Source organism: Rhinolophus sinicus, chromosome 16 (genome assembly GCF_057876585.1).
Source record: "Rhinolophus sinicus isolate RSI-liver-muscle chromosome 16, RSI-T2T, whole genome shotgun sequence".
Lineage (NCBI taxonomy): Eukaryota > Metazoa > Chordata > Mammalia > Chiroptera > Rhinolophidae > Rhinolophus > Rhinolophus sinicus.
Window position 1 is genome coordinate 119875596 of NC_142516.1, and position 72089 is coordinate 119947684.

The following is a 72089-nucleotide window of genomic DNA, read 5'->3' on the forward strand; positions in this document are numbered from 1 at the left end:
CATCAACATTGTTGGGCCGATCACACTTAATCATTCTCCATGATAAAGTAGAAGAGATGATACACATGGTCAGCTGCCACTTGAGGGAGAAAGACATGTTATCTTAATAGCATTCATTCCAAATCTACAGTGTATGTCATGGTTGCTTGGCTAAAAATGCTCTATATCTGTGCTTCTAATATCACTCAGGAAGTTGTCAACAAAATATGGTGTTTGAACTATATCACAGAATCACAGCAAAAGACTTTCAAAACTCCTGAAAGTTGGTCTGCCATTTTCTTATCATTGTTTATTTTCACCTTTATAATGTATAGTGATTCTGATGACTAGAGGCTTGTTTAAAACAAAAAAATCACTAGTTTTCTACTCATCATGCCAAATTTTGGCCCTATAGTTTCTGAACAGCCTCTTGCTTCAATTCAGAAATATTGTAGATATGCTAATAGGATTATATAGCCATTGAATTATTTTTCTCATTCATTCTACATACAAATGTTACCTATCCACGTGGTAGATGGACAATTGCTACTCTAGGAGCTAGGGACATAACATGCTAGCAGTTAAATGCAATAAGATGTAAAAAAAAATTAAAGGATGAGATGTGTATTAGGTATTTGACACTAAATGGACAGTGGTGAGTCCATTCCAGTTAATTCTACTGTCTTCTGAAAATGTTAAAGTTTACAAAATTAACAATTTTATTTCTATAATATTTTTAGGAATTATGTTTAATAGTCTTATGTCTATTAAAAACACTGGAAAATCATGAATCATGTTATTTCAGTAAAGTACAGTAACATTTACGGATGCTGATACAACACTAAGTATTCTTTGTGTATTAATATGACAACCTACTAAAGATCTATAGTTTTCAAATCAAACTTTATAAAAACCTTCATAGTACACTTGAGTGATAAAGAAACTCTGAAGACTTCCTATCATTTATCTCCGGTAACATGATTCATTTTTCTAAAGTTGTTTGTGCTAACATCTATTATTATTACTTCCTATATCCTATTAATAGTAGAGTCCTTTGAGTCTATTCATGGGTCCAACAAACACTATTTAAGTCAATGGTAGCATTCAATGGAATTAAGTATTTAAATATCAAAGTCAAAAGTCAATCCTCCTTTCACAAAAGAATCTATATAGTTTTGACCTTTAAAGTACAATGTAATTATTGGGAGGGAATGGAAGCTGACTCTTGACATAAAACTGAAAAAAAAAAATTTATTGGTGGATTTCAAAACACATTTCCTAACTCCTTCATCAGTGACTCATCTAGTCAGTGTAGTAAAGCAGAAAAGATGAGTTCTCAGATAAGACTAAATTATAGACGAGAGAGTCTACATTAAACTTGTTTTATTACTGAAATAAGTCATTTTTAAATTACCTTGTCATATAAATTTGGTTTAGTTTTTCTTAATTTGCAACACGAATTATCATATTTTAATCTTTAAAATATTGAACAGAAACTCAATGCCAAGGCAAAATTACACTTAAACACTTTTTTTTTTACCTTAGTTACAAAACTTCTCTCAAATAAATAACTTTTCTGGCATATTAATATGCAACTAAGAAAACATGTGTAGTTCTTAAAGTAATACACAAGTTAAAGGAATTGCTATCAGCTAAAGAAGCCATGGTTTATGTATGTGTGGGGATAATTATTTAAACAACAACAAAGAAACAAACATTAAAAAAAAACAATATTCACTTACAGAAATATTTGATTAACAATTTATGTAACCAAGCTTTTAAACTCAAAACAAAGCTAACTTTGAAAGCGAATAACATAGCTCACGTTAAAATCATTAAAAACCATTATATTTTAAAATATCATGAACAGCAACTATTTTTTAAAAAAATCAGTAGGCTGATTTTCCCACCTTGTTTAACGGAGCATGTGTTCCTATAGGTTGCTGGTAACAATACCTACATTCAGTGGTTCAAAGAACCACAAAAGAATTAAAATATTGACCCTCATAGTATTCTAGGTGATAACTTCCATTTGCAGATATGAAAAATAGGATACAGAGGCAAAATAGATAAAAACCTAAGCATTTAGTTTAATGCTTTCCATTGCAGCTCTGACCTCCACTTGTTTCTTGTTACAAAGAAATCTAGGCTCTTTAAATGACATAATCTTTTAGAACAGAGAAATTTCCAAAGAATTAAAACAGCTGTGGATCTTTGGTTTCATGATTGCGTCTCTCTAATGTGGTCATAATTGTCTCCCTTAAGGCCTTCTTTACATGCTTTGTGGATTATTTTAACAATACTCTTTCTTGGCCTTGATTCCTTATTATATATTTTAAGAGTTCCTGATTTAATTAGTATGGTGTACTACCTGGGCATTGAAACTTTTTTAAAAAATCTCCTTGGGTAATTCCATGTGAAACAAAGTTTGGAAAAAATACTGTGCTATACTACATTTTCTGTGGAAAAAATGGACAGTGTACTTAAGTCTGAATTCAGATAATTGCCTTAATGCTCCACTACACAAAGCAATATAATATTTGGACCATACATAAACAAATAGGTAGGAAATATGGTTTCCATAAGATATTCATACCATCTCTTTATAGTAAATGATATTTGTAATAGATCATGTCTAAATGACAAAACTCCAACATCGTGAGGTGAGATCATCAATGTTCTTTGAAACTAAAATGTGAACACACTGTCTTCAGAATTAACTAGCATTGAATTTATGCCTTGGCTTAAATTTCCCACACCACCACCTACCAACTCTTTACCCTATACAGTACTCCCTTCTCCTGAATCTGAAAAATGGTTGACTCTTTATGTCTTTGCTAGATAAAAATCAGGTAACTCACAGCCTGGCAAAACAGTTGGTTTCATTAGTGATAACTCTAGTAATTACAACACTCCATTTCCTTCTGAAGGGCAGATGCCACCCCGCATATTTCATTCATGCTCTCAGTTCTGTCCTATGGGGTAAAGCCAACTTGGTCTACATAGTCTCCCACAAATGGCCCTTCATAATTTAACCAGTTAACATGCTTTCTTTCCCATTTTTCTTCTCTTTTCCTAGAATGACAGATTGAAGATGGATGCCATCAACATCAATGCCCATCTAAAATATAATTATACATTTTTTTCTGTAAGTCAGTGATCCAGTTATCTATTTCTACAGAAAAAAAAAAAAAACCCAAACATTAACGAGTTAAAGCAACAGTTGTTTTTTTTTTTTCATTTTATAGTTGTAAACTTTGACCTGCCTTCTCTACAGTTCTTGATTAAGGTCTCCCAAGTGGTTGCAAGTCAGATAGGAGGTAGGACTATAGTTATCTGAAGGCTGAAGTGGATTTATATCTAATATGGTTTCTTGACTCACCTCACTGATGCTGTCCGCTGTCTCTCTTTCCACCTGCCTTCTCAGTCTCTAAGGGAATTACCACTTAGCATGGAATCTTTATCACTTGATGGTCCCAAGGTAGTCACACTCCTGGCATCGCAGCTGACATCTAAGAAGTTGGAAGCAGAAGCTGCGATGGAATTTAAGGGCTAGGCCCAGAGCTGGGACAACGTCGTTTAGGTCATATTTATTTTATTGGCTTTATTTGTTTTGTTAGTCACCATGCATGTCCATATTGAAGGGAGGAGACATAGGCTCCATTTCTCGCTGGGGTGATGGGGTCACATTACAGAACAGGTGGGATGGAAGGTACAGTTTTGATGATCCTTAGAAAATACAGTCTGCCACATTCAGTAAAACTTTGATGACTGCCCTTTATGTCCTAGGCACCAGACTAGTTCCTAATGATTAAAATACAAGTAAGTCATGGTCTTTATAAGTTACTAATTTCAGCAACTGAGTCACATACTTCCTCCGTCCTCTAGGTCTTATTCACAGGAACTTCTGTCAAGCTACTATCTGTGATATTTACATTCTTTTTTAAAAACTATAGTCACAACTTTGCTTCTGTCCCTATAAAGTTTGACCTGGTTTATCTCATCCTCTTATTCTAACCTGAGAATATCATTCTGAATTCTATTATCTATTTCTTTGATTATCATTATCTAAAAGAATACCTCTTATATTTTACATAAATCATGCAATGTTGATTCAACACATGTGTATTCAGTACCTTCACTAGTCCAACCATTGCTAAAAATATATACATTGAATGGAACATGAGCAATGACTTAACCCTTTGTCATACTGTTGGACACCTCCCGAAGACTAATATTGATTCAGCATTGAATAAAGCTGTTCAAATGGGCCAAAACCTCTTAAAATGTATTTATCTGCTAGCCCATATTTCTACAACAATTCACAAGGAAAATATGTGAAACTTTCTCAGATGCCACATGATGCTTGGGCATATTTGATCTATGGGAGCAGTATCTCATCAAAAAAAAATTTTTGGTTTAATGATTAATGCAAACTCAAATGGGTTCCAGCTGATCACTGCTTTCTATTGTAGGTTCTCATATAATATTTGCTTTATAAAACTTTTATATTTTACAATCTCTTCAAGAGTAACAATTTATTTGATTTCATTTGACCTTCAAAAGCACCAAAATCTGTGTACCAAGTTTCCAGAATTGGGATGTCTTCATTAATCAAAAACTCTTAATTAATAAATATTTATCATATATGGATTACTAATTTCAGGATAACTAAAATTTAATTAACAGACTCAATTGAATATAAATCATTGGACTTGATGATCCAGAATTTGATTACTTTGTCTTGAGTAATTGTCTTAATATTGCCTTGTATTAAGTCATAATCAGTTAGCAACACTGATAACCATACAATAGGTATGCCATCTATAAAGAGTTCTAATTGATACCCTGTTTCCCCAAAAATAAGGCCTAGCCAGACAATCAGCACTAATGCGCCTTTTAGAGCAAAAATTAATATAAGACCGGGTCTTATATTATATTTTATTACATAAGACCCGGTCTTATAGTAAAATAAGACCGGGTTTTTATTAATTTTTGCTCCAAAAGACGCACTAGAGCTGATTGTCCGGCTAAGTCTTATTTTGGGGGAAACACAGTATTGTTGAAATAAATATCTAGGTCCAAAATGGAGCTGCTCCACCCAGGGGTGCCACATCAGCAAACCGAAACTTAGATAACTTTCCTATTCCTGTAAACGCTCCACTTTACCAAAAACGCAGTATACCCAGTCCACCAACCATAAACGCCAAGCCAACTGGGCCTTCTCAGTCCAAACAAGGTTGAGTATGTGGCCCCTGCCAGTCAGATATTTTCTATTTTTCTCTTCCTATTCTTTACCCTATTAATTCTTCTAGCCTTCCACCCCATTTTGTAGTTCTCTGAAGGGAGACTATCTACTTCATGAAGTGTGAAAATTAGTTTGTAATACTTAAATTATTTTCTTTAGTCATTTTTAACAATACAAATTAATAGACAAAAGGAGTTCTATGAGACTATTTCTCCCATATTTGAACCCAATATAACGGTTTTAATGCTATAATCTCTCACACAAAAACTTTTCACATAAATCAAATACTTCACTTTAGCTTTGAAAGCATATACTTTTCTAAGGTATGGGACTAACTGACACATAGATTTGGTGTCTGATAACCAACTTATTAGATTTCCCAGCTTTATCCCTGCATGCCCACAACCAGTTCCAGAAAAGCAAACAGATAATAAATTTTTTTCAATTTCATTATAACCAAAAAGAGTTTAGTTTCATTCTTGTACTGAATCAGCTCACTCTGTGGTAAAGCTGAGTGATATTTGGATCTGATACTTTAAGATTATATGGAAGGTCCCTAAGATGCGAGTCCTTGAAGCTCCCTGTTGTTGAGGCTTTCCTTACTATATAATGGACTTCTCATCTGAAAAACCAAAATACTACTAGAGTCTGTTTTGCTGCTTCAGGCCTGAATAAAATTATATCGTACTGTCCATTCCATCTTAGACATTTCTCAAATATTAACTAATTGCAACAGACAATTATATTCAGTAACTTGCTTGATGGCACTGTATTTTTTTCAGAATTAAGTTCACCACAGACTGTTAAGAATATTTATGGTATCTGATACTTGTTACTAACTATAATATTATAAATATTCGTACTATTTTATTGTATTCTTTTTTAACATATGGGGAAACTAAGTCACAGGGATTCATAGCCCAATAAAATACCAGAAATGGGACATTAACTCCAGCAATAAAATTAAAAGCTTTCCAGATTCTACTCATGGGTCCTACCCACTACACCATAAATTCTACTTCTAAAAATCATTAAATTACCCTTTAACTCAAGTGACAGAACAGTTTCTTTTAGACCGAGGGGTCTTTGGTTCAAGTGCCAAATGGAATGATTTGTCATAAAACCACAAAAAGAACTTTGATTAAAGAACCTCTAATGAAGATCTGACATTTAATCTACTTTTTTATTGGATAAGATCTTTAAATATTATCACCTTATGAATTCATTTCATATTCACTTGGAATAGTACTTGATCATAGGAACGTGACTATATGCTGGTACTAAAAGAAGATAATTAAGCAATATGTTCTGCCAAGGACATCACCACCCTGTAGCATCCATCATCCCACTTGGATAGTTAATAACTTCAGTAATGTTGCCATGACATTGTAATAAGAATGTTTCATATCCTGCAGCTTCTTTATCAGTTGGATCTGCTCTGAGGTCAAATGCTAGCAGCTTTGTAATAAAGTTTCATGTTTCCTGTGCCCCTTCTGATGGGTATCCCCCCACATTAGGAAAGAAAATGCCAACAGGGCTTACTTAGATGGTAGACAGGCTCCATACACCAATGACAGTCTCTCATATACCAATCACCTTCTGAACATCCCACCAGCATGCACTGAGAAAAATAATATTGTATGAACTTGTACAAAGTATCAAAGGCAGACATTATGCATTATCTATTAATAGACATAGAGATATGCTGAAATAATATACTAAAAATTGGAGCCATATTTTAAGTGATCATTTTAACATAAATAGGTCCATAAAATCAACTTATGGTTGAATATCTACTAGCATTTAATCTTTTCGCTTTTTCCTTCTGAAGTTCCCGGTTGACTAGAAATTTGTATAAAGCCGAAGAGAGTTATAAAATTGAAAATCGATTCTAGATTGCATTGCACTGTCATCCAAAGCTTCATCTAAACAAAAAACATCAAAAGTAAATAGAGGTCAAAAGAATAATGAGAATTTGGTCTTCTAACCCCAGTCAATAGCAGAAATACACAACACTCGTGCGAACACACACATGCACACACGTGCGCGCACGTGTATTTTATTCACATAAAGATAATAGAAGCCTGTAGCAGAAAAACACTTCCTCCTATGGTCAAAAAAATGTATTTCCACATTAAAAATATTTTTCATTGACTGACCAAACAAAAGTAATAGATATTAATTTGCATTTGCTGCTTTAAATTAGCTTACGCATGGAGGAATCCGAGCCTCCTGTAAACCTCCTTGGAGACAGAAAAGACTCAGAACTGCACCACGAGGTCCTTGGAACCCACAGAGGATATAGACGTTTGCCCTCAAACAGATCCACAGTAAATTATTTCCATGACCCCTGTGGGAATATAAGTAACTTTACCAAGATGTTCAACATTATATTCAGCTCTTAAAGTCTCAAGAAACACAAAACAAAATGTTAGACTTTTAAAAAAAAAAAAAAAATGTGGGAAAAAGGTTTTAACCATACTGTATTTTTCAGTGAGAAAATAAATCAAAGAAAAAGTCATCTGATAAAGGACTATTCTCCAAAATATACACAGAACGCTTAAAACTCAACAATAAGAAAACAAACAACTCAATTTAAAAAAGGACCAATGACCTTAACAGACTCTTCATCAAAGAAGACTTACACAATACACAATAGCAAATAAGCATATAAAAGATGTTTCAAATCGTTGGCATCAGGAAATGCAAATTAAAACAAGATACCACCACACACCTATTAGCATGGCCAAAATCCCAAACACTGACAGCATCAAACCCTGGTGTGGATGTGGAGCAATGGGATCTCTCATACTGCATTACTGGTGGGAATGCAAAATGTTACAGCCACTTTGGGGACAGTTTGGCAGTTCCTTATAAAACTAAACATACTCTTATCATATAATCCAGCAATTGCACTCTTTGGTATTTATCCAAAAAAAACTGAAAACTTATGTCTACACGAAAACCTGCAAAAGAATGTTTTTAGCAGCTTTCTCCATAATTGTCAAAACTTGGAAGCAACCAAGATGTCCATAACAGAACTATGGTACATCCAGACAATGGAATATTATTCAGCACTAAGAAGAAATGAGATACCATGCCATGAAAAGACATGGAGGAAATTTAAATGCATATTACTAAGTGAAAGAAACTAATCTGGAAGGCTACATACTATATGATTCCAACTATGTGACATTGTAGAAAAGGCAAAACTATGAGACAATAAAAAGATCAGTTGCTGTCAGGAGTGGGAGGGGAAAGATAAGAATAGACAGCACAGAAGATTTTTAGGCAGTGAAAGTACCCTGTATGATATTATAATCATAGATATACATAATGCATTTTTCCAAACCCATAGAATGAACAACACCAAGAGTGATCCCTAAGGTAAACTACAGAGTTTGGGAGAGTATGATGTGTCAATGTAAATTCATCCTTAGTGAAAAAAGGCTTTCTGGTGAGTGATATTGGTAATGGGGGAGGCCATGTATGGATGGGAAGCAGGAAGTGCATGGGAAATCACTGTTCTTTTCTTTCAATTTTATTGCGAATCTAAAACTGCTCTAAAAAAAATAAAGTCTTTTAAAAAATAAAAGTAGAATCACAGCATTTTCTCGCTGAGCTTAATTTTATTCATGTCATGAATCAGTTTGTCTTTCTGGGTTAGGATGAAGGTTTGAGTTTTTGTTTATTCTACATAAAGACTGTGTCTCTCTAGGAAGAAATTGGATGGAATTGGGTCTCTACTTAGGTTCCTCACAGCGTGTATCACAGTGGACTGCAACTGCTCACACTTCTCACCCTCCCAATAGACTCCACGTTCCATAAAAACCATTTCTTCTCATTTATGAGTCCCCACTTCCAATCACATGTTTGGCACAATGATTAATGATATGTGTTGAATGAATATTGCTGAACAGAGGTGAAAATTTTCCAGGGTTACACTCTGAAAAAAATTATAAATACAAGAAAACTGCTGGAATTGGTTAAAAAGCAAAATGGCTGAAAGAAACTAGAAACTAGAATGGCTGATAGAAAAAAAGTTGATCCTTCTAAATGCTACGTAGGATTTTCATTTATTTCAGTAGTCATCAACACTTTATGATTTATACATTTTTTTCATTCCCAAAAGCTTTGCAAAGTCACTACTTTTAACAGAGGCAAGTATTTTCCTGTGAAACATATTACATCACGTTAGGATATTTGTCCTTTTCCTGAAAGCAGTATCAGTGTTCTCATTTATTGATCTGATCTCAGCACTTCTAAATTGTAAACAAAATTTTTTCCCCACATTTTATCTGATATTTTGGTCCTCTATGGATGGATTTGTATTGGATACTCTGTTTGTTTGTTTTTATTTTTTTATTTTTTTATTTTTTAGTTTTCATATAAATTCCTTGTTTTGTGTCCCAGAAATTTATTCCCATTTTCAATTTCTTTTCTTACAAAATAGTTTTCAATATAATGTCAACTTAATTGTACACAGGGGAAATGTAAACTTGGGTTCTGAAATTGTTTTTGAACACTTGAGTTTCTTCTTCCTTTATTTTAAGAAATAAACAAAAATCCTCCACTTAAATACTTTGACATAACTGACTCTCTCAGTTAACAGTTTATCATGGAATGGTGTCACCTTTAGAAAATGACAGAAAATAAAATGGATGGTAGAGATATTTATTACCACATCTTTTTACCAGACGCCAAAGGAACAAGGAGGAAAATAAGTTGTGCTTACCTTCCCCTAAAGCAAAAGCTGCTTCTCTCAACAAAAGAAGAAGGTGCTGCTTATGAGTACCAAAACCACCTTGGGGTTCTTTCTTGTTCCCATTTTACTCTTGCTCTGCACTCTAACATTTATAAACTTTCCATATGGCAAAGCAGATGAGGGTCCCTTTGGGTATATCAGGGAAATACCAAATGAAGTATCATAAGTGATAAAGTGTTACAGTTGTCTAATTCTTAATCCTCCCAATGTTTCCCTTGGTCTCTCAACTGTGGCCTCACAGGTGTAGTTGCAAAAAATCATCCTTCCTGTTAAACTGGAATAATTTAGTTTCCTTCCTGAATTTCAACACTCAATTTAAGCAGTGCAAACACATCATCATATCAATGAAAACATTTAACCTGGAAAACAATTAATGTTTTCTCTGTGGGATGATTAAATACAAAATAAACCAACACTAAGGGGAAATCTCATCTAAATTTAAGAAGGAGAGTGGGGAAAACCACCGAGGGTAATTAATTGTCAGTGGACTTGAGAAAATCCATTCAAGTTCTTAATAATTAGAAACCACAATCAAACAAGAAAACCCAGGTAGGCAAATAAATCATCTAAATGAAGGCTCTTAGCTTAAAAAATCTGAAAACAATACCTGACAAACTTCTGGCAAAATCTGAAAATAAGGGGTGAGGGGTGAAATCCCACAGTAAATGTTCACACTGCATTTTACTCAAAACCATGTAGTAAGGAGCTTGGCTTATACAGTAAGCACACCTAGTACATGAGGACAACTCTACAAATTACACAGAGTCAAATGAAATGGAATTGTTATATCATCACAGCGTAACACCCATTGGCTAATCACTCTGATGAGCACTATTTTCTGGCTATTAGAGAATAAAAATGCCTCATGACTTTCCCTAATTTTCTTTTTTTAATATTGTCACTAATGAGCATTGTCTTTCTTTTCAATTAGTTTTCTCATCCAAGCAAAGTGGAAAATTGAGATGGTTCAAATGGAAACAGATACCTTGGCTAAATTATCTGAACACACATCTTAAACTTTTCCTTTGCTATGATCATACAGACTTGGTCTCTATGCACTAAAGGTTTTCAAATCATTTAAATTATTTTAATCTCTGATAATATAAAACATCAGTTCTGCTTTAGAGATTAGGAAATCGGTGCTTTTGTTCTTTAATTTAACACACATTTTTTAAAGGTAGAGACTTTACTAAATGTGCAGGATAAAAATATAAATGTGACTCAGTCCAAACCCAAAAGGAGCTCAGACAAACATATAGATTTTAGTATAAAAACATATGAACAATAGTATATGCTATAACTATAGGAACATTACCATTATATATAACTGTAGCATAAATTACGCATACATGCAAAAAAAAATGAAAGTGGATCACTTTCTTACATCATATGCAAGAATAAACTCAAAATAGATTAAAGACTTAAATGTAAGACCCAAAACCATAAAACTCCTAGAATAAAACATAAGCAGTAAACTGTCTGAAATTGCTCTTAGTAATATTTTTTCTGAAATCTCTCCCTGGGAAGAAAAACAAAAGAAAAACAAACAAATGGGCCTACCTCAAACTAAAAAGTTTTTGCACAGCAAAGGAAACCATCAACAAAATGAAAAGACAATCTAATGAATGCGAGAATATATTCACCAATGATACATCTGATAAGGGGTTAGTATGCAAAATTTATAAAGAACTTATGCAACTCAACACCAAAAAAACAAACAAACAAAAGAAATACAATCCAATTAAAAAATGGACCAAGGTCCTGAATAGACATTTCTCCAAAGAGGACATAAAGACAGCCAATAGACAGAAGAAAAGATGCTCAATGTCACTAATCATTAGAGAAATGCAAATGAAAACTACAGTGGGATATCACCTCACCCCTGTCAGAATGACCATCATCAATAAATCAACAAACAACAAGTGTTAGTGAGAATGTGGAGAAAAGAGAACGCTTGTATACTGTTGGTAGGATTGCAAACTGGTGTAGCCATTATGGTAAACAGTTTGGAGGTTCCTCAAAAAATTAAAAATAGGACTACCTTATGATCCAGCAATTTCACTCCTGCATATTTACCGAAGAAACACAAAACACTACTTCAAAAACATATATGCACCCCTACATTCATTGCAGCACTATTTACAATAGCCAAGATATGGAAACAACCCAAGTGCCATCTATAGATGATCGGATAAAGATGAAGTGGCACATATATACAATGGGATATTACTCAGCCATAAAAAAGAATGAAATAGTACCATTTCTGACAATGTGGGTGGACCTAGAGGGCATTATGCTAAGTGAAATAAGTCAGACACAGAGAGACAAATACCACGTGATCTCACTTATATATGGAATCTAAAGAACAAAATAAATGAACAAACAAAATAGTAAAGACCCACAGATACAAAGAACAAAACTAACTGTTGCCAGATGGGAGGGGGGGTTGGGAGGTGGATGGAAAAGGTGAAGACATTAAGAAATACAAATTGGTAGTTACGAAATAGTCGCCTGTATGTAAAGTACAGCATAGAGAATACAGTCAATACTGTTGCAACAACTATGTGTAGTATCAGGTAACTACTAGACTAATCAGGGAGAATCATTGCATAAATTAAATAAATGCATAATCACTACACTGTATACCTGAAAGTAATATAAAATAATATTGAATGTCAACTGTAACTGAAAAAAAAATTAAATAATAATAATTTGTGCAGGTAAGCCTCCTACAGAGAAACCTCCAATAGCTCCCTAATTCCAAACATCAAAACTTATTTAACACTTCAAAATTCAACTCATTATCTCCAAAACTTTGTCACTATTCACCTAAACTAACTCTTTATTCCAAATTAACCTCTTCTTCTCTCTAGAATATGCTGTATTCATTACCCCACACGACCCTCTGGGGAGAATTTTTTGTTGAGGAAAAAAATAAGTATTCAGGAACAACCTGGCTGAACTACTTATTAAGGAATGTTCTCCGGACTCTTTTCACTATTCGGAACTTCTCATTCCTCAGTGTTTAGTTTAAGTCCCATGTACTTGGTTAAGCCTGTCCAGCCTCCACAGGCCTCAGGGTACTCTCTCCCCAATAACTGTGGCATTTGTCTGCACCATACCTTTGGAACATAACATGTGTCATGGCCTATCACCTGTGTGTGTGTGTGTGTGTGTGTGTGTGTGTGTGTGTTTGTGTCTGTATACCACAATATATGCAAGAATATGGAGATTACTAAATACATATTTATATTGTATACTATGTAAATATTTATATTTATACATATAATTATTGTATATTGATTGTTTAAATTATTAATATTTCATTACATATGGATAGTTTATAATTAATATAATATATGTACAAGAATATACATATATTCACATATGACAGGTAATGTTTTCTCCCCTATGGGTCATAAACTTCATGTTCTAATGCTGTTTTGTATACCAAGCACAAGTTTTCAAAGAAGACAATAACAACAGAATAAGTAACAAAGAGAATGAGAAAAGCAAACTTGGACTATTGGCAGCTGTGTGAGGGTATTTAAACAAGTTCCCACTACCACCTGTTTGGCCTGTCATTCCACTGATCCAGGATCCCCCTGAGGCTGTCAGATGGTCCTGGGATATTCCCACACCCTTTTCTAAAGGGCAAGACATTAGGAAAGAAAGCAGACTCTGGGAGTAGCACGCAGGCGGCCTCTCCACCGCTAGTCAGGGAATGGGAACTACGAGAAGAGCATTTTAAGAGTACGAATTGAAGTAGACTGTAACTATCACTGTGTTAATATTATTAATACATAAGATTTTTAAAGGACACTTGAGACAAAAGAAAAATTAATAAAGGGATTGAACTAAAACTCTCAGAAAAACAAACAAAAATTAATGTCACAACCCACTAAACAAACTTAGAGTGCATTTTTGAAATGCCTATCAAATTATTGAGTGATTGTAGTTTATTTTTTAATGATAGTGGTCAATATTGACCGTGGTGCAGTACAATGCTCATTTTCACGCACTGCTGGTAGCAGTGTATCTTGGTAAAACCATTCCGTGAAAAACCTTTATAATGAATTTCAAGACTGAAAATCTGTATAACTTGGACTCATCATTCTTCCTTTCAGAAATCTAGTCTAAATAAACTCAGGCCAAGACACATAAAAAGTGTCTCAACATTTTTTAATGGCAAAATTTAAAAACAACTTAAACATTGAAAAATAGAAGAATGAGTATATCAATTATGGCCCATCCAGTAATGAAATACTATGGGGCAATTTAAAGTGTTGGTTGTGATGAATAAATATTTAATGACATGGAAATTTCACACCATACCATGTCAAGGTTAAAAAAAATGCAAGTATGTATATTATGATTCCAGTTCTGTTTTAAAATATGAAAACTAAAACATTCTAGAGGAAGTAGACCAAAATGTTAAAGATAGTTATAGCTTTTCCTTTGTGTTTTATATTATCCAACCCCTTTACAATTGAACATATATTAATTTCATAATCCAAAATAAGGATGAAGATCTTCTTTAAAAATTACAGTTCTGAGAGAATATTGGATCTCTGAAAAAAAATAGTTTATAACGGAAGCTGCAAAAGAGCTAGCAATTAAAGAATTTTAAAATAATGTTATGCAAATTACTTATAAGTAGTGTCAAGGGCAGCTCCTCCTGGGAATGGAAACATTCTCTCTCTGATTCAGGAAATTTGGTGAAAGGAAGCCCCCTTCTGACTGGAAGAGTAACCATGGAGGTTCACAAAGCCCACAGAAATTTGACCTCTTGGTTCTTTCTTATCCTGCCCTTTTCAAAACAGAAATATAGAGCTTATTTCTGTTATTTTGTTGCTAACAAAAGCCAGAAAGACCGACAGAGTGACCCAGGGAGAGTTTCCACTAAAAGTTTTTAGAAGAAATATGAAAGGATTTTAATGTAAATTTTAATAATTTGGTTTAATTATAAGGAATCGTCCAGTAGAGTTTGTGTACAAGATTCATGTTGTATGTAGTAAGACTCAAATATGGTAAGAATTTACGTAAGAGAAAAAGAACCAGAAAACCCCTGTGTTTCTTTATTTAAATTTTGTTCTTTATACTTTTTTGATATATGATGTAATTGCTGCCACCAACTACCGTGTGACCTAGGCAAGCCAGTTCAGTTCCCTGTGTTTTGCAGTAGAGAATGGATAAGAATGTGACCTCCAGACACCATCTGTCTGAGTTTGCATTCTGGTTCTGCTACCTTCTACATCTTGAAATGGAAAATAAATGACCCTTTCCAGGCCTAAGTTTCTATCTATAAAATGGGCATAACTACCTCATTAAGTTATAAGAAGTAAATGCATTTACACACACACACACACACACTCACACACAGAATATTTAGTGCTGCATAAGTGTTAACTATATTATTTTCACCTTTAAAATGAGCAGCTTAGATAAGATCTGCAAGTTCCCTTTCAGTTCTGAAATTTATAAATTTGAAGGAGTTTAATTACCAATTGAGGTTATCATGTACATATACTTTGATAAGAAATTATATTTTCAGTTTTAATTTTAAATATGGAAAGGATATCTGTGTTTCTATTGGTAAAGAGATTAAAACTTAGACCTTAAAAGGATATGTTTTATTATATAAACCAAACAAGAACAAAAGTACCACTGCTTACCGTGGCAACTAAGCCAAGCTACACACAAAAGGAAATTAAAAGAAACAATCAGCCTCAATGATTGGCCGCAGAAACCTAAAGTTCTGAATATATCACCATTCTGAAAGTGGTCTATTGGACATTTAAGATATCACCTATACCTTTGGCCACCATCACTTTTGTGACATATTAAAATATCTTCAACATGGTTAATTTGTTAATCCAATATTTAAGTAGATTAAGTTTTATTGATGAAATAGAAGCACACTCCAGTTAACTTCTTCCAAACATTATTTTTTCTTCCCCCAAGCTATAACTGTTGCTATAAGTCGTGCTGATTAGAATCATGTTCTTTTGCGGAATAGAACTGCCAAAACCTTACTTGATGCTTAAATAAGAAGATATTGGGTATTTTAAAAGAACTGTAAGCAATCAAATATTTGCTTTACAAAAAAAAGTTCTTACCAAAACATTCCTTGAGTCCTAAATTCAAAGCCAGTTATGTGTCTTTGGTGTCTTGACTCCCTTGTTCTAACTAACCTTCCCTGAGTCCCCACCTACGACAACCTCCTCCCCACTCCCCCCCCAACACACACACACACACACACACACACACACACACACACTCTTGATGACTTGGCAATAAAAGGAGGCAGAAAATAAAAATGAAGGTTTGAAATATGTCATCTCAACACTAAGAATATGTGTTACTCCAGAGAAAGCCAGGTGGTGGAGGCAGACCCAGATCTGCTACCTTTCAAACTTGAGGCTTCATCTGAGAGAAGGTACTTCCCACAGCCAAAGAGAACACGAGGAAACAATCAAAGTCTCCATGAGCACAGTGAGCTTCTTGCTGCATTAATCTGTCTCAGAGCCCTTTATTCTCTGGGCTCAGAAACATTTAGTAAAGAACAGACTGAAAGAAAACGATACCAGGGTTTGATGGTCCATTTTGTCATTTGGCTCTTCTTTTTGCAATCAGTTCAAAATGGGGTGGGAGACCCTTCCTGCTTCTTTTGCAAAATATCAGTATGAAAAAGCAGGAAAAGAGAGTTCTCTCCAGGCTCTCGGAAGGGCCTGCAATGACGTGTGGTAAATTGCTCAATGGAAAAAGTACACTTTGTGGTTTGGAATCTCTGAGAACAAAGTCACAGAAAGGTTTTTCTCAAGGGAAATCACAGGGAGAGTATGAATAGATTATAGAGCACAAAAGATATCACAGCTTCAAATATATTTTTGAGCATCACAAAAAGTGACACAATCAAGTTGTTGAAAGTCAGTCTAGTCCTGATTCAAAAAGATGTAATATATAAGCTGTAATGTGAAATTGACATCAATGGTTAAATAACTGCTCCCTAATGGAGCACAGCACTCTAATAATTAAACTATAAAAGTTCCCCTAATAGCAAGTGGTCTGTATTTTGAGTACAAAACTGTCTTTGCCTCTGAGGAATGGCTATTTTACAAACTCCCATAACAGAAATTTCGAAGACCACATGCTCACATAGCCACTAATACAGCTTATATCCATTCAGATCAATTAGAAAAGGGGTTTCTAGCCAAAGTGAAACTGGATAAAGAGTGAAAGGACTGGAGCTTAAAAAAAAAAAAAAAAGAAAAGAAAAAAAAAAGAAAAGAGTTCTCTTCTCAAACTCTTTGACCAAGAAAAATTCCTCTCTATTGTGTAAAGACAATGACATAACAGGAAGATCAAAAAGACCCCCTGACAACCATCCTTAAAGTCATCTGCTAGGTAGCCAGACCCTGCAAGCAGACTGTGATCTGAAAGAAATTATAGTAGGCTAGCATTTCATCTAGAAATGAAGAAAAAGATTGTACAACATGAGACAATGATAGTAATTAGGGCTCCAGAAGAAATTCTTTGTCAAAAATATAATAAAGCATAAAAATAGAAGAGACTATATGGGCTCAAGAAAGAAGTTCTAAGGAACAAATGAGGAACAAGATGAGGAGCGAACATGTGTTTAAATAATACACAGAGAAGAAAATTGACCAACAGAGAAGTAGGAGGGAAATAAGGCAAGTAACACAGCGCTGAGATGATAATAACACTGAAATGAGAGAAGGTGAAGGCTGTCCAAAGACTATGGCTACTAATAAAGACGGGAACATTATATAATTAAGCACAAGGAGACAATTTAGAAAACTACTTTGCCCTTTCAGTCCATAGTTATTTTGGTTGCTAAAAATGTCCCATTGAAATACCCAGGAAGCCAAGAAGCTGCTCATTCTGAATTCTACTTATGAGAAGAGGTAAATGAAAAGAATTCATCTAGAAGTTATTTAAGGGAACACGGTATAGCAGATGCTACCAAATATCTACATCTAAAGTACAAGAGAATAAATAATAATGGTGGACCTGAAATATCAGGAAAAGTTTAGATTGTCCTGTTTACTAAGGTGGAAAAGTGTGTAATATAGATTTTTTTTTTTAATGTCAATCAAAAATAGTGGAGAAAAAGCATGAGTACTGAGAGTTAAGATGCAATCAAAAAAATGGGTTCAGCCCACACATACTACAGGCACCCGAACTCTATGACCGAGAACTTTTGTATTCTCGTAAAGTGCTTTTCATTTATAGAAGTCAAGGTGCTTTTTATATTAAATACAACATGTGTATCTGCATCTGAATATAATTACCTTACATATAGCATACCTTATGTTATATTCCTATAAAACAGGAAAAAGGCATTAACACAAAGACTTCAAGTGATTTAACCAAGAGCTCCCAATTGACAATTGGTAGGGAGTTGGGGGTCATGGTTACTAGGAAGGAAAGTGACATGTATTCTGACACAAAAGATTTTAAATGGTAAGAAATATTAAGCAAAAGTCATCCAGAAGCTATAATTATTATCCTAAATTGGAAAAGGATGAAAAATATCCATAAAAGAGGAGTCACTCCCATAATGAAATGCTATTTCCCATGCAGGGCTGTAAAGTTTTTTAAATCCATCATTGGCAGGATATGTGTTTTTCCATTCTTTACTTGGTGTTCTCTTGAAGACATTTCCACTTCCCTATTCTGCATGGCTTCCAGGGGACCAGCAGGGTAGAATGACACACACACAAAAAAAAAGTAGCCACTTCCCCTCTTTCCCCCCACCCCCTGTGCCATTCCTCTTTTCCCTTCACTTCTCCCTTCTCTTTCCTTCCCTTCTCTATCTCATCCTTTCTCCTCTCTTTCTCCCTCGTCATCATCTACCACCAATTACAGCCCTGGCATAGCCTTACCAATTAGAATCAAGCCCACTAAATTATGCACTATGCTCTGTGTAACAATAAATAATGTAACAATATGTTTATATTCATACAAATCTTATACCAACATAAATGTTATCAGGAATGGCTTCCCAAATCTGTATATCACATCATAAATTACATCTGCATTTTCTTTGTTATAAGTTGTTTCCAATGTTCTTTCCATCATTTCAGTAAGTATTTGTGTTAGTATTAGAACTCATGTTAGTATTTCCATTAGAATTCTCTTATAGTGACCAAAACCAGGATGTCAGAGTCAGCTATATCTGTGTCTGTATCCAGATCTGCTGGGGTTTTGGGGTTTTTGTTTGTTTGTTTGTTGCTGTTGTTGTTGTTTTGCTGTGTGGACTTGAGCAAGTTATTTACTTTCTTATTTATTCATCAGTTCTCTCATTATCTGATTTTAGCTCATACAGTTGTAATAAAAATTAAATAAGATAATCAAAGGACAACATGTGCCTGTCACCTAGTATATATGAATTTCATAATGGCTAGTTTCTTGCCCATTTTTTTTTTTTTTTTGGATGGACTCTCCTAAATGCAATAAAAGAGCCACCCTGATATTCCTATGGGGCTTTTAGCACTGGGCCCCTCAATGAAAGACAGACTGCTTTCAGCAGTTAGGGTGCTTTTTAAGGTAAGATGAAAGCATGACTTGAAAGAAATTTGTGCAAAACTCCCTATAGTGGAAAAACAAGACCAGAGAAACAGCTGCTAATTAGCAAACAAGCAGCGCAATGATGTATTTTCTGTGTCAAAAACAAAGTAGCAAAGTCAGGACGATTTTTGCTGTGGAGATAGTCAGCCTTCAGGAAGGGCCATATTTCCCAGTAATTTAATCTGAAAGATATAAATCATGACGGAAAAGCTTTCTGCATCAGTAATGGAGAGAAATACCTATATTCTAGCAAGTTTTCTGTGATAAAAGACAGATTTCCATACATATGCGATCATGAAAAACAATTATCAATCAAAGATAACCCTCTTGATACCTGTTTGAAGTGAAATTGGAAGTCAACAAAGGTCAAAAAAAAAGAGAGAGAAGTGAATTTTCTCTGCAATTTTAAGGTGCCTGTCACTAGAAATTCTGTTTTACAAAGTTTCAGCTGCATATGATTTTGAAACATTAATGATTTAATGCCTGCCAGACAAAGGAAGACAAAAGATGTCAAAAATCAAAAGGCAGATATAACTGTATCATCAGTGTAAAAATGGAGGCTGACATAATAATGATGGAAAATCAGTCCAAAGAAAAAGTATGCAACCTAAAATCATGGCCAAATGCAGAATCACATGGTGCTTTGGAAGACTACAACTGTCAGTTGATGAAAACAGGGGGATATATACACCATTGGATAGCCAGAGAATTAAGAGTTCACAGATCACAAAGTCAGGGACCCCAGAATGGCTCTTTGCTATGGAAATAAAGTGCAATATTCATCCAAGTTCACTCTGTAAATCAGGATGATCTGTCATTTCTCTGTGTTGCCGTCTGTAGGGCTGTAGTTTAATCATGTTACCCACCCAATGACCATCTGGGGCTATTTGAGCATAAAGTAAATTTTATCCCTGACTCAACATTCCTACAACATCATTCCACATCAGTGAAGTCTTGAGAAACCACGTAGTTGCTACATGCATTCAGTGACTAGTCACTGAGAATCTGTTATGCCTAGAAAATTGAGTTAAGCTTTATTGAGAAATGAAAAGCTTAAATTGCAAGCAACTGCTAGATTATAAGGGCCTTATTAAATAGTTACTTTCTTGAGACTCCAGATCAGAATTTATTAAATCTCTGTAAACACTAGAATCTATCTCCTGGTAGAAGTTCAATTAAAATTAAATGGGGATGAGTAAAAGTAGGCAGGGAAGAAAGACTAAGAAGGAAAGGAATGGCAAGTAGAGAAAAGGGAAGACATAAATAAGTGGCATTCCTAGCTTCACCTCTAAAATCTAGATGTGGATACCAAGGTATACATATGTCAATCAAAGCAGGCGTGCTGAATTAGTCAGGGCAATGTGACAAGCTGCTATAACAAAGAACTCCCAAATATCAGCGACATAACACAATAAAAATTCATGTCTTCTTTTATGAAAAGTCGTGATCTCTCAGTGTCTCTCTTCCAAGTAATGACGCAGAGGTCTAAACTGCTTCCATGTTATCACTATGCCATTTGGAATACATGACTCCTTAGGTCACTACAGAAGGAAAAGAGAGCGGTCTTTTATGGTCAACCCTGGAAGTGTCATATATCAACTCCACCTACATAACATTGGCCAGAACACAGTCACATGCTCCCAACATAACCATCCTAGAGGCTGAGAAACGAAGTCTTTGTGTGTTTCCAAAGCAGCATATGGTACAAAGCAGCATATGACCCAAATGAGCAGGCAGGGAAAGCTGCATGAAAAATAAGGGATTGAGCAGGAGGAAGAAAGGCAATTCAGGTAGAGGGAACCATATACTCAAAAGCTTACATAGGACAAATGATTAGACTGGTCTGGCTGAAGCAGAGCTTAGAGTAACTGAAAAGCATGAGGAGAAAACCACATAAGTAAATCAGAAAGATTGGGGAGGATATTTGACACCAACTAAGGAGTTTTAACTTTTCCCTTTAGGATATAAACATCTTTAGTCATACTTTCTGGCTATAAACAGAGAAGACTATGAAGGGTATGCAAAGTCACCAGCAGGCCACCTTTCATAAGAACCGGCATTAAAAACAAGACAACAGGCCCAAAATGGAGTTACTTGTGCTAAGCCCCACGTCACCAAACCAAGACTTAACTTAATTACAGTGTCAGCTCTCCCTGAAATGGAAGCTTAAACCAGTCAATCAGAAATCACCTGATCAGCGCTAGTTAGGGCCATTTGTATGCTAGACCCTTGCCAGCCCCTAAAGGAAAGCACTTTTGCAGTAACAGTTTTTTGGCCTAGTGTAACTTTCTCGTCCCTTCTCCCTTCTGCTTAGAAAAGTCTTTGATTTTGTACAGCCCCTCGGAGTTCCTTTTTATCTGCTAAGATTGGGTGCTGCACAATTCCAATTGATTTTTGCTAAAATAAACTCTTAAATTTTTGAATGCGCCTCAGTTTAGCTTTTCACACAGGGTACGAGTTCTGGTTTCAATACTTAATTATCCGTGCAAGTTTGGACAAGTCCATTAAATCCCTGTGTCTGAGTTTATTCATTTGGAAAATGAGGAAAATATTGCTTATTGCCTAGGAAAGCAGTGTGGATCAATTTTTTAAATATATGAGAGAACACTGCAGCAACACTAAATCGTGTCCAGTTAGGGTGGGGCAATAATCAATCAAAAATGAGGTCTAGAGTAGTGCTATTCAAATGGAAACCACAAATGTTGGGGGAGGGCATTTAATGGGGAAAACAAGGAGTTCAATTTTGAGCAAATCAATCTGAACCAAAGGCAAGAAACCATGTCATGTAGAGAGGAAGAGACAGTTCAAGAAGTGACTGTCACTTAAATTCGGTTTAAGATCAAGTCACACGAAAAAAGTTAAAATATAAGTGAAGTAAACATTGCAATCCCTTTTAACATTTTGAACTACTCTAATCTAGATTTCAATTACAGATAAATTTTTAGTAGATGGATTTATTTATCCTCTTCTCTTCTAAATATGCACAAGAGTTAAAAATCTAAGTGAATATCAGCATTTAAAAAAAAAGAAGAAGAAGAAACAGCAATGGTCCAGATCTACTTGAGAAGCAGAAAACCAAACTGGTCTTCAGGCCTTTCCTCCAGCAAAACATTTCTGTTTACATAATTAGCCCAAAAGTGCATAACTCAGCCTATGCTCCAATTCTCGGCACTTTGTACAACCCCAGGGGACTCTTTCAGAGTCTTCCTTTTCCATCACCTCCAGATGCCACCCACCTTCCTTGGATGTTTTCCAGTTTGGTTGGGTTCACGCCTGCAGTTTCTCCACTTTCTCTGGATGTCTGCTTTATTCCCTTTATTCCTAACATGCTCCAGAGCTGGGGTAGAGCGAAGTTGTGGGCATGGAGTGAGTCTCATTATGCACAGTGGGGTCTCCAGGACAGAGCAATGTCCCCAGGGCAGGACAGACAAACCTCTGTAATGGAGTCATTGGTTCCTGGAAATTCCAGTTAAGGACAGAGCTACTTGGTCTGATCGCAACTTCAGGGTTGAAAACAAAACTAAAGGAAAAAGAAAGGAAAAAACTAGGCAAGGAAAATGAAACAAAACAAAAAAAAGGAAATTTCACACAATTTTATAAACACATGTTAAGCATCCAAATTCCAAAACACTCACCAAAACAAAATATTTTAACAGGTATTTGTTGCCTTAGGCTTATTTCTTAATTCAAAACTATAATAAAATCAAGTTAGTGAAAGCCTACAACACAAAAGTGAAGTAAGTACAATGCAAATTGATCTCTCACACTGTAGCTCATTTATCTCCTAAGACACGTGCAAAACTTCTCCTTTAACTGACTCCAAATATTGTCTCTATGAGTGTTTAATATCAAACTGTGAAATGGCTTTGTTGGTATGAAGATCAACTATTAGCGTCAAAAGAGTGAAAGCAACTTAGCAGATCTGTATAAAGCACTCACCACAGAGCCTGGTATCAAATAGGAACTTCCCTTCTCTATATTATAAGCACAACATGGCAAAGGACAGTTCGCGCTAGAAAAGCATATATTCGAATGAGAGGCTCACTCTGCATTCCCTTCAGCTTCCTCTGTGCCAAGTACTTGGTAGACACATATGCCCTGGCATACACCCAAAAGGGACCCATCCCAGGCTGAATCATGGAACGCTGAGCAGGTCCAGCCAAGAACTAGAACTAGGACAGGGAGCACTGTTCGTGGTCGTCTGGACTAAGCAAAACCAGAGTGGATGCCTCCAAGTCATGTCTGGTTAGGTAAGGCTGCATCCAAGCCAGAGGAATAAATCAAAGACCAGCACCAAATCCCAAGGCGGGGATGTTACTGCAAATGGCCGGTGAATCCAAGGCTGAACACCAGGAGAAACTGGAGCATAACCAAGGCAGGTTAGAAACAAAGTGAAGAGAGAGCCCTGAGCAGTGGCTGAGAATGTTGCTGTTACTGCCTCTGCTTGCCTTCATTTTTCAGAGGGCACAAAAGCGTAGGATCAGGCAAGCATAGTGAGAACATTTGCTGCAGCTCCATGGCCAGCCCGCCCTCACTTCCCTGTCACTTTAACTACTGGAATCCCTCAAAACATCCTGTTGGTTCCATTTCTCTGGTGAACCCTGAGCAATACACTGGCCAAATTATTCATCTCACGAATGTTGTATGAAAAGGTAAACAAAATACCACAAATACATACACACACACACACACACACACACACACACACACAGACGCCAATTATGTGATAAAACTACATAAAGAAATAACTAAATATATTGTAATCCATAATATTTAATATTTTTATTCATATTTATTAATTGCTTACCAGATAGAGCGTTGAAGATACAATCAATAGTGAATAACCCAGACCCAGCCCTGCCTTCTCCTTGCTTATTTTCTAATGATAGAAACAAAACAAAAAGAAAAAAATAAGCACTGAATAGGCCAGTAATAAATAAAAATTGTCCCCAAAATGCTATGTGGAAAACAAAAGGAGGATTGATGGATAATGGTAGGGGGTACCAAAAAAGCCCTGTCAGGGCTAAAGAGTGAAGGAATCTTCACTGAACTTCCAGGAGGGGGGCAAAGTTGAAGCTAAAGAAACAGCACGGACAAAAAACCAGAATAGAAGAGATTTGAGACTTTTCACAGACCTGGAAGACCAGTGAATGTTAGAAGGATGGTTAACCTGTGGGATCTGATGGTATCCTTGGGTTGACAGTATCAGAACTGAGTTGAATCGTAGGGCACCCAGCTGGTGTCTGAGCATTGCTTGCATGAATACGGGGGGAAAAACTAATACATCAGAATTGGTGATCAGAATTGTAAAAAGTTTGTTAAATAAATAAATAAACAAACAAACAAGTCAATGGCTAAAAAGAGTCAGTTTTGTGTGTGTGTGTGTGTGTGTGTGTGTATGTGTGTGTGTATCCTAGTTTATATTCTAGTCACTAATGGGTCTAGGTTGTTCCAAAAATCACTGTAGCTACATATTTGCAAGCAATATTCTTGTAAGCTATAACATTTCTTTGTATGGTTTAGCTCTTCTTTTTCATTGAATAGCTACTTTCCCTCTCCAGAAGGATTACGATAGTATTAGTAGTACTCAACATACAAAGAATAGACGTCCAAACAGCCACAGGTGGCCAAATGGCTGACTCTGAAAACTGATTCATATACAAAAATCTTTGGCTTCAGTTATTTGGGGAATTCCTTCATTTGGGTGTTTTGTTGGGGCAGAGAGAAGGTAGAAATACTGAATTGTTTTAATAATTTCTTCTATAGACACCAAGCTAAAGAAACCTAAAATGAATAAATGATAAAAAATATAAATGAACAAACAAATGAGTTTTCTAAAATAAATGATTCTGAGATCATATTTTAAAATGTCTCAAAATCCCTTTTATGAGCTCCATTTATGGAGAAAAACAGCCCCCTTTATCAACTTCTGTCTCAGAAATATAGAGCATATAACCTGGGGTGAGTGAGGAGACGTTTAAGACTGGCAGCATCGACTATTCACCTAGAAGTTGTTTGCATTTCTGCAATGTAATCATTCCTTATATGTTCTTCAAGTTCCCAGGCATCTTGCTTTGGGTGGGAATGGTTTTATACAAAAATCAAGGAAGAAGTGGAATTTTATATCTGGGTTGATGCCCTGGGAACAGGGTTAATACACATAAGAAAGTGATACAAACCATAAATAAGCATCTACAGGAAGTGGCATGCTTGTTAGGTCTCTAATCTGGATCCTAGGAACAGGGAACTCCCAGTTGCTATCTGGATTACATATAGAGAATTCATTTGGCAACTATCACCAGAACCTCTGCCACCAGCAGCCAGACCAGAGACTAGATGACTATAATACTTCTTTCTAGGGGGACCATTCAAAGTTCCCTGGAAGAGACAAGCTTTGAGGCTCTATGATTCCAGTTCCCATTTAGTGTTCACGCTCAGAACTAATCACTTTGTGGACTGATCAGAAATCCCTTTATGATATTTGCTAAAAATAGTCCCTAACCCAGACAGCATACATCATTTTCCCCAAAGCCAGATAGCCTGGTATTTTCCAAACTGAGACTAGAAAACAATTGTCCTGAGTCCCAGGTCAGTGCATGTTTCACCATCACGTGTTGGCTATAAACAAAGGAACCAAAAAAATAGGTTATGGTTTGAAGTCTAGGAGTACTAACGGAAGCAACGCCACCAGCAAGGTCCAAGAAGAGCTTTGCGGCTAACCAGAACTGGGGTCTTGATTCAGAAAACATTGAGAAACTGCCATAATCCCCTGATGAAGCAAGCAAGATTTGGCAGCAGCTACTTCTTAAGAACCAACTAGAGAGAAGCCACCCTGGAGATGAGTAGGTCAGTGAGAAGGAAGCTAGAAATAAAGCAAGCTGTGAGAGAGGATGAAAAGAAAGGGAAGGACCCTGACAACTCAGTGACAGAAAGAAACCACAAGATTTGGCAAGTGCCCGTTTGCTTAAACCCACCTCAAGAAAGCAAACATTGCTTGTGAAGGTGCATAGTCTCACCCACACTCAAGAAAATGTGGCTAATAGCACACAGTTGAGTACTGAGTGCTGAGTCCAATGTGACCTAGGATTTGACCACTATAACTAGGGGTTCTCCTCAGCCTTTCAGATGTAGTGTATACCCTCCGAGGTTCTACCATTAGAGTTAAATGAGAACTTTCTAGAAACCAACTTACTGTCAAGCTGAGAATACTTGTAACAAAGCAAGTCAAGAAAATCCATCTAATTATCTTGCAATTTTTGAGGCATCAGAGAAAAATATCTAAAGACCTTTTCCTTTCCCTTTCTTCCTTTAAGAGTCATCTTTTAAATTCATGAAACCAAGAGTGATCTACAAAATTATTTTTTAAATCAATATTAGCAAGAACAAAGATTTAATAAGGGCCCAGAGACTAGATGACTCCTGGACTGTTTAGAACTTTGAGAGAGATGTCCCAGGTTTTCAGATCCCACTATAGTTTTTTCTGTGTGAGCCTAAACTCATATATCATTTACAGAAGAAGGGCTATAATGAAGTTGAAAGGGCTATAATGACAGTTGACACTTTTCCAGGTTTGTGTCTTTCTTAGTCAGCTCAGGTTGCTGTAACAAAATAACATAGACTGTGTGGCTTAAACAACAGACTTCTAGTTCTCACAGTTCTGGAAGATGGGAAGTCCAAGATCAAGGTGGTGGCATATTTGGTTCATGGTGAGCAACCTCTTCCTGGCTTGAAGACAGCGGCCATCTCCATGTATGCCCACCTAATCTCTTCCTTGTGTGCTTGTGCAGAGTGAGAAAGCTCTCATATCTCTTCCTCTTTTTTCTTTTATTAATTTCAGGTGTACAAAACAATGTAATAGTTAGACATTTACACCCTTCACAAAGTGATAATCCCCTCCCCCAATCTGCTACCCCTCTGACATTGTATATAACTGTTACAATTCCGTTGACTCTATTTCCTATGCTGTATTCCACATCCTGTGACTATATATATATATATATATATATATATATATATATATATATATATTAAGTTATACTTGACATTCAGTATTATTCAGCTTCAGCTTCAGGTATACAGCACAGTGGTCAGGCATCTACACCGTCCATGAAGTGGTCTCCCTAATAAGACAAGTGCCCATCTGACATTCTACAATATCTTTACAACATTATTGATTATATTCCCCAAACTGTTTTCTATATCCCCATGGCAATATTGTAGTTACTTAGGTATCTATCCAGAGAAATCCAAAGTGCTAATTCGAAAGAATATATGCACCCCTGTGTTTACTGCAGCACTATTCACAATAGCCAAGACATGGAAACAACTGAAATGCCCATCGGTAGACGACTGGATTAAGAAACTGTGGTACATTCATACAATGAATATTACTTGGCTATAAAGAAGAATGAAATCTTCCTCTTCTTATAAGGGCACTAAGCCCATTATGAGGGCACCATCCTCGTGACTTCATGTAAATTCAATGACCTCCCAAAGTCCCCATATCCAAATTCATCACACTGGGGGTTAGGGCTTCACCACATGAATTGTGGGAGGGATGTAAACATTCAGTACATAACAGGACCCAATCTAAAGGCATTCAATAAATGCTAAGTACTTCTGACACACAAAATCTTTATATATTCTTCTTCAGTCATTCTATGTCCTTCTTCTGAATATTTTGACTTAGTAGCCTGATTTTTCGTTCCTCGAATAATTTGGAAATCCTGCTCTAAAAAAGACCAGAAATTTTGTGTCAAGTGTTTCTGAGAGCATTAACAACAGGAATGAAAAAAAAAAATGTTTTTGATTTGTAATCCAGGTTTGTAAACATAGCATACTTCTGGACATTATTTAGATATTAATTTAACATGTGTAAACTAGAAAAAGCCACCAATGGATTCACATGTTTTCACTTTTTTTTCTTATCTTTTTAAAGATTAAACCATGGAGTTTTATTCTATTCCCTCTTGGGAAAGCAATCTGCCAATGCTTGTCTAAAATATACTAAAACTATGAAGAATTGTTAAAAACAGAGGAAAATGGTACTTTGAACTTAATAGAAAGTGTACATCACCTTTCACAAGAAATCTCAGAAATGATATAATATTAAAAATTCCAGTCATTTCATTTTTTTGGAAAGCAGAACAGCATGTAGTTAGTTATTGAGCATACTTTGTAGGGGGCATACAAAGTCTCCTTTTGCTTACAATATGGATTTTTACAGTGTTCAAAAGGTTTTCTTCCAACAGCATCATCACAGTTTGTCCAAACTCCTTATAGGAAGCGACGGGGTCTCTACTTCAGCCTCTCATGAACAGATCCAGCAGGCCAAGGTCATGTTGCTTGTTCCCTAAGAATTAGCACCCTGTGGATCCTATTCTATCTATTCTTTCCCCAGCCTCCTGTTCTTCCAGTATGGCAGATGCATCCCAGAAGGAAAACAGATTCCGGGGCTGTGGGGGACTCATGAGCTGCATAAGTCAAGCTGTAGGAGTTGGGACGAGAAAGCATTGCACGGCCCAATCCACCCCTCCTGATGTCTTTAATGTCAAGATGCATGTACACTGTGCAGCGTGCAAAACCATCCAGGCTGAAAGAGGGAGTACTGCCAAACATTTTAGACCACTCTCTTCTGTGAACACACAGCTGGTTTGCTCATTGTCCTGCTTTTTCTGTTACTGGCAACACGCTGTCCATGGAATGTGTGCCCTGAGGGTTCTGAGATTTCTACTGAGATGGGGGTTCTGGAATAAACTTGTGAAGTTTTTTACCCAATTCCCCCCAAACTCAAAATCAGCTGTGCAGATTTTTCAGTCTGGCTCAAAGCTTAGAAAATGTCATAGTCATGTATCATGAATTTTTGTTTAAAAAAAAAAAATCAGTATTTGGTAGTGTTATCTCAAAATTAGAAAAAAAGCTTGGAATTCTGGTCATTAGCCACCAGGAGTCTGAATATTTCTTCTTTTGGATTAAAATAAAATAAGTTTCGGCATGACGGTTATATAAAGATGCTAGTATGAGACCTGGGTCTTCAGATTGACCGAGTATTGGATAGCCATGGGATCGTAGGACAAGGTCATTACTAGGTCTCAGTGCTTTTCCTCTTCAAAGGATGAGAAATAATCTCATGCCCCCATCCCATTTTACAGACCACCAAAAGCTAATAAATATAGTGCTTTCAATTTACAAGAAAAAGTCAAGGCAGCAGAGTAAAGGAGCCACTTCCCCCAGTACAACCAAAGCCTATCCTGTCAGGTGTGGCAAACTAAGGTCTTAGATTGAGGCAAATGTGAAGCAAGATCAGGTAGTGCACCTGAATACAGTCTTAACCAGTGTGTTAGCCCTTGGGGTGGTCCACAAGTGTTCCATTTTTCTTTCTAGTCGGATAATAAGGTAGTATTCCCCGTGTTTCAAGATTTGTAGCTGGGATATTTTTTATCAGGTATGGTTAGGTGACGGATACAAAGACAGAGTTGATTACCTACAGTTCCCAAGAAAATGGGGCATGACACAATATACAGGGCTCCATGGTCAGTCAGGAGGCAGAAAGAGTGAAGGAAGCATGGGGAAGAGCCTTTATGTCTATAGAAGTGGGAACTCATTAGGTGGGCATGTTCCCTATTGGGTAGGAAGCGAAACACAGATGTTGAAGTTACTGATCAGAGGGCTTGTATTTTGATTTTTGTGCCCCCTCAAAAGCCAGACCATGGGGGAGACGTAAACAACCTTAGCTATTAGGTTAGCCCTGTGATTAATGGATGTCAAATCATTGATTACAAAATCTACAAAACTTGATTAGAACACTCACCCCTGTGAAGCCCGGTTGTCTGTGCAACAAGTTAGATATGAGTCATGAGTAGAAGTGACATATGTTACATCCAGGCAAAGAGCCAGAGAAGGAATCACCACAATCCCTTCCCCTGCCTCAGTGCTCATGACAGCTTGTGTTGAGATGGTACCTCCATCAGCCTGCATTCCTAAGTGACTATGTGCAACAGAATTCCTGCTGACGGGTGTCAAATATGTAATATGAGTGAGAGATAGCTTTCAGTTTAAGGCATCAAGATATTAGGGTTGTTTATTCCCTAGCAAAACACAGCCTATCCTGACTAAGATGACTTTGACCAGGGGTTGGATGTTCAAATGCTGTGAAAGTAAAACTTCCAGTCTCTCCTCCCCATTCCACACTCTCTGCCCTTCTCAACTTGCTGCAGAATATTGCCAAAATACTCAGGATCAGCCTGCTCCACACACACAAGCAGAGAGTTTTATATGAGTTTCTTACCCCTCCCCTTTTTATGGTCCCTACTGGTTGTAACACAGGCAGGAATATGGAAGCTGATGAATGGGAGAGACTGACAATGTAGGGCCTGCTACCTAAAGCACTCTGCCAAGGAGGACTAGTCCAGACTCCATGAGGATAACGATGACGTTTCTAACTTGGCTCCCCGGGGTCTTCACCTATTTCTGAAGTATGTATTCAAATTTCTATTCACTCTTCTTGAAACCCACTCCTTTTCCAAAGCAGATAATTTCACGTCAGATTGTATCCTCCTCTGCTGGTGTACATGTCCCCACTTGGAGAAATTCAGGATAGCCATGTGAGTGGAGACTCAGATTAATCCTTGGCCAATGGCCCTTACTCTTCTGAATTTGCATCTAAGGCATCTAAGGGAAGGGAAAGTGGTAACCTGTTATTCCACCTATATGTGCATTAGACTTTCATAAAATTAGCCCTTTCATATATATTGTACCTGAACATCCCTAAGCCACCTTTTAGATGTCAGCTTCAGTATCTCAAACATTATCACCCCCATTGGTGAAACCGCCTGCCATCCCTACCCACCAAGATAAAAATCCTGGCCACCATGGCAGGAGGCTCTACTTACTAAGAGAAATTTTTAAGTACAATCTTACATTTTAAATCATATTAATTAAATAGTTTAACTTCTCTCTCCAAAGAAAATTACCCTCCCTGTCCCCAATTGTTATAGAAGTACTCCAGACTTCCCTTGTCTCCCAGCAGGAGGATATTCTGGGGGGCAAGGTGAACACGCATTCAGTCGGTGTGTTTTGCTAAAATCATCTGTGCATGTCAAGGTCTCACTTACATGGGCTTTTTATGATGTATCAGTTATTTATTGCCAAAATCGTGCTGTGTAACAAATAGTCACAGGACTTCAGTGGCATATTATGATCTTTCCTTGCTGATGTGGGTGAGTGCTTAGCTAAGTGGCTCTCCTCTTCTTGACTGGCTTGGTGGTCTGCAGGCTGTGGCTGATCTAGGATAGCCTCAGCTGGGACAACTGGAATAACTTAGCTCTATTCCACACGTCTCATCACTAAACACACTAGCCTCAGGATCTTCTCATAGTGAAGCAGAGGATCAAAATGCAAATTCATCCAATATGCCAAGGGTCTTTCAAGGCTCTGCTTGCATCACATTTGTTAACATCTCATTGGTCAAGGGAAATTACATGTTCTGATGGTTAATTTGACATGTCAATTTGACTGGCCCACTGGGTATCCAAATATTTGGTCAAAATTATTCTGGGTGTGTTTGTGAAGGTGTTTTGGATGAGATTAATAATTAAATTGTAAGATGAGTGAAGCAGATGACGCTCCCTAATGTGGATGGGCCTCATTCAGTCAGTTGAAGGCCTGAATAAAACAAAAGGCTGGTCCTCTCATGAGTGAGGGGAACGCCCCCTACATGACTGCCTTCAAGCTGGACATTGATTTTTGTTTGTTTGTTTAGTTAGTTGGTTTTTTGTTTGTTTTCCTCTACTTTTCAGAATTGAACTGAAACTTCAGCTCTTCCTTGATCTCAGACCTGCTGTTATTCAGACTGGAACTACACCATTGGTTCTCCTGGGTCTCCAGCTTGCCGACTACAGATCTTAGGACCTGTCAGCCTCTACAATCGCATGAGCCAATTCTTTACAATAAATCATTCTCTCTCTCTCTCTCTCTCTCTCTCTCTATATATATATATATATATATATATATATATATGTGTGTGTGTGTGTGTGTGTGTGTACATACATATGTATATGTGTATATATATATACACACGCACATACACACACATGCATCTGTTTCTCTGGAGAATCTTAACTAATACACATGGCTAAACCTAAAGTCAAACTGAGAGGGCTCCATAAAATTACATGGCAAATATTGTAGCTAAGGAAGAATAAAGAATTAAAGTCATTTTTGCAATCTTCCACCAGGACAAAAAGATAGAATCCTTTTTTTTTTCCTATACCTGTTTCCGACAACCCAGAGCTTCCTAAAGATTGGTAAATGCCTTGGCTGCTGTAACAAAGGGGCCAGAGGTGTTGGTGGCCCTCTGTGCTGGACACATGTGAGTGTCTCACCACCTCATGGGATATCTGAATCTAAGAGAGGCAGCACATACGAGGTTGGACAATTAAGTTCATGAACTCATCCTAGAAAAAGTGCTACATACCTCATTGCTGAATATCACTATGGTCACCTTTGAAGTACGTCCCTTGGAAAGCTGTGCACTGACACCAGTGCCTAGTCCACCCTTCAAAGCAATTTTGGAACTCTTTTTCTGGAATGGCCATCAGATCTGTTGTCCTATTACCCTTGATGTCCTGAATGCCATCAAAATGTCTTCCTTTCCATATTTCCTTTATCTTCGGGTAAAGAAAGAAGTCATTGGGGGTGAGATCAGGGGAGTAGGGAGGATGGGCAATACAGTTACTTGATTACTGGCTAAAAACTCCCTCACAGACAGTGCTGTGTGAGCTGGTGCAATGTGGTGACGCAAGAGCCATGAACTGTTGGTGAAAAATTCAGGTCATGTAACTTTTTTACACAGCCTTTTCAGCACTTCCAAATAGTAAATTTGGTTATCTGTCCAGGTGATACAAATTCATAATAAATAATCCTTCTGATATCAAAAAAGGTTAGCAACATCATTGCAACAAGTTTATGAGCTTAATTGTCAGATCTGTATTGAACCATTATTAGGAATGTTAAAATATGTTTTTAGTTCTCTGGAAATGTAACTCATAACTATTTTTCAACTTTCAAATACATTTCTAGGAATCCACTGTGCATGGTCATAAGGAACTGCCTATAACTTACCCCTTTTTACCTGATAATATCTGGATCACACTAATAGATCTAGACCTTTAAAGTTCTTTGCATAAAAAGATAACGGGGTAAGGTAAATAAAGCAGATATTGACAATCCCATTTTACATATGAGGAGACATAAAGACAGCAAACAATTTCCCTAAAGTCTGAAAGCTCATTAATGAAAGAACTAAGAAAGGATTGCAGGGAAACTGACGCTTTGGGCAGGATAACTTCCAAAGAATCATGCAGCCCTCATTGAATCATTTAGAGATGGACAACCAGAACACCGTAGAATAGCAGAGGGTTCCCGAAGTGGGTCTCCTGCACAGTGAGGGCCAGAGCAATCCTTCTAGAACATTTTCTCAGGCATTGGGTCAACAACTGTTCATTAAGGACTTCTTTCCTTCTCTGTGCCAGGCACTGTGCTATAATAGTTATATAATGTAAGCTGTAGTGGGAAGTGGAGTGAGGTACAGACTTTAGTCTAATATTCACATGAACAGGTGGAAACATGCAACCTTGATGCACACAGTACGGGAGGGGCCCCTGGGAGGGCCTGGACTAGCAGAAGGCCCTGCGTCAGGCAGAGGGAAAGGAGGGTTTTCCTGGGGAGGCGTGCTTCAGATATGGTCAAAAGCAAGAACTGGAGTCATTAAGATAAAGAGAGGAAGAATCAGTACTCCAGACAGAGAACCTAGCATGTGGCAAGTGTCCACCCAGAAAAGGATTTCACTGCTTTCTGGACAGCTCATTCTAACAGTGGAAGAGCAGATAGGCTTTTTTACTTTGGCCACAGAACTTGTATCCCTCCCTAAAATGTCCCCATGCTATGCTCACAAACTTGAAGTCTTTTCCATGCCATTCTTATCCTTCTGAAATGGTACAAGATGCCAAGAAACATGGAGTAGAGTAAGGCAAAGATATTGGTGTTCAGTTGACTCCTGAACACTGCAGGGGTTAGGGATGCCGATCCCCTCAAGTTGAAAATCCCCATATAACTTTGAATCCCCAAAAACTTAACTACTAATAGCCTATTGACTAGAAGCCTTACAGGTAACATATATAGTCTATTAACATATATTTTTTGTGTTATATGTATGATATACTGTATTCTTATAATACAGTAAGCTAGATAAAAAAAAATGATATTTAAAAAATCATAAGAAAGAGAATACATGTACAGATTTATTGAAAAAAATCCATGTAAAAGTGGACCCATGCAGTTCAAACCCATGTTGTTCAAAGGTCACCTATAGTCTGAATCTCAGCTGTGCCACAAATTGTGACAATGAGTGCATGGCCAAGCTTATATTTTACCTCCCCTTACAGGCAAAGTAGCTCACCTCCAGGGCCAGAAATAATTCTGTGCTCAAGGTGGCAGAGAAAGAGGACTATGGGACAGACTGACAATCCATGCAATCAAGTGTTTAATTATTATAGACTTTTCCCGGTAATTGATTCTAGTTTTTCATGTAAGCTGAGTTTCTGTTTAGAATTTTAACTTGTGGGGATGGGGGGGTGGAAGTCCTTGAAAGTCCTATGATTCATTGGTGAAATAGAAAAATGCCAATGAAATAGGAAAAACACGGAAAGACATTACATATCCATTGTCTATCCTGCACTCCGAAGTAATTTTTAAACGATAATTACACCTTTGAAGAGTATCTAATTAGTATGAAAAAGAACTTTAGATGAATGTAGAGCTCTTCATCTGACTTCAATTGATACCCAGTGATAATATTCAAGACTAATTTCCGAAGCTTTTATAGCTTGAGTGAACATTGTTCTGTTTCTGAACTTTAAAAGGATTTTCCAATCTTTTGCTTCTGAGAAGCTAAGCAGAGGACATGTCATGGGTTATAGAGGTAAAAGAAAGGAGATAAAAATGTGCAAGTGCCCCATGGAAAGTGCTGTGAAGTCCAGAATAGGTCAAACTTGTGGCCTGTGGTGAAATGGGGATTTAAGCCATAAACCTCCAAAAAGAAAGTTTCTGGTTGATTTTTATCTGGATCATTCAGTAGCGTTTGGTGGTTCCTTTGAGGGGCCAAATGATACCTTTTAAGAATCATGTTCTTCATCCTCATCATCAATAACAAAATAAACTTAGTACTTGCTGTGTGTTAGCATTATGTTAAGTGCTATTACAGTTAAATAATTAGCACTGTAAAATAGTTTTAGCAAAAGACATTTATGATCACTCTCAAGTAAATGATCAAATAGTCTAACTAGCTTATTAAGCAGGATTGTTCATTACAAATCTATTAGATTTGCATAAATACACTCTACTGTTTCCACTCTCACAGATACAATGGCGACACCCTTTGAACTAAGACCCATAAATTGTCTTAATGGTTTACATCAAAATTTTAATGGTCCAGAACTTGGCCACTTACATTTACTACCTCAACAGATGTTGAGTGCTGCTAATGAGAAGATTATCAGATGCTGGGTTTGTAATGCCCTTCCCTTAAATTCTATAATTGAGACACATGTCATTGTTTAACATTTTTGATCCCTTTCTTTAAAAACAATTTTATATTAACCAAGCCAACTATTTTTATTCTCCAAGGACTTCAGATGCATTTCTGACCACTTCTCCTACTACTCTTCTTCACTTTAAGGAAGCCTCAGTGACCTTGATGTTCCTCAAAAATGCCAACTGCATGAGGGTCTTTGCACTTGTGTGGCCTCTGCCTGGAACACTGTAAGTCTGGGTCCTCAGAGCAGCAAGAGACATATTGGGAGAAATGCCTGTGACAGAAAATGGGGTAGGGCTGGAGGATACTAAGACAGCTGCCAAAACACAATGCAGGTCTGATCCCTTTAAAGAAGAGAATGAAGAGGGTAGGGTAGGAAAAGTCTTACAATGTAATACAGTGCTAAGAAACTTGCAGCAAGGTCTGTAGTAGAATCCTCCAGTCCAGGTTGCCAAACACACGGGTCCTTCATCTCCCCAAAATGATCCGCCTTTGTACCCCTATCATACCCAGTCATTAGAAAACTGTGATGGATTTCAGAGCAGCACATGGGTACTGGTCATTTACATCCCTAGAAGTCTGTCAGAGATATGAGAAGCACAGTCTCAGGGTCCTCACAAACTTTCTTTCTTTAGACGTTCTCGTGCACTTCCTTTAGTTTCTGCTCAGATTTCCCCTTAATGGGGTCTTCACTGACCACTCCATCTAAATAGCAACCCCCTCGCATTCACTCACCTGTTACCACTTCTAATTCACCTTTCTCTGCTCTATTTATTTTCCATATCAGAATATATATTTACTTGTTGATGTCATACCTTGTCTTCCTTCATTGGACTGTAAGCTCCATGAAAGGAAGAACTTTGTTTTGTTACCGGATATATCCTGACACCTAAAAAGGTACCTGACATCTAGTTAACACAAGGTAAATCTTTGTTAAATGAATGAAAAATTGAACAAGCAAGCGTATATTGAGCATCTACTATGTACTCAGCACTGCTTATATACAGATATGAATATAAGATTCTAGCCAAAACTTCTTTATTTCATAAAGAGATATATTACTCACAAACATGGCATCTGCCCATAATTTTGTAAGATTATTAGACAGCCAGTGTGGTAGACAGACTTTAAGAAGCCGTTGATATGTTCCCCATCTATCTCCTGGTATCCATGCCCTTGTTGTAAGTCTCTCCCTTGATTGTAGGTTGCTATCTCGTATATGTCGTATTATGTCTATCTCATATATGTCAAAAGTAGGGAGATGTCATTTCAATGATTCGGCTACATAAGATTGTGGCTCCCATCTTGTCAGTCTACTTCCTCTCTTGCTGGCTTTGATGAAGCAAGATACCATACTGGAGAGGCCCACATGGCAAAGAAATGAAAGTAGACATCAGCCAATAGTCACCTAGAAAGTGAGACACTTATTCTGACATTCCAGAAGTAACTGAGTCATACCAATGACCACATGAGAATGGAAGTAGATCTTGCCCCAAAGGAGTCTTCAGATAAGACCTCAGCCCTGGTCACCATCTTGACTGAAGCTTAAGGAGAGACTCCGAAGAAGAGGACCCAGGCAAGCTGTGCCCAGATTCCTGACCACAGAAACTGTGAGATGATAAATGTGTGTTGTTTTAAGCAACTGAATTGTGGTAATTCATATACAACAATAGATGAGTAATACAGGCAGCTTTCCATGAACTTCAACACAGATCTCTCATGAGAGACGCTTCTTTGGGTCAAGAAAGGTAGTCTCTTTGTGGATCATTTCTTCATCTATAAATGAAGAAGGTGTACTGAAACTTCCAGTGCTCTCATTCAATTGCAAAAATCTGTGATTCTATTACTTACACACCTCTGACTGACCTCATTCACAATCATATCAAATGTAGAATATTCTTAAGAGAAATAACTTACTAAAATATGAAATAGTTATAGGTAGCTGTTCCCATTTTTCACCACAGGATTGAACAACAAAATAATTATTTTCTTTTTAAGAACATTTTTGTTATGAAAATAATTTGGAAAGTTTAGTAAATGATAAAGAAAATTAAAATCACCTGGAATTCTATCACCTTGAAATTATTTCCGATAATATTTTGATGGCTTGTTTCTAGTCTTTGGATGTATATATACTTAAATATACATGGACTCACTTTACAAAATTGAGAACATACTGCATACCCAGTTTCGTTTTTATTTTAAGTGTACAGTACATGATAAAAATATTTTCATGTCATCAAATATGCATATTCTTCCAAAACATGATTTTGATGGCTATATAATATTTGCTTGTATAATGTTCCTTTCACTGTTATAATTAGTACTGTAATCAATATATTATTAGTATAGTATTATGTTATGTATGTTACATAACATAAATAATTAACATAATTAATTAAATGCTGTGACTCTTTAGCCACCTCTGATTATCTAGATTCCTGGAAAGACAGTTGCAAAACCAAAACCTAACACTTGCTTAAAATGTTTGTTGCATTCTGCCACACTGCTTCCAGAAAGGCTACAGCAGGTGGGAGTCTTACCGTTGATGTTTGAAAATGCCTGAATCAATGCACTCTCAACAACACTGGTGTTTTTGATCTCTATCAATTTAATAGGTAAAAATATTTGTATTTCTTGTAAATATATTTGCATTTCTTTCATTATTCATGTTTTTAAAATTAGTTATCATTTTTTGTTAACCATGTAGTGTTTCTTTTTTAGTGAACTATCTAGTCTTCTACTTTGCCAATTTTTCTATAGAAAAGTCAGTTTTTTATTAATCACTTTATATCATATACATGTGATATATATGATATATAAATGATTTTATATTGTATATATGATGTATATTATTTGATATATATGGTATATATACTGTATATATGTATATATTGACATACACATATATATATGTGTATATATACACTACACACACACATATATATATATATATATATATATAGTGTAGTGGTTAAATGTTGCCCCCACAAAATACAACAATAATATGTCCACCCAGAACCTGTGACTCTAACCTTATCTGGGGGAAAAAATGGTCTTTGAAGATATAACTAAATTAAGGATCTCTAGACAAGGTCATCCTGAATAATCCAGATGGGCCCTAAATCCAGTGGTAACTATCCTTATAAGAGAAAGGCGGAGGAGATTTGAGATACACAGAGAAGAAGGACATGTGAAGACTGAGGCAGAGATTAGAGTCATGCAGGAACAAACCAAGGAATGTCTAGAGACACCAGGCAAGGTGTCTCCCCTAGAGACTTCATAAAGAGTCAGGCCCATTAACACACTAATTTCAGACTTCTAGCTTCCAGAATTGTGGAGAATAAATTTCAGTTGTTTCAAGCCATCAAGCTTATGGTAATTTGTTACTGCAGCCCTAGGAAACTACCTGTGTGTTTACATACAAATACATACATATGTGTTTATTTGTATGGGGGTATATATGTCAGACTAGTAGCACACATTAGTGTAATCCTGTGTAATTGAACTTTATGGCTTCACATTCTTGCTGTCTGACCTAAAGATAAAAAATGTTCTCCTGGGAAAGATTTTTCTAGCTCTTGGTTTTATATATATTACTCCATTTAATTTTTAAATATAACCTAAAAATTAAACTTCATATTGTGTCTTTCCTATGTGTCATTTGGTCATTTTTAACATAATAAAACAAGATCTCACTTCTCTATATTTTTTCTTATATTTTCTCACAAATCATGTTTATCAGCTCAAAGAAAATAGGTGGCCTATTTTCTAAAATAAAAAATGTGTTTCAATCCTGAAGATTTTATTCTTCCATAAAGAACTTCCATATACAAAGACAAGTAATATGTGCTCAGATAGCAGCCTTTTCTACACTATGTCATCCCTGGGACCTACATATTGTTATTTACTCCCTGCTCTGGATCCCATATTTTCATACATTTCTATTGCACTAGATTAAGCAACCCTTGGAAGCAAGTCTAATGCTTCCTTGAATCCAGTGTGTGGCACTAGTCCTGGGACATATTTGGTGCTCAACAAATGCTTATTAAATCAATCCTGAAAACCATTAAATAAGTCAAGTGCTTGTCCATTAGAATATCCCCTAAAGGCTAACTCCAGGCTGTACTTTATAATTAAAAAGAACACAGATGTAAATACATAGAATTGTAAGTAATTTCCAAAAGATGTGTAGGTAAATCGCTCATTCAAAGACCATGTAGACTTCTTTTTGGCAATTGTGAATGAAATTCTGTTCCTCCCAGTCCACAACAGGAGTATAAACCCTAAGAAGCTCTATTTTCCATCCTTGCTTAGCACAAGCCCTTATCTAATCCAGACCTTGGTTTAGGTTTCTTACAGTAGAAATTTAGAGCAGCATCAGAAAACTGAACCCCTCACCCGTTCAATCTAAATACTGAACACTGAATCCAACTATGTCAATAGTATGACGGTTGTTTGATTATGAGATAAAAAAACAGTGTGAGAGAAATAGAAATAAACTCTGCATCTGAGCCTTAGGAGGAAGCTCTTACAATCAATTTAAAATAAATCTACAGCTAGCAGGGACCGTGATCTCCACAGTGTTGCTGCTTTCCACTAATCTTCCAGAGAGGTTACTCTGGGCTGGTATGTTCAAACTACTTAAAGCCATTCATCTCAAAGAAGCTGTGACAGTTACTTTGTTGATTTCTTCCAACTTCTCAAGGGGAAATTTCATCAAGATCATCAGAACTTAAAAGAAAAGGAGAAAAAGCACACACATACACAATCAACCTACACTTCAATAACCAAATGAAACTACCAAAAATTAATCAAAACTTGGCTTTCAACCCTCCCAGAACTGTAAAACTCACACAATATCTCAGAGATAGATGATACCATGGATTCTGATGTACACACCACACCACTTGACAAAATGGTGACATTTTCCTGCCATAAGTGGGATAATTATGCTATGCATCATATGTATTCATTTAATACTATTGTGGCTTCACACTCAGCCAGGCATTTTTCATAAACGGCCATCTTCACAGGCCACTGTTCTGCTGATTCGGCTTCCTCCTATAGTGGGTCAGGCTGCTGCTGCTGTTTTTCTCATGAGCCAAGCTAATGATCTAGTGCTTTCTTGCATGTTAAAACATAATAGATAACTAATATATTTTAACACATTCATTATGGCCAGTTTTCCACTAACAAAAAAATTGCACATTTGGGTCTTCTGCTTTGACAAATGTAGTGCTACAGCTTGAAAGTTGATTAAAATCAATATTTCTGTGGAAAATTACATACAAAATGTATTAGTATCCAGGATACTCTGATAAGAACATTTCTTCTCAACTATGTTCTCACCTCAACACCCAAAAAAATTATGATAAAACTAGATGTGAGTACTCATAAGGAATTGCAGTGGTTTTTTTTTCCAACTAACAATCAAATTAAAATTACTCATCAGTTAAACCACAGCCTGTAATTTAGGACAAGTTCAATTTCACTTGAGTTCAGAGAATAAAGCTAACTAATGAAGAATTGCAAGCAATTTAAAACATTCAAAAGTCATATTTTATGTCCAAAATTTCAGAAATCCTCCAGAAATTGTATGGCATAGCTTTCTCAATTAAAAAAAATGCATTTTTTCAAAGCCAGTGGTCTGAAAGAAAATTACCTATACCGTGCTTCCCCAAAAGTAAGACTTAGCCGGACTATCAGCTCTAACGCATCTTTTGGAACAAAAATTAATATAAGTCCCAGTCTTATTTTACTATAAGACCGGGTCTTTATAATATAATATAACATAATATAACATAACACAACATAACATAACATAATATAATACCAGGTCTTATATTAATATTTGCTCCAAAAGACGCATTAGAGCTGATTGTCCGGCTAGGTCTTATTTTTGGGGAAACACGATATTAACAGACAAATACAGCTACATAATGGCTTTCACTAAACCATATAGCACATTTTCTCACGGCATCATTTCTTATCTCATCTTCTGATTCTCCCCCACACGCTTTTTTTTGCTTTTTTTTTTTTTTTTTTTGACTGCACTGAACTTTTTAGTTTTCTCCTAAAAAGTTAAGCCTTTTCCAAACAGTTTTGCCTGGCAAACACCCTCATTCATCTCTCAAGAACTAGGTAAAGTGTTACATAACCATTGTTCCAGTTATTATGGCTGCATTACAAATAATCCCAAAACTCGAACGCTTAAAACAACCACAGAGTCTGTTGGTCAGCTACTTGAACAGGGCAGAGCAGGAATGCCTGGTCTCTGCTCCATCATTCTGGTGTTTCAGACACAAGGACTCGAAGGCTGGAGGTAACGCAATGGCTGAAAAGTGAAATCCACTAGAAATGTCATTGTACACATGCCTAGTGGTTCATGCTGGCTGTTGGCTAGACTCTCACCTGGGGCTTTTGACTTGAGAAGCGTCATGTGGCCTCTCCGTATGGTGTGGGCTTCCTCATAGCATGGGGGTCTTGGGCATTCAGATTTTTTACATGGAGATTTGGGGCTCCAAACGTGAGTGCTTAGCAACTGAAGCAGAAACTGTATTGCCTTTTCTGGTCTAGCCTCCAAGTCAACTCAGCATCACTTTCTCTGCATTCTATTGATGATAAGGAAGTCACAGGCTAGAGAAGAGATAGAAAGATAGCGGAGAAAGGTTTTTATTGTTGCTGTGAGGTGTTTGTTTGTTTTATGTTCCTAAAAGGAAACAGCAGAGAAGAGAGAGACAACGTGGATTCACATCACAGGATATATTAAGATTTAAGATTAAAGATAGCTAACAAGCCAGCTTAATTTGTTTGACTTGCCCCACTGTTTAACTCCTCTCTTTCCTTAAAACTCTGGCAAGGTTTGCTGCCCAGGCAAAGGCCTAGGTGAGTACCTTTGTGTGGAATTCATGGAAAGGTGTGAGTTCCACATCTGAGTGAATGCAAGAGCAGAGAACAGATCAGTCCTAAAAGAACACAGTAAAGAGCCAGCAGAGCAAGAATTCAATGGAGGAGGAAATCAGAGTTGAAGAAGACCATGTGAACACAGACCCATGAAAATTCATAGATATTTGGAGAAGGACTTTGGACTTTGCACTGGCAAAGGATAGATATGTACCCAAAACTTACCCAGACCTTCAGGGAAGACTAACCCCAACCGTCATCAGAGTTAGGTACGTTTTAGGTAAGTCTGATAGTTCCCTGCCCAGTAAGTATTATTACTCCTATTTTACAGAAAGAGAACAGAATCAGAGAGGCTCAGAAAGAGGCAGAACTAGAACTCAAGCTCAGATCTGCCTGACCCCAGTCCTGGCTCTTCCCATCCTACCTCTGCTCACATTCCACAACACCCCCTGGCAGAATTAGTTGCTACATCCTCTGTCCCCACACCATTGCTGTTTGATTGTTTGGTGGCGGTGTTTGTTGGTTTGTTCATTTTTGTTTTTTACATCTCTATAGCAGTTTATCTCCTCACATGATTGTCTCAAGCTCCGTGAAGGTAGGAACATCTTATTGGTGTATTCTCATCACTCAGCAGCATCTGGAACATAGTAGGCACTTAATAAAAGCTTGTTTATTCATTCGATCATTCATGCATTAGCATTTATTGAACACTTGCTATGTGTCAGACACTGTAGCCAGCACTGAGGATGGGTGGTAAAAGAAAAAAGAAAAACAGACAGAAGACCCTGCTCACAATCTAGTTGGCAAAAAACATTATGTGAATAATCACAGAAACTAAAATACATAACATAGTACACTAACATGTATACTACAGTGGAAAGGAACAGAATACTTTACGAGTACAGGACAGTTTGGAGAGCAGGGAAGGTTTCTGGAAAAGTAAGGATTTGTGAGTGAGAGGTCCAGAATGAGCAGATGGGTAGAAATTCCTGGCAGAGGGGATAGTACATGCATCCCTTTAGGGATGAGGCAACAGGTTATGACTAGATCAAAAGAGGACTCACGTGACTAGAGGGCAAAGACAGAGAGGGAAACATAAGCGCATGAAGAGGCAGGCACTGCATCAGAGAAAAGATGAACAGGAAGCAGTCCACAGAGATTTGTGCCAAGAGAAAATTCATGAGTGCTTGTTCCAATCCAAAAATATTTGGAGGAGGAGTGCATTTTCTTCACAAACTGTTTTTAAAAGAGTGCTCCACTTACTATATAAGAAAATGTCCGTTAGACCTAATGTGTCCTCAGCACTGAGTTGTCCAGACCAGGGGCTGTCAGAAGCAGCTGCTCTGACCACCGGGGAGCTAGGGGCTCCTCCCGAGTGGCAGAACATGAAAGAAGGAGGCTGATAAGGCAAATCAGGGTTTCCTGCAAAGGAGGCTGAGAGGAAATGTCTTGCTTATAATGCTGCTGGTGAGACTGTACACCCAAATGTCTAACCAATAAATACATATAAGTAATTAGTAAAGTATTGGTAGATTTTTCTTAAAAATCATAGACAACCCCCAGTCAGATCATTTCATTGATATTATTTTTCCTGACATGCCATATATCCTTGGCTTACAGTCCTTGCTAAGAAACATTTTCCCACAATTTTTATTTTATAACTAAATAATAAAAATTGAGTATTCCAGTAAAGTTGTTAAGATGACAGTCATTGGCAAATAAACATCTGTTTGAACATAGTAACATAAAAAATATATTTTGCAGAATTGGCTCAGAGCACTAATTCACCATCCACAACAGCTGGTTCTCCCACAGCACAAAAGTCTGCCATGCTCATTTGCAAAGCAACTTCCTTTGTCACTCAGTTCAGACCTTTATCACTAGGAGGCATCACTAGTCTGCACTTCATTATCCCTCTTGTGTTTATTCATAAACTGCCTCCTAAGTTATTTTGTCTCCAACTCCCCTGCACCTAATTTCTCCATCTATTCTTAACCTCTTGCACTCAACTCCCCCGAGGTGAATTACTTTTCCTGACTAAACTCAGGCATTTCCCAAAACCACAATTTGAGCTCACCCCTAAAGTGCCCCAGTATCAGCTGATTGCATGACCTAATCTCAGCCAATCCCTGACAGTTAAGGGCAATCCTCTCAGATGCATCCCGCAAAAGAGAAGTCAGCCCTTCCCTCAAGGTGCATGCTGCCGCAAGCATGGGAAGAAATCCACACTTAAAATGCAAAGACACGAATATTTAGTGACTAAAGTTTATTGTTTTGTTTTTTTTCGACTAAGAATGTTTGTAATTCCATCTGAAAAAACAACCAATAAACTGAGTTGTCATACATTACCTGACACTATAGTTCAATGTTGCCCTATTAACAAAGACTAGAATTTAATTTCCAAGGAAGTCTCAACACAGATGCTCAAATGGAATGGTTACTTTCTTAGGAATGAAGATACAGTAATGCATATCCCTGATGATAGGTAAGTCATAAAAAGACAAAAAAAATTAAGAGAAAGTATTAGGTTTAAAGAAAGTTGAAAGACTAAATAGAATGAAGACAGGTTAATAAAGAGCTTCCTGCATGGTTATCAATAAATGTACTTTTTCACAGAAATTAGTGGGTTTTGTTTTGATTAGCTTTTTATTAGTAGTTGTAACTCTCTCTATTTCTTAGATCAGTAAGTCCCACATTGGACATTAGCAGTCACAGGAGTACGGTAACTCAGGTAGCTCTGGAGGATAAGCAATTAAAATAGATCAGGGAATGGCTTCTTTTCATGCTGTTTCCCTGAAAATGAGACCTAGCCAGACAATCAGCTCTAATGCGTCTTTAGGAGCAAAAATTAATATAAGACCCAGTATTATATTATATTATATTATATTATATTATATTATATTATATTATATTGACCACATCTTATAGTAAAATAAGACCAGGTCTCATATTAATTTTTGCTCCAAAAGACACATTAGAGCTGATTGTCCGGCTAAACACGTAGCTGTGAGCTGCGAGTTATCCAGAAACTAGGCTGCTCCCAGGCCAGGCACTGCTGTAAAACAGGAAAAGTTGATGATAGGCTAAGGAGACGGGTCTTTCCATTCCCTATTTCTGGCTCTTCTCCTTTCCCATTCTGTTCTCATGGACTCTCAAGTTGAAATGAATTAAATGTGTTCACACTAAGGAATTGATAACTGTTAACAGCTTAATGTGTTCTCTCTCCCATTAGTATTTGCACTTTGACAGAGAATAATACCTTAACTGAAAGGAATGAATTGTTTAGGGCAGGCTAATGGAAGAGATGAGGGCCTGAGGAGGTCCCTTGCTGGGCTAGCTTATTAGCACAGAAAGGACCTAGACCACCAGTTCTTCAGCTGCAGGCCAGGGACCCCTGAGAGATCCTGAAAGCCTATCAGTGGTTACATGAGGTCAAAACTACTTTCATAATAATACTAAGAAGACATTTGCCATTTTTATTCTCATTCTTTCACAAGTAAGTGGACTTTTCCAAAGGCTTGATGACTAGGACAATCATAATAGATCGAGTGCAATAACAGGAGACTCCAGACACCTATTAAGTCACACATTAAGGAGATTTGAAAACATGTAAAACAATCCTTTTCTCATTTTTTTTTCAGTTTTAAAATAAAAATATTTTCAGTAAAAAAATTTAAAACTAAATAAAGGGATAAAAATTAAATAAACATTTTAAAGTGAATTAATTTTAAATAAATTTAAAAATTTTAATTAAAAAATGTTAAAAACAAAAATTTTTAACAAAATGTGTTCATGTTCATATACTGGTTATTATTGTTATTTGAAATTAATTAAGATTTTTCTGAATTTCTCCATTTTAAATTACACTAACATAAATATATATTTACATACTTTTTCATAAATATATAAATTTATACATTTATTATTTATGTATTTTTCAATTTATGTCTTATATAAACAAAAGCTCTTTAGGGTCCTCAATAATATTTAAAGAGTATAAAGAAGTTCTGAAACCAAGAAGTTTGGGAACCACTGAAATGGACATCCTTGCTCTGACTCTGAAAGTCCTGTGCAGTTTATCTTTATAATTCTTCTGGGAGTCATACAACATTCATTGAAACTGCATTCTGTTTTCAAAAAGGCCAGTAAGAAAGAGAGGGAGAGAAAGGAAAAAAAGAAGGAGGAAGGAAGACAGGAAAGAAAAGAACAGAGGAAGGAAGTAGAGGAAACCTAATAAACTGTGTACATGCGCTGTAAGGATCACTGAGTTGTTTATTCATTACTTACCATGTTCATAGTCAATACTCAGCTGTACTTACTATTAAAATTCCAAACATATGAGACATTCATCATATAAAGTTGACCTGTGTTTGTTTACTGAACATGTTGTAAATAGATTTGCCCTTAAGATATGTTTTGTTTGGCCTACTCATTGTTTCCAAAAAAAAGAATTGCCAACAGTTAAATTTAGAAAATTTTATGGAAAAATCTAGATTTCTACTCTTGAAATTTGAAAATAACTGGTCCTATAAGTTACCAAAACCCTGTAATGCCACAATTAACTGGAGTTGAGGAGCCTTGCCCCATTCAGTAGGGCAGACTCACCACTTGCACAGGTCTCGTTGTTCCCTGGGTCTTCACATCTATTGCACTTGCTCCATTCATCTCTGTTACCTACCTCACCGGGCTGACCTATGAGACATTGACTTCTGCCTTCAAGATAATCTTTAAATCTCTTCAGACCCCTGACAAGAATGTTCTATGTGTCAACAAAAAATAAATTGAGGGGTAAAAAAATATCAGCCAACCTCACCACACAGTGGCAGCCCTCATCATTTTGATGTATTTTGTCCAGCATTTTTTTCTTATCACAACTAGAGTTGTGCTCATATATGGAATACAATTACAGCCCCGTTATTTGCCCTTACTATTTTAGAATAAGTATTTGACATGGCTTTAGAGACCCTTTGAAACATAATAGTAAACGCTGTATAATATTTCATTACATGAATGTGCCATACTTCACTAGTATTTCTTTTGCTAAATATTTATCATTCCCTGTTACAAATAATGGTGATGAACATCTTACATATGTCCTGAGTTAGAAACTAAAACTATTTATTTTAACTAAAATTTGAATCCCTAAAATGTATTTTAAGAAGGACACTTGAAATATATTAAATATATTACACTGCACACAAACATCAAAAATATGGATTTTGGCCCAGATGTTTGGTCAACAGCATTCTTTGTGGGATAGTGTTCTCATTTTTAAACTCCATGGTATTTTTAGATTTTTGTACGTCTATTAGGGCATTTTGGATTATTATGTAAAGGCAAATTTCCTAACACACTGCTAGTTTTGATGTTGTTGTTGTTTTGCTTTTGTTTTGTGTTTTTATGTATACATGAGCAGCTTTGTAGAATTTCTGGATAAAATTCTTAATTTAAAAATTCAATGTTGGATACTAAATAGACATTCAGATTGGTTGGTCATAAAATGTGCGTAGGAGCTTTCACCAGTTGTAAAGAAGAGCAAAAAAAGTAGAATAAAATCACTGAGTGAATGTGACTCAGCCCCTTGACAAGCCTAACCTGACAGAAAAAATGGAGCATCAATTAAAACAAATATTATCCCAGGAAAGCAAAGAAAACCATATATGATATTGCTCAGCAAAATGAACACAGGACGAATGTAATGTATATGACAGTATCCACATTACATTTTCTCCAGGTGAGACATGACTTAGCCAGAGAACACAGATTCTACGATGCAGACTTAGGAGAAAGCCTCAGTATAAGGAAACCCGCTTTAAAGTCATCCAGGTGTTTAATATAATCCTCGTGACCAGCCCATACTGCACACAATGAAACACAGCAGAAAGTGACCCCAAAGAAGTCAGCGGGGACAGGCATGTGACACAGTTGTGTTATCATTTCCCTTGCAGAAACAAAGATGCATGGTTTTTATTAATGGGGAAAATCTCTTTATGTAAGTAACCTGGTAAAAGGTAATAGGGTGATTTCATGCTCTGCTGAAAATAAGTGGATGGTTTTCTACACTAAAGCCCTTGGTGCTCTTTCAAGCACTGCATGGAGCATATAATCTATTTCTTTACCACAAATAGCATCTCAGTTATGTGAAAGAGTTGTCCCAGCTTCCTGCAGAAATGCTGTTTATGTCCAGTGTGCATTTCATGTACTCCTGGGCCTACTGGCTCATGCAGTCATGTCCAGTATGGAGCTGGCTATTGCAGTTACAATGACAGCAGGCTTTGTTCTTTCATATCCCTCAGTTATATCCTGATACACTAATTAACACAAGACCCTTAGGACAGCACAATGTCAGGTTGAACTGATACGTTTTATAGTGGGAAATCTCCTTGGAAAGATGTTAAGACAAGTTACCAAGAACCACAAAATTCAGATTTTTTTTTTTAAAGATTTGTCACCAAGTCCTAGAGGTAATATATCTCATCCCATTTTGATTCACAAGTGCTATTTATTCACTCAATTAACAATCCCATACTGAACTTCAGGAATATGCCAAATACTTCTAGGCTCTAAGCATAAAGCAGTAAATAAACAAGAATGCCTGACCTCATTTAGAAAAATAAAGCAGTGCACAGACAGAAGGTGCAGTGATCAGGAAAGGCCTCGCTTAGAAGAAGCCATTAGAGCAACACATAAAGAACTGAGGGATATCAAAGATATCTGGAGAAATAAGTTTCAAGCAGAGGCCCAGAGGAAGGACCATAACCTAACAATTTTGAAGAGCAGCAGGGGTATAGAGCAGGGTGAACAAAGGAAGGATCTAGGAGGTAAAGTAGGAAGAAGGGAGGGTGGGGCAGTGAGATGGTGTGAGACTTAACTGCTGTTGTAGGGTCTTTGGTTTTTACTGAGTGAGGTGGGAATCCATTGGAGGTTTTGTGCAAAAGACTGATTTTACCAGACCTGCCTTTTAACAGGACCCGTGTATGGAAAATAGGCTGCCAAGAAGTACAAATGGAAGATCAGTAAGGAGACTAGTGCAATAATCCAAGTGCAAGGTAATGGTGACTTGCATCAGGTGTAGCAGGGTAGGTAATGAGAAGTGGTCAGAATATGGGTCCGTTTGGAGGATGGTGCCACAGAATTTACTGATAGATGTAAAGTATTGAGAGCAAAAAGAGTGCAAGGATTGGCTTTAACATAGTTGGATATATAAGCTTGGAGTTCAAGGACAGTGTCTAGACGAAAATTTTGAATCTCGGAATCATTAGTGTATATATGATGCTTAAAGCTATGACACTGAGTGAGAGCCCCACGCGGGTAAGTGAGCTCTAAGGGGTTGCAGTGAGTAGAGGTCGGACGGAGACAAGAAACCAGCAAAGCAGAGACACTCGGTGTGGCCACTGAGGAAGGAGTGTAGTGTCATAAAACCAAGAAAGAAAGTGTTCTAAGGGAGAGAAAAGGATCGGTTGTGCAAGTGCTGGTAATGGTCAAGTCAGAAGACTAAGAACTGACCATTGGATTTAACAACACAGAAGTTACTAGTATCCTTGAAATGAGCCGTTTCTTCAAAGTGATGGGGGCAAAAGTTTGACTGAAGTAGGTCTGAGAGGGAAAGTGAAGAGAAACATTGGAGATAGTAAATGTGAAAACTCTTTCAAAGAATTTCACTCTGAAGAAGCAGACATGCGACAGTAGTTGGAGGGGAATATAAGATCAGGAAAGGTTTTGCTTAGAAGGGAGAAACTCCACTGCGTATGTTGGTGTGGAACACCGTAGTAGAGCAGTAAAAATCAATGGTGCAGGAGGCAGAGGGGAGCTTTGCTGGAATCGGAGACAAATATTGGGATTTCGTGCTCAAAGGTAACACACAGAGTAACAGGACAGAAAGCAGAATATGAGGACATAGATATGGACAGGTGGGTTGATGAGGAAGTAGCAGTTTACAGAAGCTGTCATCTCATTACTTCTGTTTCTGTTTTTGCTTTTCAGTGAAATATGGCCCAAGGTCATCCACTGAGAGTGACGATGGGAGAGGAAATCTTGGAGGCTTAAGAAGGAGAATATGAAGTAGCCTTTGACAAGCATGAATGAGCTATGGATAGTAGTAGGGTGTCAGGCACACTAAGAGCCCACCAGAGGTTAGTGACAAGGCCATTTTCATTGATATGTGCCCTGTACAGTTACACAGGGCCTTGTACTCAGAAGGTCCCCATGATTGTCTAAATGCATTGCTATCTCCATCTTGGAATTCTTAATAATTTTCTCTTTAAAATTGTGTTTTCCATGTGAAGTCTGCTGAGACAATGGAGTGCTTGTATGGGCAAAGGTGAGTCAGGTAGCTGCTCCCCCAGGTGGCTGTGTTCCAGCCGTAGCCTGCATATGCGTGGGATTGAACTTGGGGACAGAGTAGGGCAGCCCATTCCCACAGCAGCTGGCCTGTCACATGCCTCAGGGCAGTCCTGGGCACAACAGTCCTAGGCAGACAGCCCAGATAGGCCATTGCAACCGCAATGTCAGCAACAAAAGTGGCAGGGGCTCCAGGAGAAAGTCTGCATGGGGCCGCTCTGGAACCACAAGGGGAAGCCACTTGCCCCTGTGTCCCCAGAGCTTTCGTTGCAGTGACTACACAAGCATTAACTCTCTGGCCTCTGTACTGAGACAGGAGCTGTTGGCTCTCAGGCAGCAAATGTTGACAGTAAATTGCTATAAAATAAAAATGTGCACATGAATATTGCAACAAAACTTATGAAGGAGTGATTAGAATTCTTTAAAAAGTTTAGAATCTCTGGTTTCAAAAGCTGCTGCAACATTGCAAAGCAAATAGCCACAGGCTTAGAAATAGAAATTAAATTAGAAATCATTACATTCAGCAGAAAAGAATACTATTTTTATGATGTTTCAGATGAACTGATTATTAATGAAGACATTTTTTCTTATAATTAGAGATATAGCAAATGAATGCATAAACAAGCATTTTGAATTATATAAACATTGTGATGCCACTTTCACTTACTTATACAATCGCCACAAGTTACAGGAAATATCAGAGGAAGTATTAAAATGCCGTTGTATAAATTACCATCCAAATTAAATTTAGGCTTACTTGAAAATGATTTTATGAAGAGTTAAATCTTTTTTGAAAAATTACTCCGCAAGAATCATCAGCTCTAAAAATTTATATTTCAAAATATTTTGTCAGAAATGTAATAAACTCATTACACAAGGATATGAGTACTGGCAAGCAGGGATCACTGGGACCATGTCAAAAGACACCTACCACAAACATGATTGGGGGACAGTGATAAAGTATAGGTAGCTTTAGCAATCTTTTCTAGAAACTGTTCTCTGCTTCTTCATTTCTATCTGTACCTAGGTGCACCTAAGTATGGCTTATTGTTTACTTCTAATGGTAGGTAAGTGTTTTGATGGTTCAAGATGAGTGCAAGCCATATAATAAACTCAAAAATTGTTTCTGTGAATTCCCTTTTTGTTATATTACATCATTTCTCACCAGGCCATCTTTCATCTATTCATTACTGATAATTGTGTCAGCAAAAACAGGTTAAAAAAGAGAGGTATGCCAATCTTGTCACAACCTGTATTATAAGAACTCTTAAAAGGTCAGCAACAGTTGCATCATTGAAAAGACTATCCTCAAAATTAAAATTTCTCAAAAATTTTTTGTCATCTTGCATTTTCCTGAAGTTGCTTTTAATTATATTGATTGAAAATGAAGTTAATAAAACAATAAATTTTGATGACCTAATGTAAGTGAATTTGCAGAAAGTGAGCCAGAAAAATCTAATGACCAATCAAGATATCACAATAATATTATTTATTGTATTACGTTAAATTATGACACCAAAAATTAATTTTTTGCATTTTGTAGATTTACATTATTACTCATGTATTACCCTGTATTATGGTTTATAAGTCATAAAATATTTTTAAACTGAAAAAGCTTTATATTTTAATGCATCAAATGAAACTTTTTTCCTACTTTTTAAAACAAGGGGCCCTGCAATTTCATTTTGCACTGGACCCTGCAAATTAGGTAGCCGGTCCTGGTTAGTGATCATGAATTCAAAGGGAGAGCAATCAGATTGACTGTGGGATTTTTCCAGCCACAAGCAGCACTGTGGAGAGCTTAACAAGGACTGAATTACAAGGACGGAAGTTGTGCCAGGTCGGCATCATGAGCTGAGAGAAGGACAGGTCTATTAAGGATATGTGAAATCAATGATTTACAGATCAATTGGTGGTGAATAGATTCCAATCGGCACCAACTAAGTACAAAGTGAGGGCATCAGTATGTATTGTGTCATATAATACCTTAGGGAATGACCATTATCCAAGGCTCTTTGCATGTATCCAGCAGTGCATGAGCTAGCTCACTAGTTTGGTTTGTTTGTTTGTTTGTTTTGTTTGTTTTTATAGAAATACCTAAAATTTTTACCAACTAATGCCGGTTACGTGCAGACTTCCTGTCAGTCAATGGCTGACTGCTCTCAGAGAGTCCAACCCTGAGTAGCTCCCAAAGTTTCCTGTGGGAAAGTTACACTGGATGATCATATATATTGAAATTCTTCTTTAGCTTACAAAATGCTTTACCATGTACATGTTTACCTCTCCAAAAATTCACATATTCATTCAACATGTTTGCTTTCTTTATTACTCTGCTAACATCAGAGTTAATTTCCTAATTAAGTAATAGTTATCCCAATTACTGTTTGTGATGGTTAATTTTATGTGTCAACTTGATTGAGTCACAAAGTGCCCAGATATCTGGTTAAATATAATTCTATGTCTGTGAGGGTGTTTTGGGATGAGTTTACCATTTGAAACAAAGCACTTCCTGATGTGGTGAACCTCATCCAATCAGCTGAAGGCCTGAACAGAACAAAAAGACTGACTCCCCTGCAAGTGAGTGGGAACCCCTACTGCCTGACTGCACGAGCTGGAAAGTCAGTCTTTTCCTGACTTAGGACTTGAACTGAAACATGGACTCTTCTGGGGTCTTGAGCCTGCCAGCTTTTGGACTGGAACTTACATAATCGGCTCTCCTGATTCTCAAACCCGCAGACCCACTGGCTTCTTGAACCTCCAACTAGCTTGCTGCAGATCTTGGGCTTTGTCAACTTCCATAATAATGTGAGCCAATTCCTTATAATACACACACACACACACACACACACACACACACACACACAAATACAGTTTGTTCTGCTTTTCTGGAGAACTCCAAATAATATATTGTTATTCCTTAATAACTTCATAGTTATTACTTTCACAATTGCAGTAATCATAATGTATTAGAATCCCTCAGTCATTGCACAGTCACAGGCTTCCCCCCAAATTCTAGCCAACTTAATTGGATATAATTCATAATCCAATCCAGGTAAAAGAACTTAGGTGCCTTGGCTATACCAGCACAGCAGAGACAATTGAAACATCTGCTATGCTAATTGTTGCTCTCTAGTCATTTTCATACTTTCATATGCAACAAATATATAAAGAAATCATGATTCTGTGAGACGTTTTCACAACTATTAACTTTTTAAATTATTAAATTATTCCTGTGCAAAGTATTAATGTGCCCCTTTTAAACATGAGCCACAAAGAAGTTAAATAGCTTGATCAAGTTCGTAAAGCTACAATAGAAGAAAGAACATGTGCTTTGTAATTAAATCCTTGCTTTTCCATTCACCTTTTGCAAGTTACCTAAACTCTCTGAGGTTGAAATTTGTCATCAATAAAATGGGGATAATACTGCCCACCATAAATGGTCACTGTGAAGATTTTATGCAATCATGTATGTTCAGATGCCCATTACATGCCTGATGTTTATTAGATACTCAATAAATGTCAGTCCTTTCTCTTCCAGTTCTTACTGCTTATCTTGAGAAACACAGTGAATTGCATGTATGTCTCTGAAACAAGAAGTAACATAGTTTTTCAAACTTTAATTTATTCAAAGCTAATAATTTAATACCAGGACTCTTGTTATTATCATCTTATGAGAATGGTGTTTGTTTTTCAAACCTAAACTTGATTTTTTTGGGGAAAAGGATATGTTTTTAGTTTTTCATAGACTCCACCATTCCCTATTATCCTACATCAGTGTATGATTCACACATTCTTATCACCTTCCTTGTACCTAAAAGTTTGAAATTGAAGCCTCTGCAGTGAATGTATCCTATGATTCTGCCACCTCAATGACTTCAAAATATTTTGGTTCGGGCACAATTATTTAACTTTATTTTAAAAGTTTAGAGAATGATACAAAGAAGTGTTTGAAGAGTCACACAAAGAATCCACATGTTCTGATCAAATCAAAGTTTTTTTCCTTACTTCACCAGCAAATGTTGTCACATTAGCTACATCCAAAGACTAGAGCTCAGCAGTAATTCATAACTGTCAATATACCTAGCAACTCTTATTAAAAGGAGGGGAGTGGAAAGGGATTACATTTGCAATAAGGTAACCTAATTTTCAAAGTATTGTTAAATCAGTATCTCTAAAGTTTTATGTGGAAGTTTTTTATATATATATATTTTTTTTTTTCTTCTCTCTGGAGTGCCTTCAAAATAACTATTGTAATTTGAGACATAGACCATATAAAATGGACCAAATGATAAGATAATGGGCAAAAGCATTTCCAAAATGAGACCAGCTGTCAACCTTGTCTTTGGAAAGGAGGTTCTGGCAAGCTTCCATTGGCCCTCAGCCTAGTTTTGTTTCAAACTGATTAGCAAACATTTTAGTCAATCAATCCTGGTCCAAATTAAGTTGTTGGTAGGATGAAAGGAGCAGTATGATTTGCATTACAAAGCTCTCAGGAATCTGATAGATGACATGTGACTTCCCTACTTCTCCTCTATATTGAGTGAAGATAAGGCTTTTCTTCTTTCTAAATCAAGAGGGAGGGAAAAGTAAGCCAAGGGCATTTTACATACTAACAAATGGACTAAAATTCAGATGTTACTACATTTGTAGACAGATGTAAGTGAGAAGTTTTTACATGAACTGTATTTATACCTTTGCAGGTATCTTGGCCCATATGCAAAAATGCTTGAGAATCTCTACTTGGTACTAGAAATAGATAGCTAGTCTATTCTGAGACAGGAGCATTGTCTTTGTTATAGGCTAATCATATTACTTTAGACTTCTTATATTTTATAAGGCTTCAAGATTTATGATGTGAACTGAAACATATTTCAATCTGAGGAACAACAATGCTTAAATAAAATCCTCTCCTCCAGTTATCTGGAGATTTTATAAAAATTGAATTTTATTCCCAGTTACTGCCTGAAAGTATATTATTACCAGAGTAATAAACTAAATCATGGCCTTAAAGCACAGAGCAAACTTTATACTCAGGATAGTTCTAAGAAATTACCTCGTTCAAAGTTGTGGTTTTGGAGCTCAGGATATTGTGGCTCAGAGATATTAAGGGATCCTCCACAAATTAGTACCAGAACTTGAATTAAAATGTATGTTTTCTGATTCCTAGCCAAATGCTTTTCCACTGGCAGAGTGATAATTTTGTGTCCTCAGGAATCCTAAGGTACTGTCCCAGAGTGATTTAAAAGAATCTGGATCCTTACGAATCATTTAATAATATAGATATAGGTTGGTTTTTAATGTATCTAGAATTGACTGTGTGACTCAGTGTATAAAATATTAAACCAGAAGACAGATGTGATGTGAAGTTGGCAAAAAGCCATCTCATGCTATATATAACTATGCTAGGAGACAATATAATTTCCACTTTACCTACTTTATGGCAGTATGTGTAGTTTGTAAGTATTCAAACCCTAAAGTACTGGCTGTATTCCAAGGCTTGTTGGTTCAGGGTACTTATAAGCTTGGGAGCTCTTTAAGCTACAGAACCTTCAAATTGTAGGAGTGGAGGAGAGAGGGGAAAAAAAAGAATCAAGTTCATCATTATTATAAATCAAACAGAAATATTTCCATCTTCAGCATTCTGTAGAATATGAAAAATTTTTCCTCTACCCTCTTATATTCTGTGTCTGAGGTCTGTGAATTAAACTGACACAAGAAAAACTAACAGAAGAAAAAGGTATACAAATTTAATTGATGTTATTAATTTTACGTGCTTGGGGACTACACAGAAAAGAAGTGAAAACCTAAAGAAATGGTTAGACACAAAAGCTATATACTCTTTGAACAAAGGATGATAAACTATGGAGAAGTGACTAGACAAAGGAAAGGTGGGTTTATGTTTCTAAGAGCAGTAAATTGTGGGAAGGAAAAAATATAAGGAAACTAATGGAAGATACAGGTTATTTTAATAAGGTTTGTTTGTGCAGACTCTTAGTATCAACTTTCCATCTTCTTCATGGTCATAAAACTCCCCTGGAGAAGAGATTCATGGCAGTCATCATTTCTCAGAATTTTCTACATTTAGTCAGATAAAAGAAGCTTTGACAAGGCTTCTTTCTGTATCTGTTGATTCTCAATCGCCTTCTGCTCAAAATAATCCATATGCCAAACTGGCATATTTTGGGGGGCATATTATAATCCTCTTCAGCTCAATAGGAAATGATAAAAGCCATCCAGACCCATTTTATAAAGAGAAAGAATCTAGTAGACAGAAGAACAAGAGATCTCATGCAATTCTAAAAATTTAATTGCTGGAAGATGGCTTAAAGACCATCATGTACAACTCACTGTTTTTACAGGTAGGAAAGTATGGTTGCTATAGCTCCTCTCCGAGGTCTTTAACTAATGGATAACATAGAAGGATCTTAAGCAGGTCTCCTGACTTCCAGTCCAACTCAATGCTTCAAAAAAGTCCATTAATCAATCAGGGATTTGCTGGCACATGTGCCCTACAATGTCCCATAGGAGTCTTGGCCTTCACCCTTGACATAGCCGAAGCTAACACAAACAGAATAGCTGTAGCACTTTCTTAAAAGCACCTGCATCTCTGATACTAACTGGTATATGAAAGTTTGTTCTATCAGATATAATCTAATATACACACAATACATTCCAGACCAAAAATACTCTAAATAAAAAATAGATCTCAGTATTCCTTTTGCATCACCCCTACAAAAGCAAGTTATAACTGAAAATTTATTCAACGTAAAAAAAAAAAAAAGTGTGCCTATTCCTTAATAAACATCCATGGATTATGTTCAATAACAACTTGAATATATAGACTCCAAATCCCAATACAAGTATCTTTTGATACTGCTGTTCCTTTCATTTGAGGAATTCCAAAGTGCTATCCAGATAAATTGAAGCTTATAAAACTGAAAGGAAAAAGAATCCATAGGGTGAAGATTGTCTTAGAGTGGTCCTCAAATACTGAAACCTCTTTCAGAGATTCTTTAAAAATACATTGCTGGATTAATCCTTTACTCTTTCAATATAAAACCTTAAGTTTTAAGACTATGCTAAACATGAGAAAAAGGGGACTGGACTTTGACACTTGTACATACTTCACAGGACGATTCCATTTCTGTAATTCTGGTATAGCTCCAACTGACTTCACCAAAGTAGGAGAGACACACAAATCAGCATCTGAAGACACAGAGTTAAATGGGCAATACAGAGCATTTGGTATAAAGGAAACAACATAAACAAATGTATAGAAATGAACAATAAATAGGTATATTCCAGGAAACTGTTCCTGGAAATACGTTCCAGGTGAGCAATTTCCACTGCCAGTTTTGGCTCTGGAGTGCCAACAGATCCAAGTCCAAATTGCCCTTTTCCCTCTATCAGGAAAGTTACCCTCCTGTGCCTCAATTTCCTTTTTGTAGAATGGGAATAAGAATATAATTTATAGTGTTTGGGCAAAAATGAAATAAGATAAATGAATATAAAGTTCTTAGCACAATTCCTAACAAATAAGAGATAAACTAATATAAGCAATTATTGTTATTATCATTAGTTGCTACAGTAGCAAGTTTCTAGAGAGAAATAGGAACATGTAAGCTAGTAAGTGGCCAGGTCTAATCATGGAAATATCAGTTATAATGCATACTATCAAATCTAGTGTAATGGTTATGGAAATCTCAAGTACATGTTAGGAAAATGCTCAGAAATCAAGTTGTTCCAAGAAATATCAATTGCATGCATCATTAGCTCATCAACATGGGCCCTTAAACAATCCCTCTCACGTACTGTCTGTGAGAGGAGAAGGAGTCACCTTCATTATGGGAAGACGTACTTTGGATTATTGCTTGGGGGAGGCACTGAATGATAACACATTTTGCTTTGTGCTCATTGCAGTGAAAAGCCAGCAGTGCTAGCTAGCTTGGATCCCTTTCTGATATGGCAAATAACTACCAAAATCACTAGCATTGTTAAAGTATTTCAATGAACATATACAACAAAGACAGTGAACTGCTCTGAATGGCTCCTAAATCAAAATGATATGTGTGTCTCAAAGTAAAAATGTCATTCTGAAGGCTTCTTTCATGTGGAAAACTTTCCTAAAGAACAACAGAAGCCCACTGGCTGGATTTGCAGTTACATCTACTTTTGTTGATTGTGCATGGTTTCCGAACATTCTTAGCAAATGTGTTTAATTCATATGATGTAATATTCAATGTTTTAATGAAATTGTTCTTTGTATGTCTCTTCCTAGATCCCAAAATATAAACTCTTCAGAGGCAGCACAACCACATTTTATATTTCTGTACATGCCAAATGTAGTTCCAATAAAATTCAATGTACACACAACAAATGTTGGTCAAAAAAATTGTACCTTTAGCCAAAAAGGTGAAATACCCTTCCAAGTCATACTACTATCTTTACAGGGTATTTTGCACACAGAGAATTTAAGAATTAATGACACTAGCTGAAAGATCTTGGAATATCATACACAGAGAAATACCCTTGGTTACTACAGTCTTAGAAAGTCTATGTACCAAGGGATTCACGAGCAGAGGTTGCACAAAATGAACCACTAAGGTCTCTCAAAATTCTGAATTTCTATGACTAAATATTCTGCCAATGCTATTTCATATATTTATATATTTTAATGGTGCTCACCAGGTTCTATTTCACTCACTTTTGAAAGGTCTTTTTTTTTTTTTTAAGTGAGCTAATTAGTGAGCAAAGTAGTCTCGAATGACTGCAGGGAAAATACTATCTTATTACCTTACTAAAAGCTAAGGTGACACCAATTAAAGTAAGGGTGACTGATAATTCTCCATTATTACTATACCTGTATTCATATTTAGATATTTTTCATTAATGCTCTTGGGGTCAGTTAAAAGATAAAGGGCAACTCAGCACATTAATGAAATTTAAAAGTTGAATTTCTAGGCTAATTACTCTCTGCCACCACTAAGGCATTTTAAATCCGCACTGAGGAGCATAATAAAAGCAATGAAAAGAGACTGTCTAGAACTGAACCTAGAAGGAAAAATAATAATAATAACAGACAGGATAAACAAAGCAGCAGTCCAGCCAATTCTTCCCTTGTCCCAATGGAACTTTTAACTTCTTAACGTTGGCTGATGTGTGCTCCGGTGACATGCTATTATAAGTGCTTCATTGTTTGGTAACCAAAGGGAAAAGCAATCTTATTGCTGATAATCTAATTAAGAATTTTGAAAACAAGGGATATAGCATGTAACGATCTTTCTGTATGACCTCTTTCTTTGTTACCACTCAAGCTTTGGTAACATAGAGATATAACCTTTTCAGGCCTTGTACAATGCTTATTGGTCCAATGCAAATGCCAATAGAATCCTCTTAATTGGCTACCAACACAAATGGAGTGATCACCATGCAAAATCATTAGTCTAAACTCATTTCATTTATTCTATATAAAGGAGCGTTCACAAGTCTGTTCTATTTAAATATCCCTGTGTGTATGTGTGTCTGTGTGTTTGTCTGTCATTTTAAAATCTGACCAGGTGCTACCCTGAAGCCTTTTCTTGGTGTAAACTTTTGTTCATTTCCAGCTTTTTCTTGACATTGGCATTCCAGTTGAATGGTCGTCATTAAATCAATTTGTTTTTTGATTCCAATAGTTAAAAGAGTGTAGTATACATGAATATTTACCTTAAGATGCTGATAACTAGTGAAAATATTACACTGATAATTTTCTATTAAATGGGAAAGCTAAAGCTAGAATGTTACTTGATACTTTCTCACACTCTGTTGAACATGATGGGGTAACTGACCATATTTTATCTGTTCTACATATTGTTAAATGACGCCTGTTCTCACTTTAAACAAACTTTATTTAAGAAAAACTCACTGATTCCCTTGATATCAACACATACTATGTAACCTTCAAATAATATTTCTTCTGAGGAACTTTTCCTGATATCCTCCCAAATGAAGTAATTTTTTCCTCCTGTGTCACTTACCATTTTCTATTTTTGTGTTCTCTTTTATATCTGTCTATGGTTATGGCTCATACTATTAAAGATATGTTATAATTCTTGTCAAGTTAAATGAATAAGTTTTTCTAAAATTATTTTCACTCTTAATATGAGAGGAGCTTAGTATTCCTTACACTTTCCTGAAGATTGAACCTCGGGAAATCCCAGGTCACCCATGAAGCCTGTGATTCTGGTAGTTCTTCTGATTTTTCCCAACTACCATTTGAGAGTGGAAATAATGCCTGTTAACAACCTGTTCCCAGATTCCACCTAAGCGCCTACTCTGATCCATTAACACCCTACTAACCAGCACTGACTAAAAGGTTCTAAACAAAATTTATTGTCTCAGTGGGAGTAGTGTCTACCATAACTGATGGAGGCAGGGAAAAGGAAATGTTACAAATATGGAGGGATGGCTAATATTATGTCAGACTTTGGAGTCTCCCAATGAAACATTATAAATAAAACATATGGAGGAGTAGAAAATGTAGTAAGCATTCACAAATACGAGATCTGTAATTAAGTTCACGAACTAATCCTAGAAAAAGTGCTACATAACTTATGGCTGAACTACGGTCACTTTTGAAGTACTCCCTTGCAAAGCTGTGCATTAATGCCAGCACCTAATTTACCCTTCAAAGCAATTTTGGAATTATTTTTCTGAAATAGCCATCAGAGTTGTTGCATTACCCCTGATGTCTTGAATGTCATCAAAATGTCTTCCTTTCAATATTTCCTTTATCTTTGGGTAAAGAAAGAAGTAATTGGGGGCTAGATCAGGTGAGTAGGGAGGGTGTTCCAATCCAATTATTTGTCTACTGGCTAAAAACTCCCTCACAGACAGTGCTGTGTGAGCTGGTGCGCTGTCATGATGCAAGAGCCATGAATTGTTGGTGAAAAGTTCAGGTAGTCTGACTTTTTCATGAAGCCTTCTCAGCACTTCCACATAGTAAACTTCGTTACCTGTTTGTCCAGTTGGTACAAATTCCTAATGAATAATCCCTCTGATATCAAAAAAGGGTTAACAACATCATTTTGACTCTTAATTTGGACTGACGGAACTCTTTTGGTCGTGGAGAATTGGCTGACTCCCATTGTGCATTTGGACACTTTGTTTCAGGGTTATATTGATACACCCATGTTTCATCACCAGAGATAACATGACCCAAAACATCATCTTGCCTTTCCAAAAGGTCTTGGCAAACTTCAACTCTCCTTTGCTTTTGTTCATCGGTGAGCTCCTTCAGGACCATTTTTGCACACGCCTTTCTCATGCCAAGATTTTCAGTTAACATTTTCCTAACTTTTTTTCAATCAATGTTTACTTGATCTGCTATGCTTCTCATAGTCAACTGATGATTTTGACACACAATTCAATGAATTTTTGCAATGTTTTCATCAGTTCTGCCTGTTACTGGCCACCCTGACCTCTCTTCACTAGTGACACATTCTCTCCCCTCAGAAAAATGTTTAATCCATTTGTACACTGTCGTTTTCTTCAGGGCATGATCCCCATAAACTTGGATTAACATGTCTCTGATTTCACTTCCACTCTTGCCAAGTTTAACAAGAAATTTAATGTTTGTTTATTGCTCTAATTCAAGCTCAGACATTCTCGCGATGGCACACAAAAACACGCAACAATAATGAACACCACGCAGCAAGACACCGCCACATGTAGACAAGAACACAGCTGTGAGACACTGATATACCAAGGTTATGAAACATCACCGAGCTGTTTGTACAGTGCTGCCAATGTAAGCTCCCGGTGGCAAGTTCACGAATATAATTGTCAGACCTCATATATATTAAATTGTTCCCAAGCCTTAGGAAAGTCTAGGAGTTCTATAAGATATGTATGACTAGAGTACTGTTAAGTGATACGCCAATACTATGACCATAATTGCATAAACAGTTTCTCTAACCATTCTTTCTGGAAACAACATAAAAAGCATACAGAAGAAATTTTGGTTTTAATTCCATTTTAAACAAAACTAGGAGAAAATAGAGATAAACTGTAGACTCCAAAAATGTGTGTAGAGACTCAAAACAGCTGAGATCAAGCAAGTCATGTGAAAGGAAAAGAAAAAGAACAACAACAAAAAAGATAGCTAGGCATAGTAGTGGCTGATTTCAGAAAGTGCTAAAATCATACTTCCTGAAAACTGCTCACTCACTTTAAGGTAAAAAATTTTACTCTTTATTTGCAATGATGGCTTCAGGAACTGAGATGGACAGAATGTCACCAAAAGCCTTCCTGAGCCCAGTTTGTTTCAGAGAAGGTGGAGCAATACAAAGAATCACACCAACCAACCATATTTGCAGAAGCAGTCTCTTTCTACAGTAACAGAGTATAGAAACTTTAGGTTGTTAAGCCTGCAAGATAACTTTGGTCCCTCCCCTGCCCTCCACAGGAAATTCCCACAACTTGCTGATTCAAAAATATTTCAATTAATTCAGTAATAAGCAATTACTGATTTATGTAAAAACACTATAAGAAAAAAATATAGAACAGACAAGCAAAACTTATCCACAGATTTAAAAGTTTATAATGAAAATTATTGCCAAAGACAAAATGAAAATTTTACCCAGATATTTTGCCTTGAAATAAAAAAATTAATGAAGCTATCACATCAAAAATAGAAGACCATGAAACAGAAATACAAGAGCACAGGGTAAAAGTGGTAAAGTCATAAAAAGAGATAAAATATGGGCTGTCAAAATCCAAGATAAAAGAAGAAAAACCAAAATCATCTTAGAAATGAAGGTAAACATGGAAGAAGTACAGACATGAAAAGAAACTGTAGAAAACACACTAAGGGACATACAGGATAGAAATATAAAAATAAAATGAAATTAAAATAAAGGAAGAATTTTAAAAGGTTTATAGAGAAAATGATAGCTATACATCATCAAAGATGATCTTGTTAACCAAAAAGGAATAGAATGCATTTATTTGAGCAAAAGAATTGCAATCAGAGAGATGCTGATTCAAGTAGCAACCTAAACTGATCTTCAGAGAGAAAAAAAGAAAAGCAGGGTTTATAAAGGCAGAAACCACAAAATGTGACCCTTTCATGCAAATGAAGGATTGCAGGGTGGGTTAACAGAGATTGGTTAGTTCCAATATGCAAAAGAGGGAGGCAAAAACTACAAGGAAGGAAGTAAAGTCTATATATGTTCATGCAGCAGTTGTTCCAGGATGATTATGGCTTGGACTTGAGCTGAGTTTAGCAAAGGGTATAGCAACTTAAGAGCAGTTCTGAGAATAGAGACACAAGATGTCCATATGCCCCACTTCTTTAATAGCCTCTCGACTCTATTTTCAATGACTCTCTTAGCAATGTTTATTCCATTTTTTTATCAATCAGAAATATACGCCAAAAAAAGGAGTATTGAAAGAAGGAAATTAAAGCATTGAAACAACACAATCACTTTAAGAATTAATTTTTAAAACTTTCCAAAATTAAAATTTTTAGGTTCTCCAAAAGGGAAACACTAAGAAAATCCTAGAAAATATTAAACAAACATTAAAGAGAAAAAATCCTTTAGTCTGTCAAGAAAAAGGAACAAGTCCTTATTCAAAAAAAAAAAAAAAAAAAAAAGAATGTAACTGGCTGGCCTCATATCTCTTTTTTTTTTTCCCCATAGCAACATCCAATGCCAAAATACAGTGGAAAAACAGTTACAAGATATTCTGAAAGAGAAACTGAGAACCAAAGTTTTATACCCAGCCAAATTGGCCTTCCAATATAGATTTCAGGCAGTTTAAATACATAATAACTCAAGGAATAACCTCCTTCTTGGGAAAACTACTAGGGAATGAACTCTACTCAGCCAAAAGATGAGTAAGGAAACTATAGAAAAAGAACTAAGACAAAAGTAAACCTGGGAATTAGTGTACTAAAATAAATGTAAATGTTATATGCTCTGGAAATATACAAATATTACATCTAACAAAAACTGGAAGAGGAAGGAAGGAAGGAAGGAAGGAAGGAAGGAAGGAAGGAAGGAAGGAAGGAAGGAAGACTATAGCACATAGAGTAAATTAAGACAGTTGCATATAGCCATGATGTTTGTACAATTCACAATTTTGACATGCACAGCAACCCCTAGAGCTGTGTAGACACAATGTGTACAAACATAGGCAGCAGTCCTGAGGAGATTTACTTCGTTCAACTTATCTGTGATAGCTGGTAGTCAAAATTACCATTTAAAGCAATGAATCAAATTTTAGAAATATAAGCATATTTAACAGTAAAATGGCAAATACTAAAATATTGGTAATGTTATTGCTTAATTTCCAGTGGTGAGAGAGATCGAAGAAAGAAGCAGAGGAAAAAAAATACCTAAATTTAACACTGAGCAAAATAGGAAAGTAACAAGTACTGTGTAAGCTAATGAATGGTTAAAAATATTATATAAAACTGACTCTGAGTGGTGAACACAAAATGTGGTATATAGATGATGTATTACAGAATTGTATACCTGAAATCTATATAACTTTAATAAAAATTGTGACCCCAATAAACTTTAATTTAAAAAAATATATATATAAGGGCCAGCCCGGTGGCTCAGGCAGTTAGAGCTCCGTGCTCCTAACTCCGAAGGCTGCCGGTTCGATTCCCACATGGGCCAGTGGGCTCTCAACCACAAGGTTGCCAGTTCAATTCCTCGACTCCCACAAGGGACGGTGGGCTCTGCCCCCTGCAACTAAGATTGAACACGGCACCTTGAGCTGAGCTGCCTCCCGGATGGCTCAGTTGTTGGTTGGAGTGCGAGCTCTCAACCACAAGGTTGCCAGTTCAATTCCTCGACTCCTGCAAGGGATGGTGGGCAGCACCCCCTGCAACTAACAACAGCAACTGGACCTGGAGCTGAGCTGCGCGCTCCACAACTAAGACTGAAATGACGACAACTTGAAGCTGAATAGAACCCTCCACTACTAAGATTGAAAGGACAACTTGACTTGGAAAAAAATCCTGGAAGTGCACACTGTTCCCCAATAAAGTCCTGTTCCCCTTCCCCAATAAAATCTTTAAAAAAAAACAAAAAACAAATTAAATGCTTAAATCAAATTTTCAACAAAAAAAATTATATATATACATGTATATATATATATATATATATATATATATATAAAGTTATTATTTAAAAGGTAAACATTAAGCCATTATCCATACATAGCCACCAAAAAAATGGTTCAGACCATAGTGAATAAATCATAACATAGTGGAAAACTGAAAATTTATAAATGCATAAAATCTAACATAAAACAGATGAAGACCAAGAATAACTATTATATCAATAAATGTAAATGTGATATATAAAACATGTTTTATACATAAACAAATGTTTTATATATAATAAATATAATGTATAGATAAACAAACAATTCAAACATTGCTGAAGGACACAAAAGAGAATTGATAAGACTTCCAGTATAGCTTTTGAGGAAGTTGGCGTACTCTTCTCTCCCCAGTGAAACAACTATTTAACTAGTAAAAATTATAAAACACAAACATTTAAAGTCTCTGGAAATTGACTAAGGGCATAGAGTAAATCAATAAGCATTTATTAAAGAAAATATCCTACATGCCTAAAAGACCAGTGGGAATCTGTGACATTTGAGCCAGATGTCACATGCCTTCCTGAGCTACATATTACAGAATGTCTAGTTATATATTGAGATCAAGAATATGGGATTTCACCCCAGGAGAAGCAGGTTGCCAGCATCTCTCACCCCAGTCACCAGACCTCCAAGTAAAGATTAAGATGACATCTCAAATTATGGGGAAAAGATAGGATATTTCAATAAATGGAGTTTGGACAACTAGGTAAATATATAAAAAATAAAGGTGGATCCATTTGTCACATTGCATACCAGAATAAATTCCAAGTAAGACAAAAACTTAAATATAAATAAAAATAAAATCATAAAAGTAGCATAGAATAATATGGAAAAAATTATTTAAAACCTGGAAGTGAGTAAATCCTTTTTATTTTTGAAAACACAGAATCCATAAATATTAAAAGTCACTACACAAAGATTAAAAAAATATCTATTTGGCGAAAAATAATAAGCAAAATTAAAAAGCATGACAAATTGGGGAAAACGCTTGTAACCTTAAAGGGTTACAAATCACAGATAAAGGGTTAATCTCCATAATATATAGAAAGTCTCCTATTAGAAACCAATGAGAAAATTTAACAACAATAAACAAAAGTGTCCAAAGACATAAACAAGGAGCTCTCAAAAAAATTTAAATGACTCTTTAACAGATGTCAACCTCAGGTATAAAATGAGAAATGCCAATTAAATTACCATGAAATATGATTTCATAGATAGAGAAAATCTCAAAGTTTTATAACATATGCCATCCGTGGGGCTGTGAAATGTAAAATTTTACTATCCGTATGGAGGGCAAATAGTATCTATGAAAGTTACAAATACATATAATCTTTGACAAACCAATTCCACTTTTTAGATTTATACAACAGATGTAAGTACTTGAATGTATGCAAAATAATGCATAAATAACTGTATTTATTGAAGCATTATTAGTAAATGATTGGAAATTAATCTTACTAATTTTCAGTAGGGAAGAGGTTAATTATAGTACATCCATTAAATGGAATGCTATGAAGTCATAAAACAATTGCATAAACTCTATGTACTGACTGATATAGAATATTGTTTAGAGAAAAAGAAAGGTTTATAATGGTGTGTTTAATATACTCCCTTTTATGTGAAAAGTGAAAACCTAAGGTACATATTTGTTTTTGTTTGTATATGTAAATAGAAATTCTGGAAGGCTGCACATAAAAATATTAATAGTATGTAATGATGTGGGCCAGGGGAACAAGTGTGAGATTAGGAGGAAGAGTTTTCAATCAATGATTGTTAATTTTTAAATATTTACCCATGTGCACTAACTTCCTACTAAAAATAAATCAAATTTTAAGCTGAAAATAATAAAGATCATATAGGTCAAATAAGTGATTTTCTCTCTGGCCCAGTATCTACTCCTTACTGTGAATGTCTCTAGAAAAATATACCTATAGGAAACAATTGCAAAAAAATTAAAATAAAATAAAAAGCAACATTTATTACTACCTGAGTGAGATTTTGGCCCCAAACTCCACAGGCTGAAGCACCTGGAGAATACTTTCAGCCTTGTGTAGAGATTTAAATGGACTCCTCTTGAAAGCAAATCTGAATCTCTGAGTTACACACCCATCAGGGCAAGAGAAAGAGAAAGCAAGGAGAGAAGAGGACTAACTTTTCTCCAAAGCCCAAGGTTAACCTAAGCCTTCTCCAGTCAAGCAGTAGCTGAGGGCCAGGCTGCCAAGCAGCCTGAGGAGAGTGCAGGTATTGGGCCCTGAAACTCTCCTTGCACTGACTCCTAGAAATAACTGAAGGGAGATAAATGTCCGCTCAGGGATCTTATGGTTAGAATGAGAAGAGAGGCCACACACACTGATTTTTATCCCTTTACGGCCCCACCTCTAGAATATGTGAACCAATCAGTATCACAAAACTTGTAGAACATTAGTCCTTGTTTAAGGGAAATAGACTTTATTGCCCTTGATTAACACTCACAGACAAGAGATTAGAGGAAGAGCCCTGAGCTCCCCAGAGAGGCTATCTGGATGTTTTCCAAGGATAAATTCGGGAGTTTATCAGTTATTAAATGGATGAAAGACAGGCGTTTAATGGCTTCTATCAATAAATATTTACACATACATAATCTACATGAATTGAATTTATAATGTGCACATACTTCCTGCAACCTGAAAAAAATCTAACATTAACCCAAGGTACAAATGTAATTATAGACAATACAATACACATAGTCACAGCATAAATTTTAAATGGAGCGTTTTTGCATGCTAGGGTAGACGCAGGAGCTTTTTGCTACGAAGGCCCTGGAGACACATCTACTCAATCATTTGTGTACTATTAAATACTTTTCTAGGGAAACTAGAAGGTAATAAGTCTATATTCATGTGTTTTCTAATCTAATTGATCAATTTTGCCATGAGAGGTTCAGAGATTGACTATGTCCATGTGTGACTCTTTAATTTGGCTCACAAGTCACATGAATTAGAAGTTTAAATGTAGAGTCATAATTTATATAATATAAAACTCAGTTACCTAAAGTCTTTGGAATATGAGAATTCTAGATAGCCAAAAATTCTAGGTAACTGATTCAGTCATCATTAAGAATATTAGATTATATCTCTATTACATAATATATAATGTAAATCTACCATAATAGCTATAACAAGGCCGATTAAAATATTTGGGGTTATTTGTATTGCTTAGCTTTTTCACCTATTTAATGTTTTCTCTCCCCTTCATTGCTGCCAGTGCCCCCATGTGGCAGCTTTTCTCCCTATTTCTAATGTTCTCCTTTTACATCTACAATGGGCTAAGAAATCATACATTAAAGCTTCTTTAAATAGTATGTAATCTGAGATTACGCTTTGAAATGAGAGCTAAGGGAATCTCTCAAAGCTATGGGCATGAAATTTTAATGCAGGCACTTGGAGACACCTAGTATGTCTGTGGACAGGGCAATGTGCTTACTGCTTTGGGCTAAACCCTAATAGTAAAGTGTGCTAATATATGAGTCTGGGCTAGATTAGGCATCACTTTGTAAGAAATGTCTATCCTATTTTATCTATGCCTTTTTTTTTTTTTTTTTTTTTGTAAAACGGAGGGTTTTTTAATACTGTAAAATCACAAGACAAAGTATTTTTTTTTTAAAGTAAAGAAAAATATGAGGTGAAGTGTAAGGCAAAGAGAAATGAAAAACAGAGTCAAGTTTAAGACTCGTCACATGCCAACCAGTCTTCTGTATTTGCTGGAGATGAGTAAAAACATTGGTTTTATGTTCTGTAGTCAGTCCAAAGAAGGTAAAAAATAAATCAATAAATAAATTCACATTGTCTACTTAGTGCAAATAAAACAATTGCTTCAATAAAGCACAATTTTTTCATATAGTGAGTCTAGGAAGTTATTTTCCTTAGTTTCATCAAAAAGCTACTGTGAAATGTAAAAATAGTCTCCTTAACAATTTACAAGATATGGGAAGGTGAATTTCACTGTACTGTTTTTTATAACGTAAGTCAACAGTACAACTCAATGGGGGGAAAAAGGTTCCAGCTGATTGAAAACACATAGAATGACTTATTTCAAAACACAATAACAGCTGACTGTCTATGGCTATTCCTGATGGCCCAATGGCGGGGTCTCTGACAGAGGCTGGTTGGGCAGCTTTCAGTGGAGAGTGAGTCTACTTAGCCCCTGAAATCACTGAAGGGTGCTTTACTGTCCCCATTTATGTTTCTCAGCACATCAGATAAGCTTTAATTTATGCCAAGGAAACACCATAGTGGAGAACTTCACTGTTATTCCAAATAGCCACTTAAAATATGGTTGTTAATGATGGACTTTAAAACAGGGGACATAGAGACCAAGTTAACCAAAAAAAAAAAAAAAAACCATTCATTAAAGACAGCACTTTCTGTGGTTAGTGGTCAATGCCTGAAGCAGCCTGGATGAAGTACTAGCTTATTGCTAAAGGCACAACCCATCTTAAAGAGGGGGAAAGGGAAAGAGAAACTCAACATATGAATACAGTACTACTCATTTTTGCCTGTGTAAGCAAGCCAAAATGTCAACAGTGACTCTTTAACTTTACTTTCTATATAAACAAGCGGCATTAGCATTTCCCCCAGAGAAAAGTACAGAAAGTTGTTCATAATGAGGTAAGATTTGGAATTAAAAAATACAAACAATCTTGTGCTTGAACAAAGCCAGATTATCTAGTGCAAACAATGGATCAATTGTCAGCTGAGTGAAAAGATAACCAAATTTCCAGTGCCCAGGGGCCTGGAAGAATAGCTATTACACCGAAAGTTTTTATGCATCCATTTTCCTATGTGTTAGAAAAGGGAACAGTTTAACCTTGACAACAAGAGCTCTGCATACACAAATGTCTAGCATTTGATTGGCATAGGTCTGAACCTCCTGGAAAGATATGGTACATGACTTTCCTCTATTAATTTAAATGTTTTACTATATACTTAAAAAGTGGATATTCAAGATTTATTGAGCTTAGCAGGTCTAGAGAAAGAGTGCCAGACTCACAGCTCTTAGAATGTAAACCACTAAGATACAGAGACAATATTTATGTAAATCACTTTGTTCAGCACCAAAATCATGTCAATGAGTAATGATGTACTTAGAAGACACTTTTTTGATGAAGGTGATAAGGAAACAAGACTCTTGATTAGAGGAGACAGAAACCAAATCCAAATCATCTATCTCAAAAAAGGAATCGGCAGCAACCCTACCCAAACTTCAGGAAGACCGTGGGCAAAGTTGGACCTCAAGCTAGGACCAGGGCCTGAAAAGGGGCCAGGATTCTGTATCTCTAGGTCTTTCATCCCCACTTTCTTAATGTATTGACTTTATATTCTCCAACCTGAAACCAACTTCTTCCCTATAGCAGGAAACATACATCCAGTGGCTCTCTGCCAGCATCTTTCTAAACTGATGGAAAAGATTCTCTTCATTTGCTTACTCCTGTGTTTGGTCCAACCGAATCACCTGCTTACTCTCTC